The following is a 72089-nucleotide window of genomic DNA, read 5'->3' as shown; positions in this document are numbered from 1 at the left end:
GGACTGCAAGGAGATCCAAACAGTCTATCCTAAAAGAAATCAGTCCTGAATATTCATTGGAAGGACTGATGCTGAAGGGGAAACTCCAGCACTTTTGCCACCTGATGCAAAGAACTGACTCATTGGAAAAGACCCTGATGCTGGAAAAGACTGAAGGCAGGAACAGAAGGGGACGACAGAGGATGAGATGGTTGGATGGCATCACCAACTCAACGGACATGAGTTTGAGTAAACGCTGGGAGTTGGTGATGGACAGGGAAGCCTGGCGTGCTGCAGTCCATGGGATCACAAAGAGTCGGACATGACTGAGCAACTGAACTGAAGTGAATGTGAGCATCAGGCTCAGCTCCAGCAGGAAAAATGATTATCATCCTGAAATCAGAAGTTACTCCGATACATACTATTGCATATAAGAACAAGAATTTTCTCTTATTCAGGTGACAGTCTACTCAATTGAAATTATACTGCAGAACCTTCTTTAGGAATGGGAAGAACAGAATGAGTGAATTAGAAAGCATAGAGTTTCTGCCATCTACTTCCATACTAACTCACAAAAGGCTTAAAATTTGCTATTTGTGGACTTGTTGGAATGTAATCACAGTAGCACTAAGTTTGGACTACTTGATTAGTTAATACAAGAGGACACTCTGTAACTATCAATACATTAATAGTATATTTAGCAAAATATTAAATTTTTATTTTTTTAAATTACTTTAATAAAACATTTGATTAAATGTAGATTTGTTTTAAAATCATGCATTTTTTAATCAAGAAGAGGCAGTAATTAGCTTTGATTCTGAAGCTACTATAAAACAGGAGCATACTTATAATTTCATCAAATAAGGGATATATGCCAGGATGCGGGAGGGGACTGAGTCTGTGACCTGTGTTTGTATGAATAACTAAACATTTGCTATGCCTGGGGGATTCATTGGTAATTTAATTTTAGACCAATTAACAGTGAATTTGACAGTCCCAATTAACCAGATAACCAAGAATCCCCTTACAGCATGGATCTCATTTAAGAATATTCTAAATGTGGGCATTCATTTCAACTAACATTTTGAAAGAGTCCAGAAATCTGAATCAATGAAATCAGTGGCAGTATTTCCCTGTGAGAAACGTATACTGTTTTAAAATCTTCCATGTACAAAGTAAAAGCTCCACAAATGGTCAATTATTAAAACATGTTATCAATATTGCTATGGACAGAGGAACTGACTGAGCTCCTAAAGTATGTGTTAGGAGAGGTTCGTCACACATGTTATTATCTGGGATAATCCTCAAACTCTCCCTGGAGTGAGATCTGATTATCCCCATAGCTGGCACACAACCTGAGATCCAAGTGGCCAAGTAAGAGTCCAGAATGGGTGGACCCAAGATCACTCTATAGCCTGAAACCACAGCCTGGCTCCTTCCACCAGCCTGTTTGAAGGATCCTAAGCAGAAATTCTCTTAATTACTCATGCATTCACTTAATACCTGTTTTGTAGCCCCAAACTATTTGAAAGTAGTTCCAAACATATTTTAACAGTGAATGTTTTTAACAATACTGATCCAAACTATGTTCACAGGCACTGAATGAATTTATGTGCCAAACTGGAACATATTAACAAGCTCTTGGTGTTATCCCAGAGCTCTTTAGACTTAAAATTATATAGAATACTAAAATAGGCTAACCTGATGACACCAGCTGTCAAGTTGTGAAATATTCTTCAAGTTGTAAAACATTCTTGACACTACTTGTCAAGTTGTGTGTGTAAGAACCACACAGGTGTGTGTCCCCCAGATATGCTGTGTGTTCATGCAGTTGTGCTGGGAGGAGGCAGGAAGGGGTTCCTCCCTTGCACCTTCACAGCTGCTACTACACAGACCTGGGTTAACTGGTTGACTCAACTCATTTCAAGCAGATGTCAGCCACATGAGCAGAATCTGAAAAACGACAGCTCATTCATTCCTAACTCTAGACCTGCTTGCTCAGCATAGATCTTTGTAGACAATGGGATTAAATTAAATTCAAATTAAATTTTAAAAGAAAAAGAATAATTTTCAACTTGTGCTGTGCTTGGCTCAGTCACTTCAGTCGTGTCTGACTCTTTGCAAACCTATGAACTGTAACCTGCCAGGTTCCTCTGTCCAAGGGATTCTCCAGGCAAGAATACTGGGGTGGGTTGCCATGCCCTCCTCCAGGGGATCTTCCCAACCCAGGGATTGAACCCACATCTCCTGCTCTCCTGCCTTGCAGGTGGATTCTTTGCCCACTGAGCTACCTGGGAAGCACATTTTCAACATATTAAGAATTTTAAAATTTTTATTTAAAGCTAAAATGCCATTTTGTTATACAAGACATAAGCCTTAATTTTTGTGAAGTGCACAGTCAATTCCTCTGGGAGTACTGATTGTTAATCTTTATATTATAATGACAATATTTTTAATTCTTTGAATTAAAGCTTGTACCTTTTGTAGGTGTATATCAAGCAAAAATACCTCATCGGAATTCCTTTGAGGATCTCCAAGCATGCATTATCAGAGTGGATGCCAATATCAACTTTTCACAAAGATCTACTCATGCTTAAGTTGGGATATTGGACATATGGTTTGTGGAAATATTTGATGCATTTGCATAAGACATACAAGTTTTGGAAGAATGACCATTTTAATCAGGCTGACTAACTGAGAAGAGAAGAGGGAGGTGTGACCATCTGTTTAACTTTGTCTTGATTTTATTTAGCACCTGCAAAAAAATTAGATTTGAGCCACTTCTGTACCAAGGACATGTGAAGAACCCATCTAGGAATGCCTCCCGTGTCCTTCTCAAGGAAAGGAAAGGTCAAGTTATAAACAAACCACACAAACACACACACAGACTATCTACCCTCTGAAATTTAACATCTGTAGTTTTATATTTTACTTGATAACTCTGAGTCTTGATTTCAGGATTTTAACATTCAGCATATATGCTAACATTTGCTGATACACATAAAGGCAAATAGGAAAAAGGTGAAGTCATTATGTGTAGGAATGATAGAAGCTTCTGATCTGAGAGGCAGTTATACAATGTGCCAATTCAAAACTGTTTACATAATGGTTATACTATGGGTACACTATCTTCCCTATGAAGGAATGTCTCTACATGAATACTGACATGAAAATAAAGGAAATCCCAAGTTATATTTCAATGTGTAATGTCTAGACCTCAGTAGGCACTCGATAAATATCAACTGAATTAAGAACACTCCATACTTTTCTGAAGATTTTTAAATATCAGATTTGAACTTAAATATATTTTCTCATATATGAAGATTATCCTGAGGTTTTTGTCCCGGCAGTTCTTGTAAAAAATAACGTGATAAATACTCTGATGTTGAAATTTTCTTACATTCTTGACTAAACACCCTTTGTGACAGTAACTTCCCTCTTTCATATCAGTCTTATTGACGATTTAACTATGAGCCTTTCAAAGACAGCTTTTGTTATAGTTCTCTATTTCATTCATTTCTGTCCTTATAACTGTCCTCTAACTTTTTTGATTTTACTCTGATGCTCATTTTCCCCCCTAACTTTTCAAGTTGAAAATTCAGCTTGTTTTCAGTCTTTGTATTTCTGTTCACATTTATAACTTCCCATCTGAGTACTGCCTTAGTGCTGTCCCTCACATTTTGGTATGTCACCCAATTTTCAGAACTGCTCTTATGATTTCCTTTTTAATCCAAGAGTTGTTTTTGTAGCATTATTTTAGGTTTTTGAAATGAATTTTGTTAAGCTTATTTTGTTAATTAGGTCTAACTTGATTGTATTTTTAGCCAAGCTTAGACTGTTCAGCTATTTTTCTTCTATAAATGTATTAAGATATGCAGAGTAGCCTGCTACAAAATCTTTTTCTGTAAGTATTCCATATGGGCAGCAGAAGTGGAAATTTCTATTTTTATATGTAAATTTACATATAGAATATATATGTATATATGTATGCATACATATATATATATATATACTTGCACACTTGAAACTTCTGTATATGAGATTACCTTTTGTACTTTTTTTGTATACTTGAGTTGAAAATTTCCCAACATATATGTTAAAATCTCTAAAATCTATTTTCCCTATAATTTTATGAGTTGTACTTTCTGAATTTTTAGGCTATATCACGCATAAATATTGCATCTTCTGATTCATTTTTTTCCAGTAATTTTTTGTCTCTTATAATTGTTTTGAATTAAATTTCATTTCCCTTTAAAATTGCTTTTTTGTTTATTTGCTTTATTTTTGCCTGATGTATCTGCATCTGAATCCACACTGTAATTTTCAACATTTTTGAATATCTTTATAGGTCAATTATAGATCATATATTGCTTTCTCTCTCATCAAAACTGAAATTTGACACAAATACATTTTTATAATAATATTAAATTTATCTTTATCATTTTACTCATGTTTCCTACATTCAATATTGTCTTTTTCTTGTTAATGAGTACTATAAATTTTATGCCACTTTAAAACTGATAAATTTTATTTCAATATTCTAAGGTTGACACTACCTCATATTTAACATTTTGAAGCTGACAGTTTGCTAACACAGCTGCAGCATTTTTCATTCCCACCAGGAGTACATGAGAGTTTCAATTTCTCCACATATAGATGGACATTTGTTCTAAATTTTACCCATTCTACTGACTATGCAATAGTGTCCCACTGTGCTCAGAATCCAAATTCCTCTGGTGAGCAGTGATGTTCTCATATACTCTTCTTTTCCTGTCTCCTTAAGGGGAACCGTGGGGCCATTACTTAGAACTTTTTCTTTCCTTAAACAAACATTTAAAGTTGTAAATACCCCTATAAAAACTGCATACATCCCCAAAATATCAGTCCAGTTCAGTTCAGTTCAGTCGCTCAGTCATGTCCAACTCTTTGTGACCCCATAAACTGCAGCACACCAGGCTTCCCTGTCTGTCACCAACTCCCGGGGTTTACTCAAACTCATGTCCATTGAGTCGGTGATGCATCCTCTGTCATCCCCTTTTCTTCCTGCCTTCAGTCTTTCCCAGCATCTGAGTCTTTTCAAATGAGTCAGCTCTTCACATCAGGTGGCCAAAGTACCAGAGTTTCACCTTCAGCATCAGTCCTTCCAATGAATATTTAGGACTGATTTCCTTTAGGATGGACTGGTTGGATCTCCTTTCGGTCCAAGAGTCTTCTCCAACGTCACAGTTCAAAAGCATCAATTCTTTGGAGCTCAGCTTTCTTTATAGTCCCACTCTCACATCCATACATGACTACTGAAAAACTATAGCTCTTACTGGACGGACCTTTGTTGGCAAAGTGATGTCTCTGCTTTTTAATATGCTATCTAGGCTGGTCATAGCTTTTCTTCCAAGGAACAAGTATCTTTTAATTTCATGGCTGCAGTCACCATCTACAGTGATTCTGGAGCCCAAGAAAATAAACTCTGTCACTGTTTCCATTGTTTCCCCATCTATTTGCCATGAACTGATGGGACTGGATGCCATGATCTTGGTTTTTTGAATGCTGAGTTTTAAGCCAGCTTTTTCACTCTTCTCTTTCACTTTCATCAAGAGGCTCTTTAGTTCACTTTCTGCCATAAGGGTGGTATCATCTGCGTATCTGAGCTTATTGATACTTCTCCCAGAAATCTTGATTTCAGCTTGTGCTTCATCCAGCCTGGCATTTCGCATGATGGACTCTGCATATAAGTTAAATAAGCAGGGTGACAACATACAGCCTTGATGTACTCCTTTCCCAATTTGGAACCAGTCCCTTGTTCCATGTCCAATTCTAACTGTTGCTTCTTGACCTGCATACAGATTTCTCAGGAGGCATGTCAGGTGGTCTGGTATTCCCATCTCTTGAAGAATTTTCCACAGTTTGTTGTGATCCACACAATCAAAGGCTTTGATGTAGTCAATAAAGCAGATGTTTTTCTGGAACAGATGTTTTTTATTTTTCTTATCATTCATTATTTTCTAATTTCCTTTGAGATTTTTCTCCTTTGACTTATGAATTATTTAGAAGTGTGATGTCCTCCAATCATTTGGGTGTTTTCAAGATAGCTTATTATTGATTCCTACTTTAATTCTACTGTGACCAGACCAAACCATGTATTCTTTCAAGCCTTTCAGATTTATTGAGACATGTTTTATGGCCCAATATAGAGAATTTACCTTGACAAACATACCACATGCGCCTGAAAACAGTGTACACTCTGTAGTTTGGGGCTCAGTGTTCTATCATCAACTAGCTCAAGGTAACTAACAGAGTCTCTATATCTTCATTAATTTTTGTCTGGTTGTTCCATCAATTGCCAAGAGAAGATTATGTTTGTGAAATTTCCTATTTCTCCCTTTCAAACTATTGATATTTTCCTCATGTAGAATATTTTGAGGCTCTCTTACTAGGTTCATACAAACTTATGTTTATTAATGAATTCCTGATGAATTGACACTGTTTTCAGTTTGGAATTCTCTTATCCTTCATAACAATTTTGGCCTTGAAATTCTAGGTACTTGCTGTTAATACAGTAACTCCAATTCTCTGATACACACTGTTCAAATAGCTTATTTAGTCCATCCATTTTTTAAATATATTTAAACTTGAAGCAAATCATCTTTTGTAGACAGCAAATAGTTGGTTCTCCCTTTAGTATCCATTCTGATATTCTCTCATATTACATTAACATTTAATGTAAGCATTGATATGTTCAGATTAAGTCTATCATCTTATTATTTGCTGCTCCTTCTGTTTTTTGTTTCTGTCTTCTTTTAGATTATACAAATGCTTTTAATTTCTATTTTGAAAAACTAAACTTTTTAAAATGTACAGATTTGCATGTTTTCATGGTTGCTCTGGGGATTACAATAGGCATCTTTAACTTTTCAGTCTACTTAGAGTTAATACTGTACCAATTCACTTAAAATACAAAAATCTTCAACCACAGTAAACATTTATCTTCTAGTACTAATTTTTACACTAACTTTTCATGTATGTTGCATGCCTACCTTATAAACCTTGTAAGACAATGTTATAATATTTAAACATTTCTATGCTTTTAAGAAGGAAATGGCAACCCACTCCAGTACTCTTGTCAGGAAAATCCCATGGACAGAGAAGCCTGGGGCAGGCTACAGTCCATGGGGTCACAGAGTCGGACACGACTGAGTGACTTTACTTACTTACTTACTATGCTTTTAAAGAAATTGAGAAATATGCCTTTTATGGTTGCCCATAAATTTCCCATTTCTGACACTTCATTCATTCCTAAAGACCCAAGGTTCCTTCTGGTATCACTTCAGTTTGAACAACACTGTCTAGCATTTCTTGTAGTATAGGTCTCATTAACTTCCTTTAGTTAATATTTTTTCTGGGGAAAAAATGTCCTTACTTGTACTTTGTTTTAAAAGGATATTTTTACTGAACACTGAATTTTGGGTTAACATGTGTTTTGTTTCTTCTTTTTTGCAATTTAAAAGGTGTTTTCACCTTTTTGTAGCCTCTATAGCTTCTGATGAGAAATTTGTGATAATTAAAATCATCACTGTCCTGTATATAATTTGTCAGTTTTCTCTGGTAAACTCAAGGTTTTCTCATCTCTGATTTTCAGCAATTTGTCCATGATGGGACTAGCCATGATTCCTTTTTATATTATCCTGTTTGAGGTTCACCGAGATTCCTGAATCTGTCCATCTACATCCTTCACCTAATTTGGGAAGGCCCTAACCATTATTTCCTCAATTATTTTTTTGTCTCATCCTCTCACTTTGTTCTAAGATGACTTTCGTTCTCTCTTTCCTTCTAGGACTTCTATTACACATAAGCTAGACTTGTAAAACTGTCTCCAGTTCCCTAAGATTCCAACCACTTTGTCTCACTTCTTCAGACTGTATACTTTTTATTACTCTATCTTCAAGTCTTCAGACCCCTTTTTCTATCATCTCTAACCCACAATTGAGCTCCTTCAGTGAACTTATTTTGCATATTTTATCAGTTCTAGATTCTCCATTCAGTCATTTTTCTATTTTATATTTCTCTACAGCATTTCCTATGTTTCTGTTTGACATGAGTATGTTTCCCTTAAACATATCAACCACAGTGTCAATATTACTTTAAGTCTTGCCTGGCAAGTCTAACCTGGGTTGTCTCAGGGCTATCATCGACTGACTGTTTTTTCCCTTAAGATGAGGGAAAAGGGCTGTCACATTTTCCCTGCTCTCTGTAGGTCAAGTAATTCTGGATTATGTCTACCATACTGCAGGGACTCTGGGTTTTCTTCCACTGCTCAGAGTATGGATGTTTTTATTTTATTACCACAAGCAAATAGCTTGACTAGATTCAGTGTAAAGAGCCTCACGCCACTGCTGCACAAGACAGCCAGACTCGAGCTCAGCTTCTGAAGTCTTTGATGCAGCTGCTGTTGGTCTGCCCCAAGCATGTGGGATCCAATGCTCAGCCCTGTGCTGCATTTACATTTAGAGTCAGATGTCCCTCTTTTTCCCCCTCCTCCCTGGGGTTCTCCTCCATTTTGCAGCCATTCTGGCTCCTTTAGGATTCTCTTCCTGGTTCCTCCAGTTCAGGAGACCGTGGCTTTTTTTTTTTTTTATCAGAATCTTACTCATCCAGGGCACCTATTGCCTCAACAGGAATTTCCATAAACATAAAAACTAGAAGATAACCCTATATGCAAAACAGAAAAAGAGACACAGATGTACAGAACAGACTTTTAGACTATGTGGGAGAAGGCAAGGGTGGGATGTTCTGAGAGAACAGCATTGAAACAAGTACACTATCAAGGGTGAAAGAGATCACCAGCCCAGGTTGGATGCATGAGACAAGTGCCCAGGGCTGGTGCACTGGGAAGACCCAGAGGGATGGGATGGAGAGGGAGGCAGGAGGGGGATTGGGATGGGGAACACATGTAAATCCATGGCTGATTCATGTCAATGTATGGCAAAAACCACTACAATATTGTAAAGTAATTAGCCTCCGACTAATAAAAATAAATGGTAAAAAAATGACTATTAAAAAAAAAAACTAGAAGAAAAATGGAAATATGTTCAGGGTCCATCACTTGCCTCACATTCAACTGCTCTCTAGTTCCCATAGCCCTAAGATAGTTTCTGCATCTCTTTGGGTATTGACAGCTATCATTTGTGAGCATGAAGCCCATAGAAGGCCCTAATGAAGCCTTCCGTGCAATGCTTCTTTGTGTCTTTTATGCACTTTCTTCCCTCTCTGTCAACTTCTTACACACACATATATACACACAAGAAAATATATATGCATATATTCTGGATTCTAAACACTTGATTTCTTGTGTTACAAATATTTTCTTCTAATTTATGGCTTGTCTTTTAGTATTTTTATGATAAGCAAAATTTCCCAATATAGTCAAGTGTAACAGTCTTTTAGCTAATGGTGTGCATTTCTGTGTCTTGTTTAAAAATCCTTCCCAAATCTCATGATTATTGACATTCTCCTTGCTTTCTTCTAAAATTTACATTTTTGTCTTTTCACATTTAAGACTTTTATCAATCTGGAATTTACTTTTATATGTGATATGATGTGAGAACTAATTTCTTGGGCTTTAGTTTTGGGTTTCCTTAATGGATAACCAAAAGTCAAAAGCTATCATTTACTAAAAAGTCAGTCTTTCCCCCACTGACCTGCTGTGTCAACTCACTATTGGATGTCTGTAAACAAAAAGGTCAGTTTACAATAGTCTATCTATCTTATGGCTGAGCCCAGCATTAACACATATAGAGGTCATTGACAACCAAATGGTTGTAAAATAAAGTTTGCCTAGAGTTGGTTGGTTCTACATGGCATTATTCAGACAAGAACTTCAAAGTGCCTTCTAGTCTGATTAGGAGACACAAAGTGGAAACTTTCCTTCTTCTTTTACAAATAAACAGAAGCAGGTGTAGGTAGCTGGCATAGTCAGCATGGACTCTGAAATAAAATTGACTGTGTTCAAAATCTGATTTTATCATTAACTAACTTAAAAGATTAACCTTGGAATATTATTTGATCTCTTCCAGCTCCAACTTCTTATTTTTAAAACACTAATAATGCATTTATTCCCAAAAAGCTGCTATAAAATTTAACTGAAAAAAAAAAAAAAAAATGCCAGATGGAATGCACCTGGCAGGATAACCACTAGATCATTATACAGAGAAAGCCATAGCTAACTAGGTAAGACAGAGTCCTTCATGGAAGACTCATTGATCCACTCATTCCCACGTCAAACCCCTTGTCTGGACTTGTAGTCTGACAGTGGAGATTTCAAAACCACTGTCACAGGTTTCCTCGCTACTAGGATCACCAAGGCCACCCGGCTTCTGCTAAACAAGCAAAATCCATGGAGAAGTGAGTGAAAAACAGGTAGTAGAGCGAAGAGTATCCGTGCCAGCATGGTGGTGAAGGTGCCTTCTCAGTGGGGCCAGTGATGATGTAGTTCCTAGTCAAGTGAGAGTAACCATGGTAACACTGCTGTGGGAATTTCCCCTTTCAGTCCAAACTCAATGGCTTTCAAAGCATGTTTTCTACCTCTTCAGAAGACTGCCTAACCAACTAATTTTTTTTCATTCATTCAACAAATACTTACAGTATACCTATTGTGAGCTCCACACTGCTTATGTGTTTTAGAATTCACCAGGTTCCAAATAGGAAAAGGAGTACGTCAAGGCTGTGTATTGCCACCCTGCTTATTTAACTTATATGCAGAGTACATCATGAGAAACGCTGGGATGGAAGAAGCACAAGCTGGAATCAAGATTGCCGATAGAAATATTAATAACCTCAGATATGTAGATGACACCACCCTTATGGCAGAGAGTGAAGAGGAACTAAAAAGCCTCTTGATGAAAGTGAAAGAGAAAGAGTGAAAAAGTTGGCTTAAAGCTTAACATTCAGAAAACTAAGATCATGACACCTGGTCCCATCACCTCATGGGAAATAGATGGGGAGACAGTGGAAACAGTGTCAGACTTCATTTTTGGGGGCTCCAAAATCACTGTGGATGGTGACTGCAGCCATGAAATTAAAAGACACTTACTCCTTGGCAGGAAAGTTATGACCAACCTAGACAGCATATTAAAAAGCAGAGACATTACTTTGTCAACAAATGTCCGTCTGGTCAAGGCTATGGCTTTTCCAGTGGTCATGTATGGATGTGAGAGTTGGACTGTGAAAAAGCTGAGCGCCAAAAAATTGATGCTTTTGAACTGTGGTATTGGAGAAGACTCTTGAGAGTCCCTTGGACTGCAAGGAGATCCAACCAGTCCATCCTAAAGGAGATCAGTCCTACCCAGGAAGGACTGATGCTGAAGCTGAAACTCCAGTACTTTGGCCACCTCATGCGAAGAGTTGACTCATTGGAAAAGATCCTGATGCTGGGAGGGATTGGGGGCAGGAGGAGAAGGGGACGACAGAGGATGAGATGGCTGGATGGCATCACCAACTCGATGGGCATGAGTTTGAGTCAACTCCGGGAGTTGGTGATGGACAGGGAGGCCTGGCGTGCTGCGATTCATGGGGTCGCAAAGAGTTGGACATGACTGAGCGACTGAACTGAACTGAACTGAACACTGTAGCAGGTGAAAACAAATATAAATGTGCAACAGAATGAATAAATAATTTTATTTTTTAGTTTTATCTATCTATTTATTTATTTGGCCGTATCAGGTCTTACTGTGGTACCCAGGATCTTCCCTGCGTCATGCAGGATCTTTGGATTGGGCACATAGATTCTCTCACTGTGGCAAGCAGGCTCAGTAGTTATGGCCCACAGGCTTAGCTGCACGTGGGATCTTAGTTCCCTGACCAGGGACTGAACTTGCATCCCTTGCATTGTAAGGCACATTATTAACCACTGGACCATTAGGGATGTCCTAAGTAAATTTTAACAGTAAGGAAAAAAAGCAGAAAATACCCTGGGAATACAAAATGTAGATTCAGAAAGAAAAGGGGAGAGGGCTGCCTGCCATTGTAAGGGGCAGCAGGGTTGTAGGTGTGTCCCCATGGAGCAGGTGAGATTTGAAAGGAGCCCTGAAGGAGGGAGAGAGTGCCTCATGTGGATGTCGTGGGGAAGCCCACTGTGAGAAGAAAGCCACTGCAAGGCTGGAGGGCGGGACTCCTCTGTCCTGCTCAGGGAATGTGGAAGGCCAGTGCAACTACAGCAGCGTGAGCTGGGATGGACAAGGGAGAGAAGGGCTGGGTTATGTGCAGCCTCTCAGATCAGGAACCCAAGGTCCAGTCACACAAAATGGCTGAGTCCCTTGCTGGGATGTCACCCCGCACCCTCCTCCCTGGACCATCTGACTTTCTGACAGCCATCCAGCATCCGCTCTGTGTTCTCTATGGAAACCTCCCCTGCCCCTGCCTCCAAGCCCTCAGCCACTCTCTGGGCATCCCAACTCCGTGCTCTGCCCTGTGTCCAGTTCTTGCTGGACTGCTGCAGGGGCCACCCACAAAGGAAGTGAGTCTTATTCAACTCTGTATCTTCACATCCTAGCTGGAAGAGATTCAACTTTTAGAAATGGTTGGTACATAGGTGAACGAGTGGGTCAGTGAAAAAAATTATAATCTGTTTCCCTGCTTTAGTCACTCAGTCGTGTCCAACTCTTTGCAACCCCGTGGACTGTAGTCTGCCAGGCTCCTCTGTTCATGGGATTCTCCAGGCAAGAATACTGTAGTGGGTTGCCATTCCCTTCTCCAAGGAAATGTTTCCAACCTAGGGATGGAACCTGGGTCTCCTGCCTTGCAGGCGGAGTCTTTACCATCTAAGGCACCAAGGAAGCCGCTTCCCTGCTTCAAGTCAGTTAATAGTTACAGCCTACATTACCCAACAGTATACATGTCACATGAGAAACTGTTTCAGGGTTTATTCTTAATGCAGTATTGCTTCCCTCCAACAATGAAACAAATTTAACTCAAATGGTTGCAGCTAGGAACCACCTGTACTAGCCAGATCTTTCTTGCCTTAAACCCCAGCCTGAGAGTGCAGTAAGCAGTTGTAGGTAAGTTTTCAGGCTGCCAGGGTGGCCAATTAGTGAATCAGCACCTATGCCCTTTTAGTGTCTTCTTCAGCCCAAAGAAATCTAGTGCAATATTAAACATAGCTCAGTACACTGAACACACAATTTACCTTGGGTTACACATTTGAGACTTTGTATCAAACGCTTTATGTATCAAAATAAGGAAATGCACGCCTACAGATAAAGAATTTTATAATGCTTGCATGTTATTACTGCACTGTATATGTATACACAAGCAATTCTGAAGAAACCAGAAGCTTAAAGGCCACAGTGATTACACAGGGTCCTCCTGATTACAACATATCCTCCTGAACTTGATGTACATTACAAAGTTGGTAACCCAGTTTACCAAACTTGGTAGGGCTCAAAAGTTTACTCACTGACTCAGTATCTTTGGGGAAGATTTAGTGTAATCTTAAATACTTTGTTGATAAGCTCATATCCTCATGAGTATGTTTATACAATGCTAATTATTCATATAACTGAAAAATGTACGTCATTTTGAACAAAATAGTCCATATGACTGGATTTGGATGTATCAGCATTAGGGTGGATTTAATCAAAGATTAATCCTATTCATGGAATATACAGATTTTAAAGGAAGAAGATAGCTTTTTACATGTATGAAGTTTGATTTGGGGTTATGCAGTATATCAAAACATATTATGACAATTATTTGCATGGTATTATGTTCTTGTCTCAACAACCACTTAGTTATTTATACCAAGTAACTTTTAAGGTATATTTTAAATTTATGAGATTCCAAAACAATTTCACTTAGATTTTGCCTGGAACTACACCAGATTATACACTAATATGGAAAGAAATTACATTTTTATAATATGTAGCATCCAACCTGGAATTTGTCACTCAATAAAAAAATTTTTCAGTAAAATTTGAACTTTATTCAGCGAATTTATCCTTCTTATTAAATTATGCACAATGAAAGAAAAGCTTGAACTCAGAAAGGATGAAACAAGTGTTTTGTATTCTGTATCACTTCTATATCAGTAGGTAAGGGGATGTGATTGGTCAGTATAGTTTTTCCAAATGTCAGAATGGTCATTTATAAAGAAACCTTCTATGTGTGAAATACCACCTCATTATTCAACAGACGGTATAGCAGAAGGTCTCATAAATTTCACAGAATAGATTTTATCACAATATAACCAATAAAAACAGCATGATCATTACTAAATAAGATAACTATTACGTAGAAAAAATATAATTTGAACTTAAAATTCAGCAATAAAACAAACGAGGACTTCCTATGAATACTTTGTATCTTGTATTTCTTAAGAGTAAACAGAGAAAAGTGACAGGCAAGCACTGCATCTTCTAGAAAATAAAACACAGAGACGGATCATTGCCCAAGCACAACACAGCTTTGTTTCTTTAACTTTTCATGAATTAAACAATCACTGTCATTCTCCTCTTATCAGGCACCTAGGTTAAATGTGGAGACTAGCCTTTTATATAATGATCATTGAGAAATTAACTTGATGTTTCCAGTGACTATTATGGTTGTTATCAAAATACTTTTAAGTTATAGGAATCTTCACTCTCACCTTTCTGGAATCTCTGGCTCTACCAGGACCAGGTCACAGTGAGGCCCCTGCTATCTGTTATCCATCTGCCTTCCAGAAAACCGTACGCTTCAAATTACAGGTTTGGGGCGGAGGGTTCTTTACTATTTTTTAAACTAGAAATACAATGTTTTCCTAGACTGTGCTACTAAAAGGTTCAGCTAAGAGAATCTGTAAAACATACAGCGATTTTATGTTCTATAAAGTGAAAAATTATCTATCATTTTTCAGCTTCATGCACAAAGAATTATCCCAGCCAACATTCTGAGGATTTTATGACACAGTTAAAAATGTTAGCGCTGGATGATATGGAATCTCGAGGTAATTCATTTCATTCTATACACATTTGTCAAAGAGGCATATGCGTCACTACCTTTTTTTACATCTGGCTTAGGAAAGAGAAATTGTACACATCAGTGTGCCTCCCCTAAATCCTGCTCCTGGAGCTGTGAGAGTGAGAGAATGAGCATGGGGCACTAGCACTGGTACATTATCCTTAATAAACAGCTACCAAAGTACCAGATTCCATATAAACGTGAGAGCGGCTAAGACTTACTGAATGCTTGCCATGGGCCAGGTATCACTTTGAGCACGCTTGCAAGACGACCTCACTTGATTGTCTCAGTAACCTTGAGGGTTAATGACTGCTAGCATCTGTCTTTCAGAGAAGAAAACAGAGTGCTCCAGAAGTCAATGGAAAAGTGTCCAGGTTGTAAAGTCCTGGGCAGCAGGACTCTGCAACACAGCAGGCCATGAGGACACAGAAAAATTCTTTCTCATTTGGCTCATCACAGGGTGAGTCTCTCTACTCACTGTGACTCTGTGCTCTGTGACCAATCAACGGGACACCGTTGAAGTGACACCAGGCTGGCAGAGAAGCGAGTCGGGAACTCACAACTCAGAGACACGATCCTAATGAGTTATCAACGCCTTGCCTTTATAGCTCCCCGTGCTCAAGCCAAAGACACTGGCAGGTGGGGGAAGACAAACATCTGATTCCAGACACACACCTAGGCCTTGCAAGACCCAGACAGTCGGTCACAACCTGGGGATGTCAGCGAGACCTGTAGCTGCGCCTGGCAGGGACCCTCCTGCTGCCACACTATACCCCAGCCCACCTTCTATTTCCCCTGCTTCTCTGATCCCTAGTCCTCCCGTGTCTTTTAACAGATGTTACTTTTCACAATCTCCACTCACTGGTTAGGGCAGCTGCCTCAGGCTGTCTGTTCTAGCAAGAGGACTCCGAGCCACCTTTCTGCTCCCTCCACCTTATCTAATGATCTGTTCTGACCTCACCGCCCCCCATCCCCCATCATCTTTCTGGCTTTGACAGCTCCACGAGTATCTACTGTATGGACTAGGAAACCAAACGCAAATGCTGTGACAGACCAACTAGCTAATATTCAAGGCAGAAATGACTGGGCACCAGACAAAAGGGAGTGGTGGGGTCTTCAGCAAGCTTACTAGCAATCTAAAATATTAGATTCAAAAGTATTAAAGCACCTTCCAAACACGTCTAGAGAAATGATATTGTAATAAGGTCTTCATTTTGATCCATTCATAGACCTTGCAACTCTGGTTCAAAACTATTCCTTGGACTAACCAGTGTAGCGTCCTAGTTCTGAAGTTACTATAATGAGAAAAGTTTGGGGAATCTAGTCTGCATGAGCAACCACTCACATACTGGCACAAACCAGAAGAATCCTTTCTGCCCTGATGTACCTGATGGCGGAATAATCTTTAATTTTATATATAATAATTCTGGTATGCTGACATGGAAATCATGATTAAAGTCATTCGAAGAACCAGTCAGGGGCACACATAGACATTCTGACATCCTATTAACCTAGGTCTGCATGTCGGCCTTTCACAGTCATCATGCTGACTTAAACACACACACAGAGACACAGGTCGAGTCTGTGCCCAGTGGGAACAAGGAGACTCATTCTCTGACAAGTGTGAGGTGCCCTACTGTAGATTTAACTGATTGAGGGATGGGCCATGGAGAAAGATCAGTCTACCAGCTAAAACCAAAAGTGCAGCTTGTGTTTATACAATTATCTCGGAAAATACAGGTGCCATCCCCACATCAGAGGCATTTACTTCATCTGATTTTTTCATTTAAGAATGTTAGGAGGGTACTAATAAATAAATACTCTAACTGGAGAAGCTGGGAGATTGGGATTGACACATATGCACTATAGATTCTATACATAAAGTACAAAACTAATGAAAACACACTGCACAGCACAGAGCACTCTGCTGAGCGCACCGCAGCGACACGAACGGGAAGGAAGTCCGTAAGGGAGGGGTATGTGTACATGTCCGGCTGATTCCTTTTGCTGTACAGTAGAAACTAACACAAAATTGCAAAGCCGCGATACTCCAATACGAGTTAACTTTTTAAAAAAACCTCTAACTGGAAACATATCACTTGCCAATAAGATTTTCTTTTTTTTTAATGGAAGGTCAAAACCAACTTACCTTCCCAAGCTGATTTTGCAAAGTGAATTTATCAGAAATAATAACATGCATAACTAAAACTCCCTGAGGCCTCAAGATCTGATAAACAACTTAAAAGTTGGAGGCAATGTTTCCCACAGATATGGTCTCAGAGAATTAATATTCTTAGAACATAAATGACTGATAAAATTTGAAGAGACACACACTTCCATAGACAAATGGACAAAGGATATGAACAAGTCACTTGAAAGAGAAAATACATAAACTGTTTCCACCTAAGAAATTATGAAACATTAAATGTAAGTTAAAATATCCAATGTTGTCCCAGACAGGAGGAGTGAAGAGACTCCAATACTACTGAGGGAAAGACAAGCTGATACATACCAGTGCAAACTAAATTTGTTCATTCCTATAAAAGCCTTAGAAAGACTCAACCCTTTGGTCCAATAATTCCACTTTGAAATGGAATAAAATCATTATGGATATACTCAAACATTTAACTTTAAATATATTCACTATACATACTTTAAGTGATCACTCACCTAGAGCCAGATATCCTGGAATGAGAAGTCAAATGGGCCTTAGGAAGCAACACTAAGAACAGAGCTAGTGGAAGTGATGGAATTCCAGCTGAGCTGTTTCAAATCCTAAAAGATGATGCTGTGAAAGTGCTGCACTCAATATGCCAGCAAATTTGGAAAACTCAACAGTGGCCACAGGACTGGAAAAGATCAGTTTTTTCATTCCAATCCCAAAGAAAGGCAATGCCCAAAACTATTCAAACTGCCACACAATTGTGCTCATCTCACAGGCTAGCAAAGTAATGCTCAAAATTCTCCAAGCCAGGCTTCAATAGTACATGAACCGTGAACCCCCAGACGTTCAAGTTGGATTTAGAAAAGGCAGACGAACCAGAGATCAAATTGCCAACATCTGTTGAATCATCAAAAAAGCAAGAGAGTTCCAGAAAAAAAACATCTATTTCTGCTTTACTGACTATGCCAAAGCCTTTGACTGTGTGGATCACAACAAACTATGGAAAATTCTTCAAGAGATGGAAATATCAGACCACCTGACCTGCCTCCTGAGAAATCTACATGCAGGTCAAGAAACAACAGTTAGAACCGGACATGGAACAATGGACTGGTTCCAAATTGGGAAAGGAATACATCAAAGCTGTATATTATCACCCTGCTTATTTAACTCATATGCAGAGCACGTCATGCAAAATGCTGGAATCAAGCTGGAATCAAGATTGCTGGGAGAAATATTAATAACCTCAGATATGCAGATGACACCACCCTTAAGGCAGAAAGCAAAGAAGAACTAAAGAGCCTGTTGATGAAAGTGAAAGAGGAGAACGAAAAGTTGGCTTAAGACTCAACATTCAGAAAACTGAAATCATGACATCTGATCCCATCACTTCACGGCAAACTGATGAGGAAACAATGGAAAGAGTGAGAGACTTTATTTTCTTGGGCTCCAAAATCACTACAGACGGTGACTGCAGCCATGAAATTAAAAGACACTTGCTCCTTGAAAGAAAAGCTATGACCAACCTAGACAGCATATTAAAAAGCAGAGACATTACTTTGCCAACAAAGGTTCATCTAGTCAAGGCTATGGTTTCTTCACTAGTCATGTATAGATGTGAGAGTTGAACCATGAAGAAGGCTGTACACCGAAGAATTGATGCTTTTGAACTGTGATGTTGGAGAAGACTCTTGAGAGTCGCTTGGACAGCAAGGAGATCCAACCAGTCCATCCTAAAAGAAATCAGTCCTGAATATTCATTGGAAGGACTGACGCTGAAGCTCAAACTCCAATACTTTGGCCACTTCATGTGACAAACTGATTCACTGGAAAAGACCCTGACGCTGGGAAAGATTGAAAGCAGGAGAAGGGGACAACAGACAATGAAATGGTTGGGTGGTATCACCTACTCGATGGACAGGAGTTTGAGCAAGCTCTGGGAGTTGGTGATGGACAGGGGAGCCTCGTGTGCTGCAGTCCATGGGGTCGCAAAGAGTCGGACAAGACTGAGGAACTGAACTGAACTCAATATTCACTATATTATCATCTGATCAAATATTTGAACAATCTGTTAACAATATATATTACAATCCCATTTTTGTGGGAAAAAAATTCGTTAACGTGGTTAAAAAAAATTGTACACAGAAGTAGATACAGCAAAGAAGTTATTTCAAAACGGTGAGAGTTTTTTCTTGGATAACCTAAGAGGACTATTTTTTTCCCTCAGTAATCATGTTACACCATTAGACTTTTATATTAAATGGAAAAAAGTTCTCATTCTTGTTACTAAAAAATAAATGCCTCCTGGAGAAATAAGCAAAAGTGATATTTTGGTATGTAAAGTTATTTGTAATATACTGACTTGAAATAAAACCATGCCATTTAAAAACAAAAATAGTCCAGTAAGCATTGAAAGTATGAAGAAATAAATCAGCAAACAGACAAAACTTACAGCTCTCATGTCTAAGTGATGGAATGATGAGAAATGTTTACCTTCTTCATTCATTTCTTTGTAAGAATGATGATTACTCTCTAAGAATAAATATTATTCTTCTCTTCTCATATCTTCTCTTTTCCATTTTACAACTACACAGAACAGCTTCCTGAAAGTGCTAAAATTGAACATTCGAACCATTTCATGATCGTTAGATGTTAAGGGGGGAAAAAAGTCATCACCTCAATTGCAACCAAGTATGAGACAAACAGACATAGGAACACAAAAAAATATTCACAGATGCCACCTGTGGATGGTGAGTCTTAAGTATTTTCTGTTTTCTTTTTGTATTTTCCAAGTTTACTACCATGAATATGATACACATTTCAATCAGAAAAAATATGTTAATGTATCCCCAAGTGACAAAAAAAAAAAAATGTTTTCAACCAGTTACAGTTCATATGTTTCATAAAAGCACTAAACAGCACTAATATAATGTATCAATCAACTTTATACACACTCTGCCTGCTAATGGAACCAGGAAAACAATATCGAATACATACCTTGACTTAAGAGTAGGCATATCAATATTCTCCCAACTAGATACCTGACAAATGCTTTTGTTTAAGGACTCCTCCCTGTATAAATAGAACACGCCACAATCCATGATCAAATAAAGATGGGAGGGAATTTGCCCTGCACGAGAGGCGGGGTGCTGAGAGATAAGGGTTTTTGCTCCACCCTGGCCAACCAGCCCATTTGGGGAAAAAATAAAAATACTCCCAGTCCAACAGGAGGTACAGCCAAGTCTCCCAACTTGTTCAGTTCCCACCTCGCCATCTTCACATCCTGCAGTATCACCTCTGGAAAGACACTATGGTGATGGCAGGCCAAGTGAAGGAAAGGGCCGCACTAGGCAACTTCCGAACACCTAGACCAGAATCCACCGAGACGGAGCAGCCCGGGCACGGGGTGGGGGCGCGGAGCTGCGCTGGACCCCTCCCCAGGCGAGTGGCGGCCGGCAGGAAGTCAGCACTCCACACTGGGCCAGATGCTGGCCTCAGATAGAGCACTAACACAGAACCGCCATCTCCTATCACACCCCAAAGTTGTGGTCCGAAGGCCAACCTGTCCGCTCGGTCCACCTTTACACTGCCCGCCGGGCTGGGACAGGACCACAATCCCAGAGCGAGGGGCTGGCAGGCACGCCCTGCCCGATGCCCCGGCCCCCACCCCTGACAGCCGGCCCCTCGTGCCGCCCGGGTGCCCCCGACCTGTGACTCCGCGGACAGCCAGCCCTGGGAACAGCCCGGCCCGGTCAAGGTCTCGTTGCGCCCGGACGAGAGGCCCAAGGAGACCAGGGCGGGAGGCGGTGGTCTTGGCTTCAACACACCCACCCACACACCCCGGTCAAGAGGGGGCGCACTCCAAGACAGCGCCCACCATGCCAGCTCGGTGACCCAAGGGATACACGCACACTCACCTCGCCAGCTGTCCTGCCATGGAGGCGCCTGAGGGCCGGCGTCCAGTCGGAGCCCTCTGGATCGGGAGACGGAGGCCTGAGGAGTGGCCTCCTACTGGGGGATGCGGGGTGACCACAGTCCTCTGATGCCGGGCCTCAGGTCTGAGGCACCAGGGCGCTGGCTGCCGAGGCCTGGCAGGCCTGCTCTTCTCCAGAGCTCAGCGTAAGGCGCCAAGTTACAGCTCCGAGCCGGGTTGCCGTCTTCGGGCAACCTGACCGCAGAGGTCTTTACTCCTGGAGCCCCACTTTATGTAGGAAGGATTTACACCCGGGGCCCCAGCTTTATGGCTGGGGTTATACACGCAGGGCCCAGCTTTATGGCTGGGTTCATACATCCAGGGCCCCAGGTTTACGACTGGTGGGCTTAAACAGGGGCCCTAGGTTTATGGCTGGAGGGCTTACATGCGGGGCCCGAGGTTTACGGCTGGGTGAGGTATATTTACATCCGGGGCTCCAGGTTTACGGCTGGGGTCATACATCCGGGGCCCTAGGTTTACGACTAGGGGATTATTTACATCCAATACGTTACACCCCCACGAGTTTACGTCTGAGAGGTTCGGGACTGACCCCAGGCTTATGCATGAGAGGTTCCTGCAGGCCCCCAGGTTTAGCGGCGGATCTGGGTTTACCTGTCGACCAGCGTTTACTTCTGGCGGGAGTTACATGTGGCTCGGGCTTTAAATCGGGTGTTTACGTGGGGCTGGAGTTTTCGTCTGCCCCTGGGTTTGCACAGCTGCCAGCAGCCTTCTGTAGGTCATCCAGCTCGGCTCTGTCGCTGGGGGTCGTCCAGCCTGGCCGGGTAGTGGGCTCACGTGCCTTGGTCCCCCGCATTGTCTGTGTTCACTCTCACAGCTCTTCAGGAGCCTGAACCTCTGGCTACTGGGGTCCCCTCTTCCGCTGGGCCCCGCTGAAGGTGTGACTCACGTCTGAGACCTTCACCAGGTTTCGAGAGACAGCCAAGGACTAGGTTCAACAACTGGGGTCTCCTGTTAGGGGCGGGCCCTCCTTCCAGACTGGAAAAGAGCTTTTCCACCTAATTAATGCCCGGAAACTGACACACAACCCCGCAGCACCGGATCTACGGATACTCAAGATGCCCTGCGAGTTCGGCCAGGGACGGAGTAGGTATAACGACCTGTGCTTGCCTGCTCTCCCGGGCTCTCAACACCTCACCTCAGAATTCCGCAATGCGTGTGCACAAAAGTGCCAAGAAGCAGCAAGGACAGGAAGGCACATGGAGGGGCAAGTGCCTACTCCTTACAGGGTAACTTACTCTCCCGCCACCTCTTGATAAGGAGGCGTTGACCAGTCGCTTGGGCTGTTGTCCTAGAAAGAGAAGTTAGGAGGAAGGGATGATAGATCCCCTCCCAGACCTGAGCGTGGGCAGCCAACGCATCCCTAGAATTGTTTCTTCCTCCTGTCAACCCAAAGACAGACACCCGCACCCCACTCCCCACCCCCAAATCCACGATCCCCGTACCCTGTCTAGGAAGGAGATTCAGAGAATATTATTAAGCTCTGGTTCTAGTTCTGACAAGGTAATGTAGACCCGTCTCTCCCTACTCGTTCACACCAAGGGCAACTATAAAATCCGGAGATGAGCAAGAGACAGAGTGAAGTGTAGAAGGAGGAAGGTGTGCGGATAAGGGGGCCCAGGACTCAGGGAGCCCCTCTCCCCTGAGTCAAAGATATTCTGGGGGCCTTGGCAAAGGGGACAATGCACAAGTGACTGCATCCCTTCAGGCCTCCCAGCAGGGATCAGTGGCCTCCCAGAAGCACCGGACAAACCAAGCAGACAACAGTAGCTTGACGGAGGCCCTGAGAATTAAACAGCCATTAGAACCACAGCCAGCAAACCTAGAACCTAAACAGGGTGACTGCTTGCAAAAATGTGAGATTCTTATAGGGTCGGTGGTTAAATCTACGCTTCCACTGCAAGGCACACAAGTTCAATCCCAATCAGGAGCCAAGATTCCTGCATGCTTCAGGATGAGGTCAAAAATAAATGAATAAAAGAAATGGGGCCCATAAGAGGCAAAATTCCAGGAAGCAATTTTTAAAAAAATCATGTCATACCAAGAACCAGGAAAATCACAAATGAGTAAAGACGTTCAACCAATGCCCACATGAAAATGAATTAAACACTGGAATAATCAACAAGAATTTGAAAGCAGGCATCGTAAAAATGCTCAAGCAATCGATTACATGTTATCTCCAAACAAATGAAAAAAAAAAGTAGACTATAAAATGCAAGTATGGAAAAGAACCAAACAAATTATGAAACTGAAAAATACAATAACTGAAATAAAAAAATTCACTGGATGGGCTTAATTAGTAGAGTGTCATTTTTAAGCTCAGCTCAAAGCCTTTGGTATTCTCCACTCCTCTGGCAAACCAGGTCCACACTGGAGGCAAAGTCAAAGCTCAGCCCTCCAGCAGAACAAAAAAAAAAAGAAAAAAAAAAAAAAATCATCAGAGACCAATCAGAAAAAACCCAGTTTTGTGACTGGAAATCTAATAATTACATGCACAAGAATTGCCCTCAAGCCTCAAGTGTAATTTTCCTTTAAAAATTTCATGTATTCCCCAGTGATTAGTGATCATCTCCTATGTGTTAATGATTATGCTAGACCTGTAAAGACTTCCATGAGCCAAATAGTCTTTGCACTCACAGAGCTTGGAGCTGCTTCCCACTAGACTGTGTACTCAAGGTGGAGGGCCTGGCCTACCTTAGCATTCTTTCAAACCAAGTTTCTTAGCATTTAGAAGCATGGCTCTTTGCAACCTTCCCATGGGGTCTCAGTGACCTGAGACATTGTCAGGGTAGAGAAATGTTTGCATGGGAGTAGAAACTACTCTGAGCCGGTTAGGAAGCACCTTCACCTTAGTCGAAAATGTCTCTCTGGTGTTTTCTGTCTTCCTGGAATGACCCTGTACCTAAAATTCCGATTCCAAGTGTATACATGGAGGGTGAAGTGTGTGGGTCTCAATGACCGCAGGGATCATGAGGGTGGTGAGGACAGTGATGTGAGCATAGTGATGTGAGCATGGTGACATGAGGACAGTGAGGACACCTGCAATTTGAGGGTAGCGGGGACACCTGCAGCCGCACAGGCGCACACACTGTGGAAGGGGAAGCACCTCCTGGGGGCAAGAATAGGCTGCATGACCAATCCATCATCTTCTCAAGTTCAGCTTATATTTAACCTTATTATGTGTAATGCTGGTACCGAGCTACTTAGATCAGCGACGGTTCCAGGGACATCTGAGAAGCAGAGATTCTCATGTACACATCCTGATGAATAGGCATCTTGCTCTACACATGGCAAGGTCTTGATATCCATGCTCTGAGGTATCTCTTTCATCTTGATGCTGACATGATCTTATGGACTGTGAATGCCTCCCACTTGGGAGAGACCGCCTGTCCTTAGAAAACCAAGTCAGTGCCATCATTGACAAGAACTTGCTTAGGTCTGCCTGCTGTCTCCCAAATAGTCTTTTTATCTTACATGAGATCAAATCCAGACCTCCAAAAGGACACAACAGATTGTTGAGGTCAGAACACGAGCCAGCAATAAAAGAATGTGTTTCTAGGGAGTGTGTTCTGACTTAGTCCTACTCTTGGAACCAACCAGTATGACTGAGTCTATAAGAGAAGCAGTTCAGGCATTGGGAACTCTGGACTCAGCCCAAGAATTTTCCGGCTCACCACAAGGAGTCAAATTTAATACATGTTGACATAATCTAATACTTAATAGCATAATTTATTCCATTGTACCAAGAGCCCATTCCTAATGGAGGAAAGCCAGAGTTTTCTCCAGGCAAGAATACTGGAGCGGGTTGCCATTTCCTCCTCCAGGGAATCTTCCCGACCTAGGGATTGAACCTGTGTCTCCTGAGGCTCCTGCAATGGCAGGTGAATTCTTTACCACTGAGCCACCTGGGAAGCCTTATGTTTGTTATCTCACAGGTTTCAGTAGAATGGTTTGTTCTGTTAAGTTGAATGATATATTCACAGTATCTCTTAGTAGCACCCCTCTTCAGAGGCTGTCGAAGTACTGTTAGTAGGTGATGGACCAAGTCCTTTGCAAAGGTGAGGCCTGCTCCCACTGAGAACAGCTTCCTTCCGTCTCACTGTCTTGAGCTTTTTCACTGAGGAGTTTAGGAGCCAGTCAAGTGAGGAGATGTAAACTTTGAAGCCAGAACAAATGTGGAGATTACATAGAGAATAAACTTAGGATCTCAAAATTCACTCAGTCAATGGAATTGTGAAGACTGAGATGTCAAAAGGAAATGAAGATAAGAAAAAAAGGAGAGAGGGAAGAAAGAAGATGGAAAAAAGGGGATGAGAAAAAAAAATCAAATAAAATGATTGTGTCTTTATTCCAGTAAATGGCTGGGAATAGTAAGTAGAACACTGAGAACTGGAAAAGGGGAGGAAAAATAACTCAGCACAATATAAGAGTAAAAGCCAGTGACAGCATGCTGGACATGGGCCAGAGAAGGATCAGATGAAGTACAGACGTTACAATGTTCTGGAATATGGAAACATGGGGGCCGGCGATTATAGTGACAGCCTCCGCTTGAGCCTCTCTTAAGAGAGTTCTGAAAGCTTGCTTGAGGCCAGGACAAATGACCACATAACAGACTGGAACGGCATCTCTCTCACCTCCCACGGGAGGGAGAATCTGGAAACGCGCCACAGCTTTGTCTCTCACTCGTCTGGACAAAATGGTTTCAACGTCAGAATCCATCCCCACATTCCAAAAGTAAAAGATAGTGAAGCCTCTGTCCTAAAACATTTTACAACCTGTTTCAAACATGAGGTTATTTATAGCTACAGCGTCTTACCCTTGCTAAGACCATCAGTAATTTCTCTGTTGCAAAATACAACAAAAAATATTCTGTCCTTGTTTTTACTCTGTTACCTCTGCAAGATTAGATGACTCTTAGCCTCCCTGTCTGGTATTCCATTTTCATTCATTCTTGGAGTCCTTTCCTTTGCCCAGCCCTGAGGGCTCAGAGTTCCCTGGGTGATATCACACATTCTCCTCCATGACCTTGGCCATTACTTCAGTGTTGTCACCAACTGTATGCAGATAGCGCTCCATCTCCAACTCTCTCCAGGTCTCTCCTAGGAGTCTCCATGCATTTAACCTAATGGCATCTGTGCATTTTCATCTGAATATCCCCCACCTGGACTGAGTTATTCTTGCCTCTTTCTATCCCGAAGCCCCGTGTCCACCTGAGCACGGAATCCTGTTAAAATCCCCATGTAGTATCTCTTTCATCTTTTCATGCCTTTTTCCTGATTTCCTGGTTCCTTCATCCGTCTCTCCTGACCGCCATAGAAGCAGCCTTCTAACATTCTTGCCTTTGATTTTGCCCCCATGTTAAATACTCACTGGAGTATCTTCCTAACAAACCACACACAGTATTACAACTCCCCTCCCCACTTTAGAACATGCCCCTACCATCTTCAAGATAAGGCCCAAATGAGCATGAGAGTCGAAGTATTAGTGACCTGATCCTGCTAGCTCTCTCCCCGTCCCCTTGTCTGCAGGTCCTCATGCTCTATAAACCCTTCCTCCTGCTTCCTCAATTTGAATAGGATGCTTCTTCCTTTGTGCCCAAATTCCTTAGTAATTTAATTCCTTAGCCTCCTTTCAACCAGACATCTTTTTTTATAAAAATTCAAGACTTTGCTACAATGTCCACACCCACAGGAAGCTTTCTCTGCTGTGTGTGCAGTTCAAAATAGCCGACCTATGAGTCTTTTAGCCCACTCTTCAGACCAGATCGTAGCAGTTATCAACTTGGATTTTTTTTTTTTAATTTGGCTGTGCTGGATCTTCGTTGCAGGATGCAGGACCTTTAGCTGCGGCATGTGGGATCTAATTCCCTGACCAAGGGTGAAACCTGGGCCCTCTGCATTGGGAGCACAGAGTCTTAGCCACTGGACCTCCAGGGAGGTCCTCTCAACTTGGATTTTGATTACCTATTTCCTTAGTTGTCTGTCACCAACTACCCACTCCCCCACTAGACTATAAGCTCTGTGAAGACAAAAAAAAAAAAAAAGCAGTTTATTTGTTTTATACAACAATACAACAGTTACCTATCACAATGAGTAATCTACAATAGTGAAAGTGAAAATGTTAACCACTCAGTCTTGTCCAACTCTTTGGGACCCCATGGATTGTAGCCCACCAGGCTCCTCTGTCCATGGAATTCTCCAGGCAAGAATACTGGAGATGGTAGCCATTCCCTACTCCAGGGGAGCTTACCAAACCAGGAATCGAACCCAGGTCTCCTGCGCTGCAGGCAGTTTCTTTACCACCTGAAAAAAAGAAAGAAAATGAAGCTGCTCAGTCGTGTCCGACTTTTTGCGACCCCACGGACTGTAGCCTACCAGGCTTCTCTGTCCATGGGATTTTCCAGGTAAGAATACTGGAGTGGGTTACCATTTCCTTCTCCAGGAGATCTTCCCGACCCAGGGGTTGAATCCCCACCAGGTATATCCTCAGTAAATGTTTGTGGAGTAAACACATGAATGAAAGGGTGAAAGTAGTTTAACTTGCAGAAAAGAAACCAAAAATCTGCTAAACTTTAAAGAAAACTATAATTGGTTATATATGTCAACAGACAAAAGAAAATTTGGCAAAGAAGAAAAAAAATCCCAGAGTGTGTGTTCTCTTTACGCAAATCAATTACTGTTGATGTGAAATTTTAGGAAAAAACTAACAATTGTTTGCTTAGAATTTCTCTTCTGGTGGCTCAAAATAGCTGAGATGGGCTGATTAGCAATAGCATATCTAGATGTATTGGTTAATAATTTAAAAGAATAAATAGCAAACACATAAATATCTTCCTTAATATAGGCACATAAGAAAAGACAGTAGCTGAATCTAACAAATAGCATTTCAAAATAATTTTCGATCAGTAATTTGACAACTTTGCTTTACTGTTCTTTTCATTCAGTATTGCTCATATAATCCTTTTTTTTTTTCAGTGATTTTCTTTAGTCTTGAACTTTTTAGTAACGTCTTTTAATCTTGGTTATGTAAAAATCCGAAGCACATATCTAGATGTGGGTCTTTTTTATTTGAGTTGTTTGGTACTTTGGGGGTCCTTTTGATCTAAAGGCTCATGTTCTTTAGGTTTGAGAAACATTTTTGCTTTCTTTTATCATTTCTTTCTATTCTCTTATTTTTCTTTGGCTGAAATTCCTACTCTTTTTTTTTTTTTTTAATACTTCCTGAATTGGTTGTCTATATATTTCACTTCTTCCTATCATCTTCTTCATCTTTGTATTTTTCTCAAATTATTCCAGACTTATATAAATAGCTAATTGACATTTTGAAATTCTACTGTCAATAGCGAGAGGAGAAAGAAGGTTGAAACAATGACAGTACCTCACAAAATACCTTTATTGATAATGCTGATTGAATTAACTGTGAACTAAGGAGAGCCATAAAGCTGTTGCTTGAATAGCAAGGACGGACAATGGAACTCATTGCTGGTTGGTTCACATTCAAGAAACATCAGGAGACATTGATTGGGCTCGCCAGCTCTGTGCTAGCTCTAGGTGTTGTTGATTTGTGATAAATAAGGCTTTGTCCTTGACCTCCAAGGTCAAACATTTGACAGTTTCATTATCCTGCCATGTTTTATCATTGTGAAAAAAATCACAGGGTCGGAATAAAGCTCCTCATTGAATTAAGATGCAAAAAATATTGTTTTACTCCTAAAAATCTTACAGTCACTACCCATCTTTATAACCCATCAGAACATTACCAGCCAATCAGGGTTTGTGTTCTTTCCTTTCCTCCTGGTTCCCTTTACCATCCTGGGCAGAAACATACCTGCATTCATTATTTACCTGTGATGAGAGCTGGCTGTACCTCATTGCTTTCTCCTCACACTTGAAATCAAAGCCCTTTCTTCTGTTGTCACTCATTCACTCCTCAGAACCAATATTCTCTGTTAATTAGGGCTCCATGAGCTGCCAAATTCTCAATCTTGGAAGAAAAGTTAAATTAGTTCCAGAATCTTTTGTTCCTCATGACACGTTTGTCACTGTACATATATTTTTGACTCTACTTGCATTTTGGAGCAGGTGATAGGGGAGAGAGTGAGGGGAGCGCCCCCTCTCCCATCTCTCAGAAGCACCATTCCCTTTGTCAGTTGTCACAAGAACAGGAACACTGGACAATGAAGCAGGTACAGCTCACATGGAAGAGGTCACAAATATCAGCAAGACCTTAATTCCAAACTCACAAAAATGTATCACACCCCTTCCAAAAGTGGTCATTAGCTTGAAAGACTAGCCTCTGAGTCTGAACAAACTCTGAGAGATAGTAAAGGACAGGGGAGTCTGGCAGAGACTGCAGTCCATGGGGTTGCAAAGAGTCGGGACTGAGCACCATGAAATATTACAGTGTTACTACCAATCTCAGCAGGATATCCACGACAAAAAAAAAAAAAAAAAGTCTCAGGAAATCATCCACAGTAAGAGAAACACCAATATAAAATTGATGCAGAAAATATTTACCTTAAAAAGATGACAGCAACTGGAAAGTCTAAATGCCCAACAACATGAAGGTGTTAAAGTAAATGGCATTATATCTATTTGGTCACAATTCAGACAAGTATGTTTGGTGCTGGGTGGGATTCCACCCTCCCCACATACACACACACACACGCATACCCCAATATCACCACCACTTATAAACAATTCTCTGTCATCAGCTAGAAGTCCTACAATTGAACTCAATTCTGACACTGTCTACTTGGAGATTTCACAGGTTGAGGGCTCAGTCCCACGAGACTGCCTCCCTTCAGTTGTCAATCGGAAGTGTAGGTCATCTCCTGTGTTTCTGATCTACTGGCTATAAATTACTGGATTCCACCATCCCCTCCTTGGGTTTGATGAATTTGCTAGCATTGCTCACAGAACTCAGAGAAACACTTGACTTAACTGGTTTGCTTGCTTCTCGTAAAAGGATATCACTCAGGAGCAGGCAAAGGGGAGAGAAGTGGAGGGCAAGCTCTGGGGAAGGGCTGGGGGCTTCCATGATCTCCAGGTGCCAAGCTCCCCAAACCTCCCCGTGTTCAACTTCCTGGAAGCACTCCAAACCTCCTCCTTTTGGGGTTTCTTGAAGTCTTCATTAGGGCTTCCCAGGTGGTGCTAGTGGTAATGAATTTGCCTGCCAATGCAGGAGATGTGAGAGACTAAGTTTCAACCCCTGGGTCCAGAAGATCACTAGGAGGAAGAAATGGAATTCTTGCCTGGGAAATTCCATGAACAGAGCTTAACGCTTAACACGAAGGCGTCATAACAGAAAGATTTTTTAAATCATTGACCACTGGTGATTGATTCAACCACCAGCCTTTCTCCTTCCCCGGAGGTCTGGGGGAGGGAAGACCCTTCCTGAAAGGTCCTCCCTGAAAGTTCTAACCCTCTAATCAAGGTCAGCTCTCCTGGCCACCACCCTCCAGCCTTAGGTGGTAACTTAGGTGCATTCCAAAAGCCACTTCATTAGCATAACAAACAACATCTTTATCACTCTTATCACTTAGGAAATTCCAAAGGTTTTAGAGCTCTGTGCCAGAACAGGAGAGAAAACCAAATAAATATTTCTTATTATAGATCACAATTTCACAGTATCCATTCTGTAACGTAACATGTCAACCTGAAAGTAGCTATTTAGAGCCCTATCTATTAATGTGAAAAGATATCTGTAATATTTGATGAAAAAGAGTCAGGCTTCAAACAGTAAAATAGGATTCTATCATAAAACCAGGAAGAAAAAGAGAAAGACAAGTGACCGGGACTCCTCTAGGATCTATAAATACAGTTAATGCTGGATGGAGACTTGTTTTCTGTTTGTCCCCCTTTTCTGCTAATACTTAGAGCAAATATGCATTCTGAAGCTAGTAACATGTATGGATGTGAAAGTTGGACTGTGAAGAATGCTGAGTGCTGAAAAATTGATGCTTTTGAACTGTGGTATTGGAGAAGACTCTTGAGAGTCCCTTGGACTGCAAGGAGATCCAACCAGTCCATCCTAAAGGATATCAGTCCTGGGTGTTCATTGGAAGGACTGAGGCTGAAGCTGAAACTCCAATACTTTGGCCACCTCATGCGAAGAGTTGACCCATTAGAAAAGACCCTGATGCTGGGAGGGATTGGGGGCAGGACAAGAAGGGGACGACAGAGGATGAGGTGGCTGGATGGCATCATTGACTCGATGGACATGTGTTTGAGTAAACTCCAGGAGCTGGTGATGGACAGGGAGGCCTGGCGTGCTGTGATTCATGGGGTCGCAAAGAGTCGGACACGACTGAGCAACTGAACTGAACTGAACAGTTACACACTTATAATTTGTGCAATGCAGTGCAGAGGCATTGAGGTCTGGGGGGACAGTATGAGGGGGTTCTTCTAGTTTTTCTATCAAGACATTTGGGAAGGCCACTGAACCACCCTAGTCAAAGTCCATGGGGTTGCAAAGAGTCAGACAAAACTGAGCAATTGAACAACAAGACTGAACCACCTGAACCTAAGTGTCCCCACCTCACAAATGAAGAGGTCTTAAAATTCAGTAACAGGGGCTTCCCTGGTTGGTCCAGTGTTTAAGAACCTGCCTTGCAATGCAGGGGTCTCAGGCTTGAGCCCTAGTAGAGGAAGTAAGATCCCACATGCCAAAGAGCTAGAGAGAAGCCTATGAAAGAAAGACCCAGCACAGCCAAAAAAAAAAAAAAATTCTATAACAACTATAAAATTTGGATTGACGGATTTTTTTTAAACTTCTGTATCTCACTATACTATCTATTTATACTATCCATATACTATCTATACTACTGAGCTACTGAACTATCTATCCACCTAATACACACTGACCACCCAGTAGAGCCAAAGGCACCACTGTCTGCCAGGCAATATAGCACTGAGCAAAAATGGAAGAAAGTAAGAGTGTTCAGCAAATCGGATTATGATTTTAATGAAGTTTGATTTCAGGAGGGCATTGACTTAATTATATAAATTCAAAACTCTTTTACCTTCAGTCCGGGGAAGTAATAAAAAGTATCCAGCCCAACCAAGAGTCATGGAAATTGTGAAAATAGGAGCTCCTAACACATCTGCAGAGAGCTGTGAGCAGAGTGCACAGCTGGGAGAGATGAAAACACAGCCTTTTCCTGGGTATTGTTTCTCAGGACTGGATCACAGCTTCAAAATGTGTATGTCCCATTCTTAGCACAATGCTCTAACTTACACCCTAGTAAATATTTTTGCAAGATAATATTTAACGATAAAGGTATTTTGCTCACTAGACTTTCCCTGTCAACAACTGGAAATTGACCTCTAACTTGGCCAAAGCTGAACAAACAGTGGAGGTGGCTATTTGCATCTGTGGCTTCTAAAATGCCTTCCTTTTTTAAATCTGGTATGAAAGAGTTTCCTCTAGTAAAAAGGAAAAAAAAAAAAAAAAGTACCAAAACAAAAGCCTCTTATTATTCTCTTTTTCTTCCTTTTCTTCCCCTCCTTCCATTTTTTTAAATGTGGACCATTTTTATGTCTTTACTGAATTTGTTACAACCTTGTTTCTGTTTTATGTTTTGGTTTTTATGGTTGTGAGATATGTGCAATCTTAGCTCCCTCACCAAGGATGGAACCTGCAGCCCCTGCATTGAAAGGTGAAGTCTTAACAGTTAGACTGCCAGTGAAGTCCTTCCATCCTTTCCAGTTTTAGAATGTCCCTTAGACCAGCAAAAGAAGAGTCTATTTTGGAAAGCCAAATAGTTAACATTGATGAGCAGAATGCCATTTGCAATAACTCCTCACCCACTTGCCTAATTAAAGATGAGATTATGATGTGTGGAATTATCACAGGGAATTTGAATTTTTAAGTGTTTCCTCACTATCTCATCTCCTTTCCTCTCCCTGAAACATCTAGGGAAGTGATGCTTATAGGTGAATACGCCCGCAGCTGCGCTGAAATACACAGAAAAGCCCCCATCTGTGTCAGGCAGAATGTTTTACTACCAAGACATCATTCACTCAGGGGTCCAGACTCTAATGTCGTGATTTTACCACAACTTTCCTAAAAGTCGTTTCCTTTCTCTAACCCTCAGTTTCCTCTCAGTAAAATGAAGAGTCTAGAAAGACACATTTTTGGCATTCGGCAATTTTATGAATAGTAAGAGGCAACAACTGGTGGCAGAAATTTTACAGAAGGCCTTGCTTTTGCAGATTTAGAACATTCAGGCCAGTTCTAAGAGGTTATGTTCTGTCCACATCTGACCTCGACCTTATGGAAGAAAATACGAAGTATACAGTTCAACACAGCATCCCTCTGTTGTGAGTTTGGTGCTGAATAAGGGATCTGGGAGACTTATTCTTTTGGATTTATTTTTGGATTGTTTTCCAAGCACTTCGGAGCACCACTGGACCCTCCCCTCCGCAGCCCCCCCGCCCCCCACCCCGGGGCCAGTTTGGAAACTTCACCTCAACCCAGAGACCATCAGCTGTGAGCAGCCTTGGAGGCGGGTTTCATTGTGTTTATGGGGATTGAACTGTATAGGTGGGATGTAGATCCAAGTCCATACGCCATGGAGAAATACTCCTTCCCAAAGTGGCTCAGGACTATTTTAAAGTCACAGCTAAAGATTTACTGTCTGTCGCCCTGGGGCTCGCCTGAGTCTAAAAATAGTTGTCCCCACCTGCTTGGGGAGGGAGAATGGCTGAGAACAGCGAGAAGTAAAACCTGAACCACCAGGAAACACACAACAAAGTCACATCCAGCCCCCGAGATCTGATTGTCAAAGGGTGGCTGTGACAGTTGATTTCCCATCAGTTACATTTGTAAAGGTGTTTTGAGGATGGAGATAAAATGAGAGCCAATTGGACATCCTTTGGGCTTAAGACCAAGTCGAAAATTGTATTACATCACCTCTGTAACAGCAGCTTAGTGACATCAGAGAACTGACTGGAGTGAATGGCCTGACAATTGCCCCTTGGCCCAGCTGGGGTCAGCCCTCGGGCTCCTCAATTCCAAAAGATGGACTTAACGCTTGAGACAAAGTGGCCAGCCTTTCTCTCCCCAAAGTAGACCATAGGTTATTTGGCCCTTGTCCAAGGACTGAAAACAACACTTTGTCTGGGCATTTCTGGGAGCTCATATTTGTGTAAAGGAACTGACACTGCTTTGTGTGTGTGTGGGGGGGGGGGGGTCCTTAAGGAATATTTGATTAATATACCTATGCTGAGGCCTCCCTATGATAACTTAAATACTGGGAAAGGAAAATTCAGGCCAATTTTTTCTATTATTTGGCTATTGTTTGGCTTCCCTCTGGCCATTTTCTACTTACTTTACTATACTTCTCTATCCATCCAGCTGTCCACCTTTCTGTCGTAGGATGGAGAGTTTAAACAGGGAAGTTTCAAGCTTCAGGGGGGCTGTTTCATTTGCATTCCTATTAACATATTGTATAATGACTGTTTAATCTTTGGGCAAGATATTGAGAGGAGGTGGGGGTGGGAGAGAGACAGAGACCTTACTTGGGTGCTTGACTGACCGAGCTGGACTCAATCTTTATTTCTGTGTGTCTATTATTTCCCTGCCTCAGACTGCAGTTGAGACTGCAGATAAATTTAGAAAGCACATTTGAATACAGGAAATGGTTTCTGATAAAGAAAAACATGCCTCCCCTCCCCCCTGAAATACACACATACACACATACACGGGACGGACCTCCCCACAACTCAGACATAATCTGTGAGTCCTGTGTTGCAGGAGGCACCCTAGTCCGGGGTGAAGGACACAGTCCAGTGTGGCTTGTTTTGCTGCTTCGGTTCAATTCCTAGAGTTAGGTTTCTTTTACCCTCTGAGGTCAGTCATGATAGACACACTGCAGCGTTCCAGATGGGAAATTCATGGATTCCAAGCATTTCAGTTTCTTTTCATTCAAATGGATAAAAACTAAGGGAACATGTGACACTTGCATTGTCCCATTGTATGGGAGCAAAAATATGACGCCATATTGTCTCATTTTATAAGAAAATCATGAAGGAGTCTTAGGTTTAAGCAAGGTACCAAATGCTTTATAAGGTCTGTTCTAAGGCATGATTTACTGTGTAAACATCATATAGGTGACTAGGGAAAAATATGCACTGTGAGTTGTTTAGTACTTAGAAGAGTTTTAAGTGGTAGAGCTTGAAAAGATATTACAGCAATCAATTATCGATGCAGGGGAAAATGCCACATAGTATTGATTCTCTTGCACAAGTGCAAGTTTTTCCATTGCAGTGTATTCCAGTGGCATTATTCCTTGATTTTTATTAATAATAAATTCAGTACAGAATGTTAAGAGAATATTAGGAGTTATTTTAGAATACATATTTTCCCATTAAATTTACTCATAGTCTTTTCCATAAGAAGAAATATGTTCTTCTGTAAGAAAATATGTAGTTGATGATAGAAACTTTTCCTCACCTCACTTAAAAATAAGAATATCTTATTTCAGATTAGTCCTCACTCTAAAAGAGTTTAGAAATCTTAGAAATGTGTAAATCTTTTAGAAATCCGTCCTGTATCCCCTTTAATTCAATCTCATCTTTTTACTTTAATGTGATTAGACTCCTAAATAGTGACCTCTCAGCAAACCAAAGACAAGAACAAGAAAGCACTCAGGCTGAGTTCAGGTCTCAGAAATTTGAGTCAACTTTCTCAAGGATGTATCAGTGTAGACTCAGAAATACACTCATTTGGAAGGAGGCAGAAGTCGGCTCAGAAAATTATATATTAAGGCGAGATCCAGGAGGGAAATTCCTGTACTGTAACTCTACATTATTTGGAAACAGTGATAGGCGTGAAGCAGAAACTGTAGCCAAAGGGGAACAGGTGTTGGAGAAATTCCTGCTCAACCTCCAGGCCTTGGGAAGGACCCAGGGGACTCTGCTCCCTGCTGGGCTGAGGTTCTCAGGTCAGCGCCGGTTCTCGGTGGATGCCTGCTACCCAGAGAGCTGATACAGGACCATCTACCCCGGACACAAAAACAAGGGTTTTTTTCTTTTACTTTGGCCACACCACGGGACTTGCAGGATCTTGGAATTAGAGCTGGAACCTCAGTGAAAGCACCGACCAGGGAATTCCCAAGCATCGTTTTTAAAGGTGCTATTGTGTACTGTTACACTGTACTTCCATCATTTATTCAGTAGGTCTCATGACCTATTTATACAGGTGGTCTGTGTGATTAAAAAAAACACATGAGGACTCAAGAAAACCATCCTATTTCAAAGTCAATTTCTTGTGAGATTTTTTTCTAGATATTCTGGAGGAAGAAGTCTGCTTGTATGGCCCAGGAATGATTGGCAAACCAATAATAATACTCTGTTGTTGTTGTTTTTCCAAAGAGAAGAAAAACATCTCATCAGAGAAATCTGAAGGCTTAGAACCAAGGTCACGCGGTATTGTCAGATGCTGTGTCAGACATGACCATCAAGGAGTGGGGACCTGAGGAACACGGGGCAGGGTCAGAGCAGGAGCTGGGCCGCTGATAGGAGAGGCTCCTGCCTGGTCTCAGGGATGAGGGGCGAAAGCCTGGGAAGTTCCTCAGGCCCCGGGGTGACGGGGTGAAGGTAGGAGAGAGCAGGCCGAGTTCCTCCCATCTAGCCAGCGACTGCTGGGGTATTTGCCAACAACACACTCTATGTTTCAGATTGAGAAGTAGAACCTCAAGGATAAAACTGTCCTAAGGCATCTAAGCCAACAGTTCTCAGCTGGGGGTGATCTGGCCCTTCCTCTCACTGCCTTTGCCAGGGGCCACTGGGCAGTGTCTGGACACATCTTGGGGGTCATAACTGGGGGTACGGGTGCTACTAGTGGATGGGGGCCAGAGGTGTGGCTGGTCCTCCCCCAGTGCTCATGGTGGCCCCACCCGTGGGAATATCTGGGCTGAGATGTCAGTAGAGATGTGGAGACATAGTCTAAAGTAGTTAGAAGGAAGTAGATTTTAAATGTGTGTGTATACACAATTAGCATGTTTCTCAGATAATGCAAATCATATATAATCTATATAGTATATAAGTACATAGTATATATGATTTATATAATAAAATATAAACATGTATTTATATATTTTATTATTTATTATAACAATATATTAAATGTATTATATATCATATTTTCACATATTATAATATATGGGCTTCACTGGTGGCCCAGATTGTAAAGAATCTGCCTGCAGTGCAGAAGACCTCGGTTCAATTCCTGGGTTGGGAAGATCCCCTGGAGAAGGAAATGGCAACCACTCCAGTATTCTTGCCTGGAGAATCCCATGGACAGAAGACCCTGGTGGACTATAGTCCATGAGGTAGCATAGGGACTGAGTGACTAACACTTTCACATTATAATATATAAATATATTATGAGTGTATTATAAATATATTTATATAGATATATATTATTAATTAGCATTATATGATCATAAATTTTATATAAATTATGATTGTTTATAATTTGGTTGTACATGAAAAATAGTAATAGATATATGTGCATGTATTTATAAGTTTATACAGATATACATGTGCATAGGCATATGAAACAGAAAGAAAGTGCTGGGTTAGAAAGCTAAACTTGTTGCCTTACAGAGGACGACAAAAACTGTTATTTAAAAAAATGTCTACTGCAGATTTTCCAAGAGTGTTAAATAATATAAAACACTTACATTGGTGTTTTGTGAATAATAAACCATGAATAGATATTTGCTCTAATTTTTCAGTTTTTAGCATTGCACCTGAGCTGTTACATGGAAATGAACCTAAATTTGAGGTGACTCAGAAAAATCATGTATTAACATGGGGTCCTTGGTGTTGATTAATAAAGAAATGAAATGCGATTCTCAATAAGAGCTCTTGTTTTCTAGTCCTTGTCACAGACTGTAAAGGGAGTGAAGTGGTATCTGTTGGGAGAATCCCGACTGGAGCAGCAGGACAGGGCATGAACCTTAGCCTTTCAACTGGTGGAAGGACCCATGTCCGACGTAACAGGCTCTGGGGCCTTCAGGAAGGAAGCCCGAGAGCCAGTGATGAAGTGAAAGTTGCTCAGTTGTGTCCGACTCTTTGTGACCCCATGGACTATACAGTCCATGGAATTCTCCAGGCCAGGATACTGAAGTGGCCTTTCCCTTCTCCAGAGGATCTTTCCAACCCAGGGATAGAACCCAGGTCTCCCACATTGCAGGTGAATTCTTTACCAGCTGAGCCACCAGGGATGTCTGAGGACTAACCAGTGGGATAGCCACGAAACCAGGGTTCACCATGAGTTCAGTCACTTCTCGAGTGCTTCCAAAGAAAACTTAACTCACCTGCACAGAAGTGTCCTTTCTCACCACTTCTCATGGTGTGTAACATTTTTAAATGGCCTTGTGGAGCTTTCTGGGCTGTGGTTTATGCAAGCATGTTCCAAGAACCTAACCAGTCCAGGAGGCACAGAAGAGAAGGTGATAGGAGCTGCATACCCAACCAACACCATCTGCCCATCTGGAGAGGGACTTGGGACAACTGATCCCGAGGAGCCTCGCCAACTAACGTCCCGTGAGTGACTCAGCGGTGCACTGGCTGCTGTCTCGTCTGAATTTTCCCGCAGGAAGGGGTTGGCATGGAGCAGGGGCAGTGGGCTACTTTTCTGTATTCACTGTGTCCAAGTACTTGGAGATCTTTAATTTCCCCAGGGCCCCACACAGCTCCCACACTGGGGATGCTCCAGAAGAGGGAGGGCAAGTCCCGTCCCTTCCACACAGAATGGGGACGCATCCTTCTTTTCTTAATATAAATTATGAGATTGAAGTTCCAGATTGAAATAACAAGTGTTTTTTAAAATTTTTCCCATGAGAGAAATACCCGCTAAAAAGGAGCAAAGAATTCTCTAACATCTTGCATGAACATAACACCCATTTAACTAAGAGACATACCCTGCAGGGGCCACACACACCTTAAAGTATGTAATTAAGTTCTTGGGGCAGAGTCCCAGAGGTGGGAGAAGGTGTCTGTGGCGCGTACGGGCGATGGTGCCTGGCTCAGCCTGGTGGGTGTGATGAGCTGGGCATGTCCCCATCTCCCCACCACACCCCCTCCTCTCCTCCCTTCCCCACACCCTCCTCCTTCCCCCACTTTATCCATCACAGCAGAGCTGCTCCCACAGCTGAGCACATTCAGGAACATGGCGTTGAGCTGGCTTTTTAAACCCAGGAATACAAGGACGGTAAAAGAGCGGCTTCAGGGATGCTCAGCTCTGGCTTCACTGAACGTATCTGTTTTCCTTATTCCAATTATTATTTGAGCAAATGGAATCACGTGGAATATCTGACAAGTGGGTGGAAGGGGATGGAGAGCAGAGGACAGTGAATTTTTCAGGCATAAGAACGACAGCAGAGATGTCAGTGGGACTGCTCTATCCTCGGCCACACTGGCTTGTGCTGTGGAGGTACCTGGTGGGTCCACGATGCTGCGTCACCTGAGACAGGTGTCCTGTGAGGCTGGCCTCTGTCCTGCCCGTCGACTTGGGGACAGTTGTGACTTGGGAGCCTCTGCACCACCCCCGTGTCCCAACTCCACCAAGGCAGTAGGACTCTGTGTGTTGCCCTCCCACCCATCCTAGAAAGAGTTGGTTTGCTCTGGGGTCCTCTAGGTGCTGGGGCACCAAGAACCCCCCTTTCCTTTCCCAGGAACAGACCCATGACGCACCGTGTGGCCTCGAGATGGATTCAAGCTACAAACCTCAAGCCAAAAGGGCCCAGCGAACACGTGGTGGACTTCCCCCTACCCCCTCCAAGGTGAGGTCATTGAAACATTGAGCTCCTAAAACAATCAAAGGGGCTTTTTGTTTTCTTCTTCAAATATGTTCCATGTTATTTTCAGAATGATGTAGAGTTGCAAGTGTTCTTAAAATTTGGCCTGTGTTGAAGGCCAGGATACAGGGTGATCATGACAAGAACCGTAAGGCTGACCAGCATGGTCAGGGGACACTTCTTAGGTCCCCATCTCTCCACCTCTGAGCTCACAGTACTTTTCTTTTAAAATAGTTTTATGCTTAGGAAGGATCCTTATGCCTTATCCTTAGAGAAATTTGAGCTTAAATTTCAGAACCAAGGAGAACACTGAACACTGGTAATGACCAGTCCCTTCTTTTACAAAGTGGCCCCAAAATAGGCACACTTCTCTCCTCTTTCTTTCTTTCTTTTTTTTTTTTTTTTTGGTACATGTTTAGAAGTGAGAATCTGCATAACATTTACGATGAAGAGAAGCTGAGCTTTTAATCTCTGAGCAAAAGGCCTCGGGTAACTTTCAAGTTCCTCTGAATCTTCTGATTTTCACTCTGGTTCAAAAACCATAGCTCCACGTGCAGTTGAGAGGGCATTTTCTCCCATTTGTGACTTCTGCATTTGGTATCAAGTCTTTGGTTACGTGCCTGGCTTCGAGAATGAGGCCATGCTTTCTTTCCAGGAGTCCCAGCATCAGAGCACTTCTCCATGGTGGGAAGAACAGCTCAGAGTGAGCCAGGGACCTCCAACCCATCCAGGCAGCAGACACCAGTGAGTCCTGGCTTGTCCAAATGCCCATCTGGACGATGTAGGGGTGAAGAGAAGCTGTTCTTAGTGATAGGCCTCATACAGGAAATGAAAGACGGAACCAATGGTTTCGACCAAGTGACAGCAGAACTGAAAGTCTGCAAATAAAAATTGCAGATCCTTAATCACAACTTTCTCTCTGCTCAGACTGTATAAAAACACGCAATTCTATAGGAGACTTGTCTTTTATTTTTTGTCCAAAACCTCTTGAGTCATTTTGACTTCTGTCTCTTGATTTAGGTTTGACTCTGAAAGCAAAGCAATAGTAAAACACCTCATTTCCTTGCTCTGCACGTTCTGCACTCAGGCGTGTTCTCCACCCAGGGTTCTGCTCGGAGGACCGTCCTTCCATCACAGCCTCACCGTGCTCAGCTAGATCTACTCTCTGGGCGTCCTTGAGACAGCGGAGAAGCACCTCAAACCCTGACTCTTTGTTTCATTTCTAAGCCAAATATTTGGGATTAAAAAAAAAAAGAGTATGGAGATAAAGCCATCACTGACTGTGGAAAGGCGTGTTAGCCAAAAAAATAAGTTGGACACATCTATTAAAAACTGAAGACTAAATGAGCTGCAATTATAAGCCAAGGTAATCTTTTCGAGACCCCAGTCCCAACTGTGTAAGCCTTTCATCCTTGGGGTTCTTGCTTTTGACTTACTGAATCCTCAGTTAGAAAATGGGACTCATATGCAAACAATTTTGCAATTCTTTGAGCATCTAGCTTTGATCCAGACCCATTCTGCAAAGCGTTAAAAGACCAAACGTGTATGGTTTCCTGCACTTGGGGGGAAAAGGGAACTGATCGTGAGCAGCCTTCAGAAATCTCTCGTGGGCAAATAATGAAGCTCAGATTGCTGACGAGTGACACTGTCCTCCAGCATTTGTTCTCAGGAAACCTTCAGAGACCTGCAGCTCACGAGGACCCCCTCCTACCCATCTGCTCATTGGAAGCGACAGTTGAATTAAAATTTTTCTCTCTATAAGAACACAGCAAATAGATTTCATATGGGAAGCGTCTTGCAAACCCAAGCTCTTCTGTTGTGAATACACCACGTCAATATATTTTAGTAAGCATGTATTACTTATTGGACCTGAGAGCCTTTAGGCAACACCTTAGAGTTTGTTTTTTCAGTCTGTAGATTTTATTGTTTTAATGGGAGGTACCTAAGGGCAAGTGGATTCCTCCAAGCTTGTCCTAAGTGTCATTCTTGCTGAAGCAGGAGCATGTGGTGGACAGAAGGATGGAAGCCTGAGAATTCTTAGGCATGACACAAGCTGCTTAGCAAATAAGGATAAAAACAGTTTCTTCATTGGATTAACTATAGGGATAAAGTAACCATCTATATCAACTAACACAAAATTACCCCCAAAAGTAATTATCCTGGAAATAAATTTTTCTAAGCAATAGTCGTCTGTAAGGTTAGTACATCCCCACATCTCTGAGTCTACAATGTGCTGCCCCACCTGACTCTACAGGCTGAAATGAACCCACAACCGCGAGGCCGTGAGCTAAGCTGGGCTCTGCTTCACCGTCTACTCTCCAGCCTCCTGGACCATTCCTTTCTTGGCCTCTAGAAAAGGTAAGTTCCCTTCATTTGAGAAGAAAGGGAATTAATATTTGCAAGTGCCTGTTTCATAGGATTCCCAGAGAGTTTTGCAAGGAAGATATTGTCCCTTTTTCACAGATGTCACGCTGAAGGCTCAGAGAGGTTGAGTGACTCACATACAGTCACACAGCTCAGGCATGGCAGAACTCGAACTTGGTTCTAAATCCGCCTGCATTCTATGGTCCCAGGCCTCCTCCCAGGGCACAAGTCACAACCCCACTATCCAGTTTTGTGAGGACACGCCTCAAATTTCTTCAGGCATCTCACCCAGGTCCTTCCTTCTGGTCTGAGGCTGAGGGCGCGGCGCCTCTTGGACTCAGGCCCAGAAGACTAAGTCCTGGTGAGATGCGTCAGGCAACTTTCCTAAGCCTGACCGATTTTCCCAGAACAGGTACGGATGGGTGAGGGAAGTGCAGAATCTTGCTCGACAGCCCCACCCCCAGGGCCCCCTCCTGACTCACAGGCCATCTGGGGGCGAGTTGAGGAGACCTGAGTCACTGCAGCTCCCAGAGGGCCGCACCCCATGAGCCTGAATAATGCCCCAGTTACCCTGCAGTACTGAGGGGTCACCAGCAGTTTAGTTGAATAAAGGTCTGTATGATGCTTGGGGCTCAGGGACACTGGCTGCTGCAGCCTTAGGGGCCCCTTTCTTAGACAGGGACGGGGGCACCTGCTCTCACAAGTTTGGGGGAGAGTGAAGTGAGACAGTATTCACCATGGATTTGTGGGCACACTCTCTCAGCCCCATGATAGACATGCCATCTGAAGTGCAGCAGTGGAGTCCAAAAGCCCAGGCTGCAATGCGTGCTGTTGCAACCCATTCTCCATCCCCCAATTGTGGCCAGCCCACGACCTCCAAGGTCAAGGAAGCTGCCATGACTGTGACTCAGTAGGAAGCAGACAGAGTGGGGAGCCAGAAGGCCTCAGTTCTAACAGGCCTAACATTAAGGTCTTGCTACATGAGAGTTCATGGCATTTGTATTTCAGACTCAGGGAGCAACACATGAGGAATAACAGGCAGAGACCAGAAAGCTGCAGCTCTGAAATTGGTCCCTGTTGAAGCTACATTCTGTGGGACTTAGACGTGTGACATTTGAGGAGCCTGGGCTAGAAGACGTTATAGGATTGAGCTCAAAGCTGAAGCAGATTATACTGTTTGTCACATATTTAGCCCTTTGTCATTCAGTTGCTAAGACATATCCAACTCTTTGTGAGCCCAAGGTCTGCAGCACGCCAGGCTTCCCTGTCCTTTACTATCTCCCGGAGTTTGCTCAAACTCATGTCCATCGAGTCAGTGATGCCATCCAACCATCTCATCCTCTGTTATCCCCTTCTCCTCCTGCCCTCAATCTTTCCCAGCATCAGAGTCTTTTCCAATGAGTCAGCTCTTCACATCGGGTGGCCAAAGTATTGGAGCTTCAGTTTCAGCCTCAATCCTTCCACTGAATATTCAGGTTTGACTTCCTTCAGGATTGATTGGTTTGATCACCTTCCTGTCCAAGGGACTCTTAACAGTCTTCTCCAATACCACAGTTCAAAAGCGTAAGTTCTTCAGCACTCAGCCGTCTTTATGGTCCAAGTCTCAAATCCACCCATGACTACTGGAAAAACCATAGCTTTGACTATACGGACCTTTGTCAGCAAAGTGATGTCTTTCCTTTTTAATATGCTGCCTAGGTTTGTCATAGCTGTCATAGGTTTGTTGAGCCTTTGCCAGCAGGTAAATTCCTCCCATCTGGGCTCTGCTTCCTGGGATGGGGGGACCTGAGAGGTAGATGTCCCCCATTTCAGAAGGGGACACTTCAGAGTTTAAGGGACTCCAGGAGATCTCATCTAATGGTTAGAAACTTCCAAAGCTGCCCTTTGGCTCAGGTCTGCTGGATCCTAAAGCACTTTCACCATCTGGTCTAAGGCCTGTGCAGAGACTTGTCCCCAATGGCCCCTCACTCACTTCATCACAGTTGTGGAAAGGGGATGGATGGATGGGTTTGACCAGTGACCACTGCATTGGGAGGGGCCTCAGAAAGGATGTCGAGGAATTGAAGGGGAAATTTCACCAAGGTAGTGACCAGCCAGTCCATTCTGTAGGTGGCAAGCCTCGAGTGTGGTCTGTACCCATGGAGCCGATACTGTTTGTGGCTGTCACTGCTGTTATTTGCTGGGAGTGGGGGAGTGAAGGAGTCTGGTCACTGTTCTGTTTTCCTCCAGTCCTGAGCTCATCCTGCTCCCAAAGTTTTCTCTAACCTTGAAGCACAGCAAACTCGAGCCTTCAGGAGGACAACGTCAAGTGTAGACAAAGCATGCTCTATCTGAGTTATGCAAATGAGGGTGATCTGACCATTTCATAAACAGGCGGCTGCCAGTCTGTTCAACCAGTGCTTAGCAACACCACCATCTCAGAAAACCTTCTCTCTACCAGCAACGCATGTCCTCTTTATACGAAGAGAACTCTCAGTAGTGGGTCCATAGTAGAAACTGACTGATCATTAGGGAAAGATGAATATTATCTATGTGACATGCGTATCCAGGACAGGAAACTACAGCAGCGTCTCCTTGTAAGGCAGGAAGCAGGAGGCTGCAGTCCTGATTTCTGTCTTTCATTTTTTAGAGTAACTTGCTGGAGCAGAGCTGGCAAAAGTGTAGGCATATTCAACAAACAGCCTTAACTGCTCAAGTCATACTGAGAATAGTAGCTGTATCTGTATGTGCTATTTTGGACTGACATTTTTCTATATCTGTTAATTTCAGGAGACTATTTTAAAATTATTTTTCCCAGATGACAAAAAAGAAAGCACAGCAATCAGCTGAATCTGAATTGAGCGAACTCTGATGGGAATCACCCACCTTGGCGCCAGGTCCCAAGCTGAGCTCATTCCGTGGATCATTTCTAGTTCTAATGACAGTCAGCGCCTTGGCTATTTATTGTCATCCCCAGTGTTACAGGTGAGAGAATCAAAGCAGAAGGAGGTAAAAAGAAGGGAGGTGGGTGGCCTGCAGCATCCTAGTGTTTGAGCCCAGTCTTCCAGGGATGCTGAAGCTCCAATACTTTGGTCACCTGATGAGAGGCGCCAACTCATTAGAAAAGACCCTGATGCTGGGAAAGATTGAGGGCAGGAGGAGAAAGGGGGTGGCAGATGATGAGATGGTTGGATGGCATCATCAACTCAATGGACTTGAGTTTGAGCAAATTCTGGGAGATATTGAAGGACATGGGAGCCTGGCATGCTGCAGTCCACTGGGTCTCAAAGAGTCAGACACAACTGAGTGACTGAACAGCAGCAACTCCATTTGGGGTGTCTTTTTTGTGTGTTTGCTCCTGATGGCTGTGGCACCAGCCTCAGCGATCCAGGGAGACCAGCATCTCTGCCTGCATGGAACATCTTGACTGAAGTGACAGAGCTGGGGTGGACCCTGGCCAGGGACCAGCCTTCAGGCGCCGGAGCATTTTATTTGTTGCTGAGATGTCCTGAAAGGATGCTTCCCTGGGGTGGCTCATAAAAATCAATTGACTGGGAAAGTTGCTAAAAAAATGATGGCATGTGAGAAAAGTTTCTACCCAAGCGATGTGAGACAAAAACAGCCTTTTATCTAAGAGAAAAGTGGATGAGACCTCATTTCCTCTAGGTCTCCTGGGACCAGGGACAGAATCAGGAATGTTGGTGTGGGTCTTCTAGTCAATACCTGCAACCCACGTAGAAAGGGCCCCTTGCTCAGGTGACTAGTCAATACCCATAGCCCCTGTAGCAGGGTCCATTCCTCAGGCGAGAGCAGGCTCAGAGCTTCTGGAACTTGTTTTGGTTACACAGATGCACATGGGAGCCATTCAAAGTCAGTTTTTTCACCTCAAACGCTCACTGGATCATGTTACTTTCAACAGGGAAAAGACTGCAAGCCCTTGTAGTGCACGATCACATCCAACACATGAAGAGTCACATGATGATGACAGCTTAGTCACCTACTTGACCTTGAAGGAAAGACAACCTCCATGGACTGCAAGCAGCAAAACCAATGTCCCATGGCAGGATGTAGGAGCAGGCTGCGAGAGAGGAACTTGCAGACATTTTAACTGGTCATCAAGGACGCCATGCCTATTGTTCAGTGTGTCCAGCTCTTTGCAACCCCATGGACAGTAGCCTGCCAGACTCCTCTGTCCATAGGATCCTCCAGGCAAGAATACTGGATTGGGTTGCCATTTCCTTCTCTGGGGGATCTTCCCGACCCAGGGATTGAACCCACGTCTCCTATGTTGGCAAGGGGATTCTTTACGGCTGAGCCATCCCAGAAGCCCACCCATTTACTCCTCCTGTGCCAAAGACTCACACCCAGAATTAAAAATGCATTGTATTCAGAGTGGAAGTAATACATCAAAACACTTGAATATTTAAATTGTACTGACAAGTACAGAAAGCTGGTTTTCCTACAGCTTTGCTTTCATTTCCCAGGGCAGCTCCACTCAGAGGCATGAGGCTCCTTCTGGAGCATTCAATGCGCCTCTATTCAATTCACATGAGCTGAAGGCAGGGGCACTTGCTAGGTGATGCCTGCTGGCCACAGATCCTGCTGGTGCCATTTACACAAAGCCATGCCCACAGGTGCGTGGATTTCCCCAATCCTTTTCCTCTAATCTTCAGCTACTTCCTCTTCTTTAATAACTTTTCCATCTAAGGTGACAGGGGAGAAGAATGGGCTGAACATGAGGCATGTTCAGCCTTTCTGGACACGGAGGGATAGACATCTATCTAGGGATAGACATCCAGGGATAGATGTACCATAGAGGTCTCATATAGTGGATAAGTTGGGCGGCTGGATTTTATTTAGTGCTTATCCTCGGAATTAAGGTCTCCGTGCTTTGGACACAGGAGGAAGTTGTGGTAGGGTCATCCTTTCATTCATTCGTTGAAGAGGCATTACTAGAGTACCCTCACCAGGGGCTGGGCTCTCAGACATGTAAAACTGTGGGTACACAGTCTTGGCCCAAAGAGACTCCTACTCAGGGGGAGGAAGGGAGAGAGGGAGGGGGGCAGAGAGAGAGAAAGAGAGGAAAGGGAGACTAAGGAAGCCCAGAGGAGAGGGAGACTAAGGAAGCCAGAGCAGAGGCAGGTGATGGATCCAGATTCTGGAGAGTAGACAAGGCCTGGGGGGTGGGGACACTTTCGTCCATTTCTGACGATTACCCCTTGGGGAGGAAGCGCCAGGCACTCACGCTCTGCCGCACAGACGGAAACAAATACATCTGTGTCCTGACTGGGAGCTCCCAGGCTGTCAGGTGTAGAGGCTCCAGCACTATTGCAGAAGTCAAGGGGGCATCAGGCGTGACTCCCAATCGCGCGGCTGGGCTGTGTGGTCAGATGGGGGCCCCCAGGGACTGCTTAGCAGGTCTAATGGATCCCAAGTTGAGGGCTGTGAGCTGATGACGAAGGACCATGGGTGTAGAGAGTGCACTGTCATCGGCACGGCTTGATACACACATAGCCAGCTTTGCTCTCAAAGGCTCAGCTCTAGCCGAGCATCACAAATGAGAAACCAGGCATCTCCCACTGGTATCAGAGGAGGCAAGCAGGAGGCAACGGACAGGAGCTCCGGGAAGGGGACCCTCCATCGCTGGTGTGGCCTGGGAGGCTGGGGGCCAGGTTGGTGTATAAGCTACAGTTTGAAGAGAAGGCTTGGGACTCAGTCTTCTGCTCTGGCAGCCAGAGGGGCTCGTTGCAGGGTGCTCGACAGCTCATCAACACTCCCCAGTGAGTGAATGAGTGAATGAATGAATGAATGAATGGGCTTTGTCCCCGATGCTCCATCACTGACTCCTGAGGACTATGGAGGAGGCAGACGTGGTTCTGCCCCACACTTTAAGCAGAGGTGGGTGCCTGTGATGTCTATAGCATCTAAAAATTGGAGACATCAACAGGTAGCAAAGCAAAACCTATTATGACATTGGAGAGAGATGGGCTGGCTTATCTCTGGGGTTGCCTCCCACTGACCATATGGCTTGGTTGACTGGGCCTCGGGTTCATTCCCTGCAAGAGGAGAATGTGGGTGGCTGCCCTGCTGTCCACTGGAAGCCTGCGGAGCAAATGAAGGTTGACTCACATGCTGGCTGTCGACTTTGTCATCCAGAGGGGCAGCCTGCATCCCGTCATCCCAGTGCTTGCTTCTCAAGGTAATGGCCATGAGATGATTTTACACACAGACAACAGTGACACCAAAACAAACAAAACCTCTGCAGATTATAAGGCATTTTATTTACATTAAGGAGACATTGAATGCATGGCAATGGGAGTTAGCCCGTAAGAAAATGGGTGGTGAAAATTAAAAAAAAAAGCAAATAAACACTGGCTAACTCAAAACAAGACAAAATAAAGAAAATAACCAACAAGTGTATCTGAAGGTAAGCGCAGGAATTTTAATTGGAGAGAATATATGCCAAATTCAAGTGCTTCTAGCATCTAGGCCGCCGCCTGCTCATGGATGAGATAGTCCAGACACAGAATCCATTTAATCGGGAAGAAAGTAACAAGTCAAATAATGCACTAATTCCAGAGAACCGTGAGAAGACTGTGGTTCAGTGGCCAGCCAGGCAGAGCCCACCTGACTCAGAAGAATTAGACCTGTCTCAGGGCTTTCCTGGTGGTTCAGAAGGTAAAGAATCTACCTGCAATTCAAAAGACCCAAGTTCAATCCCTGGGTCGGGAAGATTCCCTAGAGAAGGCAATCGCTACCCACTTCAGTATTCTTGCCTGGAGAACCCCATGGACAAAGTAGCCTGGTAGGCTACAGTCCATGGGGTCACAAAGAGTCGGACACGGCTGAACGACTCATACACTTTCAGGATTTAGAGCTGCTTCTGAAAATGGCGTCAACCAAGACTTCTGGGTTCTGTGTCATTTGTCAAAAGCATTGTAAGTTCAGCTCACTGAGCCTGTTGGTCAGTTCAGTTCTGCCACTGGTCAGAGTGTTCACAGCTTTCAGCAGGAAAGCACATCTCTCTCGAAGACTTGCAGAACTTCCTTCCTGTAAGATTGCAGCGCAGCAAGCATTTCAGAAAGAAACTGCTTTATTGATCATAAAATGCAACGTAAACATGGGCTTGTCCTTCACTGAATTCACTGCAAAATTATGCTGTGGAAATTAAATGTGGCTCACTTTTTCCTAATGCTGTGTGTTAAATTCCACTGCTAGACAAATTCGACAGGAAGACAAAAATTATTTTCCTAACTGAGAGATAAATATCTACCGTGGGATATGATCATGACTACTATTGATCCCTATATCCCTTGTCTCTAATCTTTCAACTATCTGAAAAGGGTCTCACTATTCTCATTTCAGAGATGGGGAAAAAACAAAGCTGAAAGAGTTTCCAGTAACCATCTCCAAGCCAGGGATTAGCGATTCATTTCCTGAGCTATAGGTGAAAATGGTCATCGCTGCCTCCCAGGAACACAATAGGGTAATACCTGCCCAGTCTTTGCAAAATACAATTCATCGAATTCCCTTAAAAAACACACACACAATTCTTAGCATGGGCTACTGTTAAGGATTTCCAAGGAAAGTCACCATAAAGAAAGGTGAACGACGTTCCCTGAATGACTTTCCCCATCCTCGTCCTGTCTCTTCATTTCCAGGTGCCATTTAGACTGGTTGCTTGAAGGCAAGTTCCTTGTTACCTACGGGAAGCCCAGTGGGTGGGTCATGACTGATTAATGATGAACCAGAAGCTGCCGGTAAGCCTTCCTCTCAAACGCCGTAAACATTTCTTGCCAAAATGGGACTGAACCTGCTCCCTTGGTCCCCTCCTCCTGACTCGCTCCAAGTGCGCCCTGCATCAGGGGCTGGAGAAACCCAGGAGGTGGGTGGTGATCCCCTGGGCTGTCCTCACGGGCTACTCTTCACCCAGCAGAGGCTCCCATCCCGGCTTTACTGGAGCTCATCCAGGTCGCAGGGGGCAGCCTCACCCACGCCGGACTCTCAGAGGTCTCAGCTCCTGTCACCTCCTCTCCATCATCTGATGTAGCTGGAGACAGACAGACAGACAGTCCAAATCGTATTGTCACGGTTCAGTCCGTAGGAAACATTGAGGTTCTCTTCCATTTTCTTCAACTAAATATTTTATCTATCTGAATGTTGCCCAAAGGCAAGTTTACCACAAAGAGTTAAATTTTTACAGTTAAAACACTCACAAATGTATACATATATGTCTCTTGGGAAGTCAGCACAGCTTTTGAACTTTTGAGTAAATGACCTATTTTGGGGAGGATGGTAAACTGAGTGAACATAGGGGTGACAGTCGGTGAAGATTTTGTCAAATTCCTGTTGAAAGGGAAGACAGGGAACAGTTCACTTACTGCCACTTCACCTGCCCCACGGGGTCACCACTCTGCCATCTCCGTGGCCATGCAATCAGCAAACGACACCCAGGCAGGGCCGCCTGCTTTGACGGTGAGTTAATTGATAAAGCCCATGCTTGTCATCACCTATCTTGATCATCTGGAAGCAAGTCTTGCACAACCACAATGAAATGTGGTAACGTGAAGCTTAAGAAATCGAGGGGAACAGAGCTAGGCTCAGTCCATACATGCAAGTCACCAGCATGTGTGCTTGGAAATCAGGCAAGTACAAAGCTTCCAAGATGTGATTTCTGCATCATGGTGAACATGATCCACTGTCAGCAGCTAAGCCTTGTAAAAAGTTACTAATTGTTTGTTCATGTCAGCTTTGGATGGGAGCTACAAATTTAAGGAAGAGTTCTAGATCATATGACATCTTTTTTTTCTTTTTCTTTTAGTAGTTATGTAAAGGGAAGTCAACACTAGGTTTAGCAACATAAGTGTGCAGGAACTAATGGTGACAAAGGGCATTCTAGTGAAATCTGACTTTTATTGAAAATTCTGTGCTTACTGCTCAGTCCGGCACGACTCCTATGAGGACATGTGGTACCCAGACTCCATCTCGTCTTTGTCTCTTTCCATTCATAGACGTTTAGGGAATTCTCATTAAAATTACTTAGAGTGAAACAGAGAGACCATGTTATAAAATAAATCTGGTTAAATACACTTTGCTGTATTGCCTCATTTATGTGATGCATGGACCTAATTTTCTTCTCTTTGTGTCTTAACTATGTACATTAGGTGATGCTTGCCAATTAATGCAGGATGTCACATCCCTGATTGCTTTCTTGAGCTTCTTAAACATTAAAAATAAATATGTGCCATCTGTCTCATTTCTTGAAAGCAATTCAAAATGGTTACTTTTGTTTGCTTAGGATTACAGCACAGTTTATAGCTTCAGTGCTTCTGAATTATAAGAAAGTTCTGTCTCCCTTTCTTAAACCTAACTTCATTTTAAGGTAAATCCATCAGAGTGGAAGGCTCTGGTGAGACAGAAACTAGTGCCAGATGTTGATTAAACCCTTGGTCTTTGGCATTTGAGAGACATGGCCTGGATGCCAGGCCTGATGCATCCTACTGAGCCACCTAGAAAAAGCAACTTCGTCTAGTGGTGCCTCAGTAGTCCTCACCTGTGAAGTGGGGATAATGTCTGCCATGTGAAGTACACTGGGAAATATATATAAAGTCACACACAGACACACATATATAACATATTCCCTCCCCGGTTCATAGTTAAGACACAACAAATGGTAGATGCTATCGCTTTCATCATCATCCAGTTTGAGGAGGGGAATATTTCAAGTTGGGAAGGAAAGTTGTTAAAAAAAAAAAGCCTAGCTTACCCCAAGCCGCAACTACTGAAGCCTGTGTGTCTGAGAGCCCATGCTCTGTAACAAGAGAAGCCACCACAGTGAGGAACTGTGGCACCACAACTAGAGAAAAGCCTTTGCAGCAATGAAGACCCAGCACAGCCAAAGATAAAAAAATAAAATAATAAATAAATGCAATTTTAAAAGACTTAAGAGAAAAAGAAAAAAAAATAGCTCATGGTGGCATAAGGTTAAAAACTAAGAAGGAAGTTACATAGGAAAGCTATGTTCTTTCTCCACAGCAATTAAAATATATGAGTAAACAACCTGACTCCATCGCCTCCCCCGCCCTCTGGGCACACAGGTCAGCTGGGAACCTGTGCGATGGGATTGGTGAGCTGGGAGAACTTAGAGGCTTTGGGTCTGCCGTGGCTACAATGGCTGTTTTCAAAGAGTTGTTCTTTGTTTTTATTTTTAATTTAAAAAATGGTATGTATTATGGCACCAAATGTCTAAATAACTTAACTATAATTAAAGGGGCAAGGGGATATTTGAGAACGTTCCTCTTTCCATTCTAAGTCAGAGCAATTTTCTCAACAATACCGTCTACTGTGGTGTGAGAGAACTTTCTAGATCTGAGCAGAGCATTCCGAGGAGGGTGGACGTGTAATTTGAAGTCCACCCTATACTCACAAACCACAGAATTGCAGTGCTCTGCAAAACACTAGATACATGTGACCAAGCCCAAAATATTTCAGCAATAAGAAAGCTGAGGTCCAGTGTGGCTCAGCAAATTGTCCAAAAGCACACAGAACAGATCTTTTCTTTTAGCTAGGTTTCAACACTTTTGTTAAGCAGAGTGAAAATTTTTGTCCTTCTATAAATATCCTGGGTTTACAGCTGATTCCTTGCATGGCAGTTCTCCTAGCAGCCTTATTTGAACATAACTGGGCTGTTCGGCATAGTCCTCGCATGACAAAGTGGTCAAATCTCACTAGTAGCCGAGAATGCATTATCAAGCCTTTATTTAGCGCTACAGTCAGGGCAATCCAACTATTAGTCATCCTGACATGTGCTTCGAACACAACACACCCAAGAATCCCGGCAAAAACTGCATCTGCTTCCTTCACCCTCCCACACCACACTCCTTTAGAATGGCTGGTATTTTTACCACAGTTCTAGAAAGAAAATTACTTAACATTCCTAATCTGGGGATGCACTTCAGCTTCTCCTCCCCAATTATCAAATTAAAAGGCAGCTCGTGTAAACCCTGCTCACAAGGCAAAATGTAGAACGGCTACAGACGCAGGGAGCCCTTCCAGCAACAACCAGAGAACTTCCTTAAACTAAGAACGAGCTTAAGAAGCTCAATCTCTCGGAAATTTCCACCATCCCATTGCCCCCTCCAGAAGGCACACACTAGTTCTACCCTGTCCCCACTAAGAAGCTTAATATGATCTTAACACAAACTTGTTTGCCACTCATCACACAGCAGGTCTATGATCTCATGCTGGGAAACGTTTCTAGAAAACCAAAAGCTACCCTATTTTCAAAAAAAAATTTATGTTGGATGAATTCCATCTGCCTGAAGGAAAAAAAAAAATAATCTGGCAATCAGGTAAATAATCTTTCACCTCCTGCCCTATTTTGCTGGTCTGACCAGAGAAGGTGGTGGTGGGGGAGGAGAGGTAAGGGAGGGTGTCCTGAAGGCCAGAGGGATTGCTCTGGGGCTTGCTGTCCCCACTGTGTCCTTTCCACCCTCTTGGGTGACATCCCAGCCAGGTGTCTGGGCCAGGTTGGGGGTGGCCCCCAGCTTTGACGGCCTCGGTGGAACAGCTGCCCAGGAGCATCTGACCTTGAACAGGTCCCCAGGAGCATCGGAAGTGAATAGGAGGTGCTTGTTCCACGTTCCTCGGATGCCTCTGCAGTTTATTCCCAGGCTGGAGTGACAGCGAAAGAACAGCCAGTTTCCTCCTGGGCCCCAAAGCCTGCTGGCCAGGCCCTGGAGGGGAACCCAGTGCGCATCAGGGGACCAACCCCAGGCTCCTATTTCCACCTTTGCTGCCAGGACGGTGAGTGGGAGGGAGACAGGCAAGTGGCTGCTGGGGTTGCATAAGGAAGATTTCCCAAGGAGGAGCCCAGTGATTAATCTGGCAGGAATTTGTTTCAACACTCCCTCCCTCCTCCCCCCTACACAAAAACAGCCAGACTCAAGATGCTGATAAGAATTCTTTTATGTTATTCCAATAAAAAATACATTCATACAGAAATATAACAATCTTGCAAAAAACAATTTCAAATAAAATCTTGTAAAACAAAATTTTACAAAAATCTTACAAAGATTTTTTTTAGATAACAGGGTGCTTCAAAAAAAAAGAAATTTCACTAATAGAATTTTTTTTTTTAATGTCAAGCAAAAAAGTTCTGCTTGATTGAGGCTCAGTTATCACCTGAACTGAATTGTAATTCTTTATATACTTGCTTATTATGAAAATTACAGGCATTGACATACATGGCACCCAGCCCCACCCAATCAAACCACTCCACGGTGTTTCATAAGTGAGACAAGCCAGTGCAAGTTTTTTATTTTTTGTCTTTTGTTTACCTTCTTGCTTAATGGAACTGTTATGGCTAAGCACACAGCAGGGCCAAAAAAGGAGTTTTTTTCCTCCAAAATCCAGCAAATCAAGTGTCTGGATTTGGAACTGCCAAAAGAAAAAAGTGCATTTTCCCCCTCAGCAAAATGATTTCTTTAGGTAAGTGTATCCATCAGCCCAGATTAAAAAAAAACAACAAAAAAAAACCCAGTTATATGAGCTTTTACTGTTGCTCATTTTCAGGAAGATCAAACAAAATACCAGCCCAGCCAGACTCATGTGTATATATATGTATATATATATATATAAATATATATAAAGAGAAGATCCACACCCTCAACCAGCAGCTGCATGGAGGATCAGCTGTCCATGCTGCGGTATGCCAATTCGGGGAAATTACTTGTTGGAAAAACTGGAACAATCTATGTGCTGGAAAAAAAATAGCTTCATCTGCATAAAAATGCTCTCAGAATCTCTGTGATTAGCTTACTTTTAGGTTAGATCTTCAATAAGGCTGACATTCGAAATCAAAACCTTAGTGTGTCTGAGACCAAACAACCAGCGGGCTAGTATTCCGTTCATGGCAGTTCTGAATGGCCAAGGGACCCTATCCCAGACCCGCCAATTACTATGAGTGACTCGGCAGTTTGGAAGAGATCTGATGCCAAGGGCCTGTGGCAAATTGTTAAATGAAAGATAAAGCCTTTATAAAAGTTATAGTTTTCATTTTACCTCCTTTATGGCCATTTTGAAATAGGTCTTCACAGGCTGTGGAATTTTCTAGCTATACATTCTAATTTCTCCTTAAAAAAATATTTATATATTATTCATATATATGTATATATATATACACACACACATACACATACTATACACACAAATGTACATACACAAGAATTTCGCCCACTTTTTAAAAAAGTAATATACCTTCTGTGTTACCAACAGATAGCTAGATAGATACGCGAGAAACTTGTGCCTTTTAAGCAAATACATTGTTTTTTAATACTTCTGTATCTTTAATACGTGTGAAAATGTTACATATTAAACACAGCCGGTGTATGATCTGTACAAGTGTTGTGCAAAGTCTATACTGAAGTCTCACCCTCACGGTGGCAGAAATGGTCTGATTTTCCAATTATCATGTGTTTCCCACTTGAACACTGACAGTCAAGTTGTCTAAGCTATTGAGTAAATACTGACTTGTTTGGGGGGTTTTCATCTATTTGACTTTGTGAAGTAGGACCTTAAAGAGATTTTTTTTTTTCTGTATTAAATATTGATACAGTACAAAGCCAGGTGAAAAAAGAGCCTTAATAAAGCATGCATCACCCATTCCCCTGTATGAGACCCCCACAGGAGGGGCCACTTGCGTAAGGCACCATTATTAAGATCTACAGTGCATTAACAGCTAGAAAACCAGAAATGAGTCCTCAAGGCATAAATAAGAGAAACTTAGCTGCATGAGAAAACAGTTTCTAAGCTTTAGTGGTTTTATCCACCCAACTGAGAAAAATTTTAGGTTCTGAGTCTAGTGGGACGTTAGACCAGCGATTCCCAGCCTTGGTGTCCCAGACACCCAACTCGTGCCCATTGTCTCCCAAGGGCATCTTGAAATTCTCCAAAAAGGTAATACAAATTCGGAACCACTGACAAAATAGTCCTACACTGCACAACGCCTCTCTAGAAGGGGAGTGTTACGAATAAATCCAAGGGGCGGGAGTCGGGGAGGGGGGAAGCATCACGTATTGCCAGGCCCAGATGGCTAGGGGGTCACCTGATTCGACCAATCGTTATCTTAGCTGCTCAGTGAACTTGGAACCAAAACGGTAGTCCTGATTTAAAAATGGAAAAGCAGATAATTCCCCAGACCATGCATTACTTTTGTCTTAGAAGGAAAAGTTATCCACGTGTTATGTTTGTAGGTACACAGCGTATACAACAGGTAACAAATGAACTCTGTCGCAGCAAGCAGCGCCAGCTACTCACTTCACACAGCTGAACCGAACATCGAACGCTCCCGTCACACACCGGGGGGAGAAACGGCTCTCCCCACCAACATCCACTCGTCACTCGGGGTCCTGACTGCCCACGCCTGCCCTCTGCATCTTCCCTTCTTCTTGTCTTTTTTTTTTCTCTCCTCTAAGGCGCAGACACCCCCTCAGGAAATGACGGATGGTCATCTCGTCTCACGGAACACGCCTCACACACAGAACATTCAAACTCTGTTTTTTGTTTTTTTTTTTCTGTCTCTTGCAGTCTCGCCAGGGAAAGGACGTGCCTTGTCACCCAGTCCGTAGGAGACCCTCCACATACAGCCCACCCACCACTAACATTCTCAGTGCACATGCTCACGGCAAAGGCTTAGGGACCACTCAGAGGACAGGTAACCAGTGGCGAGCCGGGGCCACCCAGACACCACACACCCCGGGTGCCCTGCCGCTTCGGACGTGACTGTTCTCGCCCTCGAAAGACCTTCCCAGTAGGTCCTGGAGGCGACCAGGCAGGGTGCAAAATGGCTTTGGCTGGAACACGCACCCTCCTTCCGCGGCCGTCTCAGCCTGGAAGCCTTTTTAGCCCGCAGGAGTTGCCGCTCTGCCCCCTCAGAGGTGTCTCTTCATGTGCAGGGCCAGGTGGTCGGACCTGGAGAAACACCTGTGGAGAGAATCGGGGTCCCAGACATCAGTTCTCCTGCCTTGCCCGTCACAGACCTCTGCCCCGAGCTCCCCAACCTCAGCCTCTCCCCAGGAGGGCGCACTACCCCCCGCTGAGTCACCCTATCCTCATCTGGGGCAAGAAATTCTAAACGGCAGAAGTATCTACATCAAACAGGCCACCAGTAAGTTTCTGGGAATGTCACTGGACTTCACTACCCAGCCTTCAAATCTGAAAACTGATCAAGGGTCGCTCCTTTGTAATATGAATGAAATCACTCTATTCTCAGGCACTCAAGTACCTGGGGCTTCCTAACCTGGACAGCTGGCAAACAAGAGCCTTTTTAAAAAAGTCCTGGACTGAAAAGAGTAATGCCACTGCAGGCCCAGAGGATGGCTGCCTGCTGCGGGGTGACGGCATGCCTGCTCCCGGGGTTGGCACACCCGCCCCTGTGGTTCATGCACGTACCTGTCACAGTGAGAACATTTAAAAGGCTTGGCACCAGTGTGCTTTCTGAAGTGTCTGGTTAACTCATCGCTTCTTGCAAAACGCCACTCACACCCTTCCCATGAGCATCTGTAAGGCTTTTCTCCTGGGAAGAAAGCACAGGACAGGCACGCCATGACTTCACTGAGCAGTGAGGGAGGGGCCCCGAGACCCCAACACACGGCCGGAGAGTCCCCTCAGGAGCAGGCTAGGGGGTCACTGCCCTCAGGAACTCAGAACATACACCCGTTAGGGCTAGGAGCTGGCCCTCCCGAGGTACCAGGCAGGGGCTCTTTTCTAACCTAGCCTGGGGACTCCCACTGCTGGGGGACGGACCCAGGCTTGGCAGGGCCGTATGACCGTGACCAGAGTCAACATGGAAGAATGACAATTACTCAGACCAGAGAAATACTTCCGAGGTGATGTGTCAGGCCACTGGACCCACAGCCTTGGCCAGGGCCGGGTTTTTACTGCTTTCTCTATGGAAACGGTTTCTCTCAAGCACTTATTTTGTTCCTTACTCACTTCCCCGTGGAATGAGGCTCTGTAGTTTCCTCCGGGAAACTACATTTCTCCAAAACCGAGGTCATGAGTTTCTGGGAAGCCCCATTCCAAAGCCTTCAAAGCACTTTCTAAAGGACCAGCAAGACACCCAGTTGACTTCATCCCTTGGCCATTTTACAAATAGGATTTCACTAAAGGTGCTACCCGAGAAATTAAAAAAAAAAAACAACAAAAAGTTCCCACAGCTAGTCCTGAGCAGGCTGCGGGTACCATTAGGAGCCAGTCCAGGGCACCCAGGTCCTGATTCCAGCTCTGCCTTGAGCTGCTTTGGGGATTCCCGTCTCCTCTCATTACTGGCAGCATGAAATTCTGTGTGACGTGACCCTCAAGACCCCTCCCAGTTCTAAGATGTCTGTGACGTTCCAGCAGTTATCCTAGGCTGTCATACTAACTTGAAGCGGAACTATTCTCCAGACTGTGATATTTCACTAGGAAGTTATCTTCGTTTTAAAAACTGGCATCGAAAGCAAAGGCAGCATGACATGCAGAGAAATCTTTACTAGGTACCCGCCGACCATACCACTTCGCAGTCGATAGGGCCAGCTAAGACGACCCCCCACAGTGGCCAGGCCACCCCCTCCCAACCCTCGACCTTCATGTCCACAAGTCAGAGGCAACTCCACATAACATGATGCATGGACACTGTTGACTGGGCACAGTGGGGCCTCTGTAACCCAGGTGGTTGGGAGTGGGCAGGGGACTGGGTATAGACAAAGAATGTGATTTACCTCTTGTGTGTTTAATCAGAAAGCCATAAACCATTCATCGGGCACACAAGTCCAGTCTTTCAGCGCCTACTCTGTCCTCCCCAGAGACCCAACTCTTTCCGGGGGGGAAGAAAGGAGGTGAGGATGTGTCTGCTCCGACAGCCTCCTGCCCAGCCCCCTCCCAGGGCGGGTGAAATTCAGCAGCGCCCCACCGCCCAGGTCGCAGGAGGGACTGACCTGTGTGGGTGCGCTGGTGTGCTTTCAAGTGGGAGCTTTTGGTGTAAACTTTCCTGCAGCCATTAAAGTGGCAGCGATGCACCCGCCTGCGGCCGTCGGGGGAGGCGTCCCCGCTGCCCTTGTCGCCCGGCTTCCCTGAGGTCCCGCCCCGCGCTTTCCCGGGGGGGTGCAGCTCGCCAGGCACGCAGCCCCACAGGTGCGAGGGCTCCCTGCTCAGTTCTGGGGAGGACGGAGGCGTGGAGGTGACCGAGGAGCTCAGATTCCCCGAGTTGACCAAGACTTCGTTGATGGGGTCGGAGGTAAACTTGGTGGTGGGCGAGAGCTCCTCGGAGCTGTCGGAGGACTCGCTGCTCACATCCGAATTCAGGCTGTTGGTCTCCAGGTTGTAGCTGAAGCCGGGGCTGTGGAGCACGTCCTCGGGTGGGCCAGAGGAGGACACCTTCAGGTCCGCATCCTCCTTTTTCTCCCGAGCCAGGATGATTTTGGTCCACAGATCTTCCTGGCTGTCGAATTTGATCTCGGAGGCTGACACGTAGCAGGGCTCGCTCTGCAGGTAACGTTCCAACTCCAGGCAGGTCTGTGCGAAAGAATCACAGGGAGGCACGTGATTGTGACCACACCGAAAATGGAACCGAAAGCACAATTCCAAAAGAAAAAAAAACATGCAGGAGCCAAGGGCAGATCAACTGTGGTCTTGCCACTATAGGACTCCGTGTCTGTAGCAGAGCCAAAGGAGAGCTATCTCTAAGAACGGGACACGTTCAGAAGGAAAACCAGGGCGAAGCCTCTCCCCGCTTCCCTGAGGTGGACCACAATGGCCACAAATGGCTGATGGCCACGGAGGAGCTAGTTTCTGTTAAGAGTTACAGTGTTGACGTTTCTAATGAGTTTCTGTTAGCCACACAAAGGACACCAGCCTCCGACACCCCCACCCCCACCCGACAGGTTTAACCAGATTATCTGACAGCCTCCAGAACCCTGTGCATGAAGGACACCCAGGCAGCCTGCTTCTGCGGGCCTGTTGCACGTAGCACAGTGAGCTCTGACATGGCCATGTGTCCACTCTGGAGAACCGCTGACAGCACAGGCCGCGCCCAGTGGAGGCGGACGCAGCCAGGGGGACGTCTAGGGTCAGGAACATCAACCGAGCTGCCCATAAGCTACCCGTTTCCTGTGGAGGAGCCCAGACCTTAGTAGGCTTTCAAAGAATGCCATTCCCAAGTGCAGGGCCATGTGCGCACACAACTTAAATGACTTCCACAGTGGTCAGAGGAAAACAACAACAGGAGTGGAGAAATGGTTCCAGAATGGCCATCTGCTTTTGTAAAGGATGCGGGAGGGGAAATTCCTTTCCCGGCCCTGCTGGGAGTCCCACAATGGACGAGAACTTTATCTGCTGGCCAAGAGTACAACTGTATGAGTCATCACTCTATTTCTTTCACGCAATGCCAAAGGAGACTTCCTTTTGAAATTCTGACCAGCGGCCAAAAAAAGGACCCGGTTCAAATATACATGCAGTGTGTCATGGACAGAGTGCCCCCCCCCAGCCCCACAACCAACCTTTCCAGAAGCTACAACTGCCGAGACACCAGCATCCCCTCTCCCCACCATCTCAAACTTTCTAGCCACTGGAAAAGAAAAACGGTAGGAAACATTTTAGGATTATATTATGTCTGCCTTATCTTCACTAGGATCAACTGCCTACATGTCCATATAAGGTTGTCTATACAACTGCAAGTCTACAGATTTACATTGCTACAGCAAACGCCGCTCTCTTTTTTAAGCAAATCATTTTCAGGGCTAGCCAAGCCCACCCAAAGGGCTCAGGCTTGCTTATTTAGCAAGGTGCTTGCTATCAGAATATATCCTTCCCCCCTCCCCCGCCCCCCAGACTCTTCACATCGCAAGCAGGAGCAAGCAGAGGGGGAAAAAACAATCACTGTTTTCTTGTTACCCCTAAAATTAGACGTCTAGGTTACAAAGCACCCTCCAGCGTTCTGAGGAGAGACTGGCAAGATATTTTATGGATGTTCCAAAGAAAAAGGAAAGCATGTTTACTGAGACCTTGTTAAACTTTAATAATCTGGCTAATTTAAAATCCCCATTATGCCAAGAAGCACTGGGGACCAGAACGAAGCTCTCGGGGAGAGTTTAAAAGCCTCTGAAGGCAACCCAGAGCTCAGCCTGGCTTGTGGCCCAAATCCCAAATGTCCAAGGAAACTACTTAGATCGATTTCAATCACATCCTAGGAAGCTTCTTTAGGAGGAAAAGCTGGGAGGGGAGAGGGAAGGGAGGGCTGTGAACAATGAGGCAGGCATGTGAAGGTTGTTCCACTTTGCATTTCATCCCCCTTAAAAGCCTTCTAAGCTTTGAAACCCGCAGAATATATGCGATCTGCTAATTCACTTTGTGACAAAAAGCAAACAGCCTAGTAGGGCAGAGACAACCCCAAACCCTCCTTCTATCTTTTAAAGACAATGGGACAAGTGTCACAATTTCTCCCTTCAGGCAATCCTAACGCAGGAGAAGAGGGAAAAATTAAGTTTTTTAAATGTCCAATGCCCCAAATTCCAATTCCACTAAAAAAAGCCGGAAACAGACTCCTCTTCCCAAACTGAGACTAGAAGCAATTCGGACAGGCTCATTGTCATATGACTGATAAGTCACTGGTTGTGCAAACATTGTTGTTTTTTTTTTCCTTTTTTTTTCCTGGTCAACAAAAGAAGCAGGTAAGAAAAACAAGGCAGATGGAGGCAAATCTTAATTAAGGATTCCAAAGGTAAAGAAACTGAAAATGGCCTGGTAGAGAAAAGGAGCTTGTGGGTGTTTCACTGGTGAAATTCTTAAGCAAAAAAGAAAGAAAGAAAAACCTTTATGTACAAACACCAAAAAAGCAAAACGAAAACAAAATCCCTTAAAAAAAAAAGAAAGAAAAAATAGCCTTGGCAGTCCATGCAGGTTCATATGACCAGGTCCAGCTGTGGAGAGCCTGGAGCTGGTACAAGAACCAAACTTCTGCCAAGGGCTGGGGCCGAGATCAGGCCGCGGACCTCGGTCTATGCTCAGGAGGACGGTTCAGCAGCCCCAGAAAACGGCAAGAACATGGGGAGCGCCCGACGCCGCTGCGCCCCACTCAGATGACAACTCCGCTCCACGCTCCGAAAGGCCCCTTTAAAGTGCCTTCCGCGCCGGAGGCACAAGTACGTTTTAACAGTAATTATTTTAATTTTTTAAAAAAATTTTACCGAAATCATAAAAAATAAAAAAAAGAAGAAGAAAATGAAAAAGAACTGCACCTCCAAGCACACACCGTCTTGCGGGTGCATGCACACACTCCCTGCTCGGCGCACCGGGGCACCTGGCCCACGAAAATCCCTATTTACCTGTTGCCAATATTCCTCCAGGGAGGGCAGCGCCGAGAAGTAACCAGTCTCGTGCACAATCTGGAGTTCCTGGAAGATGCTGCACATTGGGAGCACATCCATGTCGGGTTGGAAGAGACCGTCCCCGCTGCTGTAAAAACAGGGAGGCGTGCGGTCTGCAGTCGGGAGCGCGGCGGCCGTGCCTGCAGGGCCGGGGAAGTTCATGCAAACTCAAGTGCGCAGCGATTAGGCGCCGCGGGTTCGGGTCCTGGCCGGAGCCCGGAGACGCGCTCGCGAGCCCGCACAATATTTGCAAACACCGGACTGACTGCAAACGTAACCCCTGCAAAACTTCCCTATTCAAAGCTCCGCTGCCAGCCTCCCCTCCTCCCCGCCCAGCTCCCCCCACCGCCGCCTCCCCACGTGACTCGCCCGCGCCCGCCCCGCGCACCGCCCAATCACGCCGCTCCCGGCCCGGGGACTGCGCGCCGATGATGTCAGCTCCGGCCAATCGCAGGCGGCGACTCACCGCGGCCCCGCCTGGCGTGACCGAGCCTCTCCATCACCGCCCTCGCCATTGGCGGAATTCGAACTTCGGCCGGTTCTGATTGGGAGGCGGTTTCGCAGGCTATTTTTAGCAGGGTATATAAGGCGCGGGCCGCCTCGCGCCGGAGGAGTCGGAGCTGGGAGGTGCGCGGCCGAGAGGCTGCGTGAGCCGCGGCCGGCCGGGCCGAGGGGACCCGGTGTCCCTGCCCTTCCCGTCCCGGTCCCGGCCCCGGTCTTCCCGTCCTCGTCCCCGCAGCCCTGGTCCACGTCCGTCGGGCCGATCGTCCGGGCCCGGCTCCGGCCCCGGTATACCCGTCGTCCCGTCCCAGTCCTTGTCCCCTCAGCCCTGGTCCACGTCCGTCGGGTCGGTCGCCCGGGCCCTGGTCTCCTGACCCTCCGCCGAGCTGAGGGGGGCGCGGCTGGGTCCCCTCTGTCCCTCCCTCCGACCTCAGGCTGGCCGGCCGTTCTCTGGCCCCCTCCGTCCTTCCACCCTCTCGATGCCCCCTCTTGCCCCAGCTGTGGATTCCCATCTCCATCCCCGTCTGTCCCCCTCTTTCCCCCCTCCTTTCCGCTCCGTTAGCCCTCTGTACCTGCCCCGTTTCCATCTGCACCCCCACCTCGTTGTGTCCCCCTCCCTCCGCGTTCTATCCCCCTCTGTCCCCAGGTGGCACCTGTGACCCCGGGGTGGGAAACTGACCAGCCCCCACAGGTGTACTGAGGGACAAGGAGGGCCCTAGTCGCTGGCCTGTGTTGTATATGAATCTGAGTTTCCCCCTTCAGCCTCCCTCACAAGGACAAGGCACTTACCTGGGAGACCACGGCTGTGCCACATCGTCACCCCTCTGCATGCCTAACCTGCAGGAGCAGAGTGGCTTGTAAGACCCAAATTGGATCTCCTTGCTCTTGAGGGGGTTATGTATATTGATTCTACCGGAACACATTTTTATTTTAAAAAAGAGGGCATCTTGTTGGGGCGGGGGTGGGGTGGGGTTATAAATAGAGGGAGCCTATAACAAATCTTAGTAGGGTCCCCCATCCGCACCAGCTGTGTATATTTTGTAAACCCAGGGTCTGATCCCAAACCTACAGAGTCCCAGCCATTGTGTTTTAACTAAGCTCTCCAGGTGAATCTGTTGCCACTGAAGTCTGGGAAATGAGGGTTCTAGACATTGTCTTTATACTTGTTGCCTACCATATAGACATTGTCATTGTCACCTACCACAGAGCAGTCCTCATTCCAAGACCCATTTGGAGACCCTCACGAAGATTAACAACTAGACTTGTCCCTAGTGAATGTGAAAACAATTCAAGTTATGTTGAAGCTGACATTTAATGTGTGTGTGTGTGTGTTTGCTATATAAATTATCTCCTGAAATATACCATAATGTTCATTTTCTAGCAAAATGCCAAGACCAGGAAGAATATGCCTTTTAAAATTCAAAATGGAAAACTGTATTATAGCTACTACCTCCATTTTTATTTCAAAATAGAATTTAATGAGACATCTTTTAAATAAAGTTCTTTTTTTTTAAATGAAATATGTAAAAGACTTTTGAGAGGATTTTGTATGTTAGATTTTAGCAGACTTGAGTTTGCCTATGACCCTGTAAGATTCTAGACAGGGACCTTTGTCAATCAAAAGTTAGGGAAGGATATTATCTTATTGTATCTATTATATTAAAAAGTCTGTAAAGGTGATTCATGGTGAGCTGATTACAATGATCACTGGCTTGTGTTCAGTGTTATTTTATCCTGGAAACAGTGTCATGACTGGCCCTCCATAGAGGAGACATGGTTTGGGACTGGCTTGCCTTGAACCAGCTTCAGGTTGTGCCCACCCATTGTTGCCCAGCAGCTGGTTGTATTTGGGACGTGGGTCTGAGAGTGAGCTTATATCAGGGAGTAGGTTTTCTCAGTAATTGGTGGCAATGGTCCAGGGAAGCAAGAATCCAGTAAATATGTAAGGGAAACAGCATCCTGAATTGTAAGGAGGAGAGTTAGGTGAAGGGAGAGAGACACTGTCTAAAGTAAGGTGCCATGATAACTCTCTGTGCAGTGCATGTGGGTGTCATGATTACAGTATTCTTATTCACCTTTTGGACAATTTTTCTTTTGCTTTCCTGTAATATTTTATATTTTATTGAAGTATAGCTGATTTAAAACAAGTTTCAGGTATACTACATAGTGATTCACAATTTTTCAAGATTATACTCCATTTATAGTCATTATGATGTATTGACAATATTTCCTATGTTGTACACTATATCCTTGTAGCTTATTTTTTATACATAATAGTTGGTACTTCTTAATCTCCTACCCCTATTTACCCCTCCCTCCATCCCTCTCCCCACTGGTAACTGATGAGTTTGTTCTCATCATCTGTGAGTCAGTTTCTGTTATATTCATTCATTTGTTTTACTGTTTTGAGATTTCATATATAAGTCATAATATACTTATTTATTTTTCTCATCTGACTTACTTCACTGGGCATAATATACTCCAGGTCCATCGATGTTGTTGGCAAATTTTCATTCCTTTTTATGGCTGAGTAGTATTCCAGTGTGTGTGTGTGTGTGTGTTTTCCTACCTTGGCTATTGTAAATAATACTGCTATAAATGTTGGGGTGCATAAATCTTTTCAAATTAGTGTTTTCATTTTTTTTCGTATATATGCCCAGAAGTAGAGTTGCTGGATCATATGATAGTCCTATGTTTTGTTTCTTGAGCAACTTCCATTTTGTTTTCCATAGTGGCTGCATCAAGTTACAGTCCCACTGACCATGTCAGAGGGTTCCCTTTTGTCTACACCCTGACCAGCATTTATTGTTTGTGAATTTTTTTAGATTGAAGTATAGTTGATTTACAGCCTTGTGTTTTAGGTGTACAGCACAGGGATATAATTATATATATGTATGTGTGTGTGTGTGTATATATATATATATATTCCTTTTCAGATTCTGTTTCCTTATAGGTTATTACAAAATACTGAGTATATTTCCCTGTGCTCTGTACTAAGTCCTTACTAGTTACCTGTTTTATATACAGTAGTGCTTATGGACTTTGTAATGATAGCCATTCTAACCAGGGGGTGCTTAGTCTCTCAGTTGTGTCTGACTCTTTGAGACCCCATGGACTGCAACCTGCCAGGCTCCTCTGTCCGTGGGATTCTCCAGGTAAGAATACTGGAGTGGGTTGCCATGTCCTCCTCCAAGGGATCTTCCCAACCCAGGGATGGAACCCAGGTCTCCCACATTGCAGGCAGATTCTTGACCATCTGAGCCACCAGGGAAGCCCCCCTAACCAGGGTGAGGTGATCTCTTATTGAGGTTTTGATTTGTATTTCCCTGGCAATTAGTGATGTTGAGCATCTCTTCTTGGTAATTATTTATTGTTTTTAATGCATTTCTCTCTCTACTTTCCTGTAGAATGTAAGTTTGTCATTGTCTTATATGTGCACTTCTCAGTGCCTAGATTATATAGTTTATTTTTAAAGTCAGCCGAATTGGACACAATACAGATACACTCAAAATGGTAATTTTCACGGGGGAAGAAAAGGTGTAGAAACAGAATACATAGGTTGAATTTCAAAGAGAATAACCATCATGACTTCCCTCTGTATCCATTAGCCATTTAGCACATGCTACTCACGTCCTATGGACTGGCTAGGTATTTGGGATTCATACCGTTCACAGAGCAGGCAAAACTCCCCAAGACAGGACGAGGCAGGAGATGCATAGGGAGGTCGTTATCTTGAAGCAATGGTGTTACCACTCCTGGTGCACATGACTTCTTGGTGGGAAATAATGTCAGCTTCCTACATGAAAAAAGGTATTCATGGGATCTAAGCAATACTACAGCTGATTTTTAAAAAAAAACAAGGAAGAATCATAGAAGGCAAAAGTCATTCAGAGGGTGGAAGCATGGCACCGTATGAAAGATGGACTGTAGACTCTAGTTATGCTAGGTGTGCAACCTTGATCGTGTCCTTTAAATGGAGATAAAAATTAGTTTGGTAGAATTGAAGATTATGCATCACAGTCCCTGGTTCGTGGCAGAGAGTGGTCATTCAGTAAGCTGAAGGCAGTCAGCATTCAGACATTCATCCATTCGTGAATTCAGCACTCGTCCATCTTCACGTCTGCTGTGTGCGGCTGTTCTTCACTGAGTGCTGAGACTCTGAGATTCTGTACACGTGGTGGCTGCTGCCTCTGCTCTTTAACAGGCCAAAGAAAATGAGGATTTTATAGATGGTCTGGCTTTTTATTGTTATTGAGGGAAAGAAGCAACATGGAAAACATAGATGTACAACATTTTTTTTAAAGAATATAAAAAAATAGGCAGAATATTTGAACAGACACTTCACAAGAAATATATATAAATGGTTAGTAAATACATGAGAATGTGTTTGACATTGTTCATCATTGGGAAAATGTGAAATACAGCCCATTGAAATAACTACAGTTAAGAAGCCCTGAGACTTGGAGAGTTGGCGGGAAGGTATGACGAGCAACCAGAACTTTGCTACAATTTGGTGAGGATGTAAAATGCTACAACCACTTGTGTAAATGGTCTGGCTGTTTTTTAAAGTTCAACATACACGTATTCTGTGACTCAGCTCTTCCTTCTTCCATGCATTTAAGCAGAAGCTCTGAAAGAATGTGTTCACAAAGAGATTTGTACAAGATCATTCATAGCAGTTTATCCTTAATAGTCAAACGCTGGATGCTGCCTGGGTGTCCATCACAGGAAATGTGGTACTCTTGTCCAGTGTGGTATTGCTTGTCAGCAAACAGAGCAAACTGCTGCACGTGTGCCAATGCCAACACATCTCAGGAATGTTAGAATGAGTGAAAGAAGCCTTATACAGATGAATACCTATTGCAAGATTCAGGTTACATGAAGTTCTAGAACAGGTAAAATTGATGTTTGCTTGCTTCTGGCCAGGACTGGAGTTTGACTGGGAAGGGGCCTGAGGAAACTCCCTTGGTGATGAGTGATGGGTCATGGGTCATGGTCATGGGTGATGGGTTTGTTCTATGTTTGGATGGAGGTGCAGGTTATGCAGGTGATTGCACTTGTCGCTACTGATCCATATTTAACTTTCTGTAAATTTCACATGAACATATACACACACATGCACACAAAGAACCATAAACAAATTTGAACTAGTTAATGATGGGGAAGCTGCAGAGGGGAAGTGTGCTAAGGTATGCAGTCTTCTTGGAACAGAGAAAGACAAAGAGACAGAAAGGATGTTGATTTAAAGCATCTAGTGAGTCAGAATATAAAATTCATATTTGTCTATCATGTATTAGTTTAGTATAGATGTAGTATGGATGTTTATACTTAGTTTAGTAAGTGCAAACATGGTGCCTTGAAACAACTGAAATTTATTCTTTCCTGGTCTGCAGCCACGAGTCTAAACTGGTGGTTGGTTTGGCACCAGTTTAAAGAAGGTGCTGGCAGGGCCCGGTCCCTCTGGGTGCTCTGACAGAGGGTCCTCCTGCTCTTCCAGCTGCTGGTAGCTCCCGGCTTCCTTGGTTTGTGGCCACATCCCTCTCATCTCACCTCCCTGGTACATGGCCTCTTCCTCTTCTGTCTCAGATATCCCTCTCCCGTCTCTTCCAAAAACACATGTCATTGGATTTAGGGCCCACCTGCATAATCCAGGATGATCTCATCTCAGGAAAAGTAATTTAACTACATCTGCAAAGCCCCATTTTCCAAATAAGATCATGCTAATAGGTTCCAGGGTCTTAATGTGATTATCTTCTGGGAGGTCTTTTTTTGTGTGTGCAGTCCATACAACAATATAAATTAACTTGTATTAAATAGTATTTAGTAGTAGAATAATGGAATATGATGGATTCCACCTAGTTTCCTAGATTGTCAACACTAAACATTTTTGGATAGTAAAGAATATGTTACTTAAATTTTTAGAATTTTTAAAAAGATAATATGGTCACTTTTAGAGCTTAATCTGGGTCCCTGGTAAGACAGGAAGGACTCTGCCTACAATGCAAAAGACCTGGGTTCAGTCCCTGGGTCAGGAAGATCCCCTGGAGAAGGGCATGGCAACCCACTCCAGTATTCTTGCATGGAGAATCCCATGGACAGAGGAGCCTGGCAGGCTGCAGTCCATGGGTTCACAAAGAGTCGGACATGACTGAGTGACTACACACATAAACACACACACACACAGAGCTTAATCCTTTTGTTCTAAAAAATAAAAGCTAGTACCCATCAGTCCTTTTGGGCACAAGTCTCAGTGTTCCCCTAAAATCTTGATAGACATGGGGGCCACCCATGTTGAGGGTGGTGTATCCAGCGTGCAGAGCTGGTCTATACTGAAAGCGGAGGAAAACAGAACTTCTGGCCAGTGGATGAGGGATTTGGAATAAGGCCCCCTTCCTTCCAGCATTTCAGAATCAAGTCATCAGCCTGGAGAAGGCAGAGGAGACCTTTCGTAGAGGCGGGTGGTGCAGTGGGAATGTGGGAGGGAGGTGTCGATTTCACTTAGGAATGGGGAGCGTCATGATGGTGGTCTTGACAGTGGTGACAAGCAGATTGAAGGACTAGAAGTGATGCTGGCCTGTTGCCCAGTGTTATGAGGAGGTGAGCACTGGGAGGGTGACACTGGAGGACACGAGGGGAATTTTTCTTGGAAAGCAGTTCCAGCAGGAGTGTGGGCCAGCAGATGGAAGATGGCACAACAGGCAGGCAAGAGTGAAGAAGGAGCTGGGCAGTGATGATAACCAGGAAGTGGCTCTTGTGAGGTGGGCCGAACAGAAACAGAGCTGGACGCCGCATCCTTTACCAATGACTATGCTTGGGGCCTTCTGTGGATTATCCACGTGAATCCTTACCATCACGCCACTGCTGAGGAGTTAAGTAAAGAAGAAATCAAGGCACAAGAGTTTATATAACATGCTCAAGATTATCCAGGAGTAATAAGGCGACATGACATTTTGTATGGGCTTCCCTCATAGCTTAGTTGGTAAAGAATCTGCCTGTGAGGGAGGAGACCCTGGTTCGATTCCTGGGTCGGGAAGATCCCCTGGAGAAGGGATAGGCTACCCACTCCAGTATTCTTGGGCTTCCCTGGTGGCTCAGCTGGTAAAGAATCTGCTTGCAATACGGGAGACCTGGGTTTGACCCTTGGGTCAAGAAGATACCCTGGAGAAGGGAAAGGCTACCCATTCCAGTATTTTGGCCTGGAGAATTTGATGGATTAAGTCCACGGGGTTGCAAAGAATCAGACACAACTGAGCGTCTTTCACTCAGTGAAATGTTTAGCAGGCCAAGCTTGGCTATCATTATCCCATTTTATAGACCTGGAAACTGAAGTGAGCAGAGGTGAAGTGCTCCCTTCCTCGGGGTTGCTTGGCTGTGTATTGTGGCCCATGGTGAAAGGTGGGGAGAGCTGGGTGATGGGGCCGGGAACTGGACCAGGGCAGTGTGAGTGCCAGGCAGGACCACAGAGCTGTATGGTGCTAGTGATGGGGATGAGAGAAAAGAAGGTAGGTTTCACTCTGAGGATAACAGGATTTTGTACCAGGGCAATAAAGCAACTTCTAATCCATCTCAGGTCTGGAGCAATGAGCTGGGGGCCTGTAGACCAACCTTGATCACGTTATCTCGCCCGGGTCCTGGCTGCTGAAACTGCGGCTGTCACATCGCTGCCCCTGCTTCCTCCAGCCCTCCCAGATTTGGTCAGCCAGGTGTGTGTCCAATCTTTGAATATTGAGAGCCCAGTGTGCCTCTCCTTTGGGACTCAGCCCCAGTGCACCCCTGGAAGACTTCCCCGTCAGTCCATCTCTGTGCCAGGCCCCTAGCCATGCCCCCTGTCACTTCTATGTTGTGCTCGTTCCCTCCCCGAGACCTGTGAGCTCCCTAAAAAGAGGCCCCGACTCCCATCCTCACATCTCATCACCACAACACAGCCTTCAAAGAGGGATAGGGTTTATTATGGTTCCAGTCAGATGCTTCATCAACTAAATTAACTTCCTGCAAAATGCTGCCTGGGAGGCCAACTTCCCACATGTTCCCCTGTTTGGAGGTTGCTGCTGTCTTGTGTAACTTGTGAATCCCAGTCTTCCTTATCAGACTGTCCACTTCGAAGAACTCGTATCTGAGTCTTCAGCCACCCTTCCTTCCTTGGAAGGAGAACTTTCTAAAGGAGGTAATGTTGCTGACTAGCATGTAAGGAAACCTCTAATAATTAAGATTCAGAGCTAGAGTTTACAAGAAGGCAAAAAGAAAAGGGAAGTTTGCCAAAGATTAATGATTGACACACTTGGTATGAATCCAAAGCCTGTCATCGGGCACTAAATTGTTAAGAAGAACATGAAAAAATTACGATTGAGTAAAACAACTGAAGATCTGCAAAAGTAAGTAAGACTAACACCTGTGCTTGCAAATTAAATACGTTGTGTTTATTTTTGCTGGTGAAGACCTTTTGTGTTATTTTGATCAACTATTTCCTCTAAAAAAATGAACCACCAATAATGCCATCTTAAAATTTAGCAATCAGTAGAAATGCCCCAAGGAAATTAAATTTCAAAGGAGGAAAATAGTGGAGATGATCAGGTTTTGAGCATCTGCACTGCTTTGTATACACGACACCAATTCATCCTTCCAGGATGTCTGTACCAACCTTGAGCAGTAGAATATTCAATTCAGTTCAGTTCAATCACTCAGTCGTGTCCAACTCTTTGCGACCCCATGGACCGCAGGATGCCAGGCCTCCCTGTCCATCACCAACTCCCGGAGTCTATCCAAACTCATGTCCATTGAGTCAGTGATGCCATCCAACCATCCCATCCTCTGTCATGCCCTTCTCCTTCTGCCTTCAATCTTTCCCAGCATCAGGGTCTTTTCAAATGAGTCAGCTCTTTTCATCAGCTGGCAAAAGTATTGGAGTTTCCGCTTCAA

The 72089-nt window shown here is 44.0% G+C and overlaps 1 protein-coding gene across 3 annotated transcripts; it reads right to left on the bottom strand.

The window, feature by feature from the left end:
- Positions 1-54219: 54219 nt before the first annotated feature.
- KLF6 (KLF transcription factor 6) lies at positions 54220-62986 on the bottom strand. 3 transcript variants are annotated; one of them, XM_061126585.1, is made up of 5 exons: positions 62631-62764; positions 60807-60874; positions 59247-59823; positions 57721-57844; positions 54220-57252 (listed from the first exon to the last, which is right to left on the bottom strand). In XM_061126585.1, the coding sequence occupies exons 2-5, from the start codon at positions 60855-60857 to the stop codon at positions 57201-57203; spliced, it is 804 nt and encodes a 267-aa protein (XP_060982568.1). In that variant the 5' UTR covers positions 60858-60874; positions 62631-62764; the 3' UTR covers positions 54220-57200. The 3 variants fall into 3 exon arrangements, with proteins under 3 accessions (XP_060982568.1, XP_060982566.1, XP_060982567.1); XM_061126583.1 differs by lacking the exon at positions 60807-60874 and having other exon boundaries at positions 62631-62984; XM_061126584.1 differs by lacking the exons at positions 57721-57844; positions 60807-60874 and having other exon boundaries at positions 62631-62986.
- Between the last annotated feature and the right edge of the window lie 9103 nt (positions 62987-72089).

This window comes from Dama dama, chromosome 23 (assembly GCF_033118175.1).
Source record: "Dama dama isolate Ldn47 chromosome 23, ASM3311817v1, whole genome shotgun sequence".
In the NCBI taxonomy this organism is placed as follows: Eukaryota; Metazoa; Chordata; class Mammalia; order Artiodactyla; family Cervidae; genus Dama; species Dama dama.
This window is presented reverse-complemented; position numbering and strand designations above follow the sequence as displayed.

Coding starts and splice junctions, on each gene's coding strand:
- KLF6 (XM_061126583.1), bottom strand. CDS start 62,834: ATGAACTTCCCCGGCCCTGCAGGCACGGCCGCCGCGCTCCCGACTGCA. Junction 59,824..62,630: donor TGGAGGAATATTGGCAACAG/GTAAATAGGGAT, acceptor TCTTTCGCACAG/ACCTGCCTGGAGTTGGAACG. Junction 57,253..57,720: donor AAATGTTCTCACTGTGACAG/GTACGTGCATGA, acceptor TTCTCTCCACAG/GTGTTTCTCCAGGTCCGACC.